The 60479-nt window shown below is 41.6% G+C and overlaps 5 protein-coding genes across 5 annotated transcripts; 2 read left to right on the forward strand and 3 right to left on the reverse strand.

Moving 5' to 3' along the window:
* Nucleotides 1-927: 927 nt before the first annotated feature.
* pus7l (pseudouridine synthase 7 like) lies at nucleotides 928-9013 on the reverse strand. The gene is made up of 10 exons (XM_084572997.1): nucleotides 7053-9013; nucleotides 5114-5934; nucleotides 4845-5004; nucleotides 4551-4761; nucleotides 3896-3994; nucleotides 3722-3803; nucleotides 3368-3533; nucleotides 2228-2354; nucleotides 1648-1701; nucleotides 928-1564 (listed from the first exon to the last, which is right to left on the reverse strand). Exons 2-10 carry the CDS (start codon nucleotides 5901-5903, stop codon nucleotides 1253-1255), a joined length of 2001 nt encoding a protein of 666 aa, XP_084429123.1. The 5' UTR covers nucleotides 5904-5934; nucleotides 7053-9013; the 3' UTR covers nucleotides 928-1252.
* Nucleotides 9014-12377: 3364 nt separating this feature from the next.
* LOC311508443 (tetraspanin-8-like) lies at nucleotides 12378-20872 on the forward strand. The gene is made up of 9 exons (XM_084573197.1): nucleotides 12378-12528; nucleotides 15213-15278; nucleotides 15473-15592; nucleotides 15687-15761; nucleotides 15889-15981; nucleotides 16095-16187; nucleotides 17873-17944; nucleotides 18304-18387; nucleotides 18978-20872. The coding sequence occupies exons 1-9, from the start codon at nucleotides 12469-12471 to the stop codon at nucleotides 19110-19112; spliced, it is 798 nt and encodes a 265-aa protein (XP_084429323.1). The 5' UTR covers nucleotides 12378-12468; the 3' UTR covers nucleotides 19113-20872.
* A 3051-nt stretch (nucleotides 20873-23923) lies between these two features.
* Nucleotides 23924-30027, reverse strand: LOC311508369 (tetraspanin-8-like; the record flags this gene model as incomplete). The annotated part of the gene is made up of 9 exons (XM_084573092.1): nucleotides 29316-30027; nucleotides 28667-28732; nucleotides 28076-28162; nucleotides 27893-27967; nucleotides 27658-27756; nucleotides 26318-26404; nucleotides 24720-24779; nucleotides 24185-24268; nucleotides 23924-24028 (listed from the first exon to the last, which is right to left on the reverse strand). Exons 1-9 carry the CDS (start codon nucleotides 29394-29396, stop codon nucleotides 23924-23926), a joined length of 744 nt encoding a protein of 247 aa, XP_084429218.1. The 5' UTR covers nucleotides 29397-30027.
* A 527-nt stretch (nucleotides 30028-30554) lies between these two features.
* On the forward strand, nucleotides 30555-35661 carry LOC311508379 (ras-related protein Rab-19-like). The gene is made up of 4 exons (XM_084573103.1): nucleotides 30555-31730; nucleotides 33403-33586; nucleotides 34152-34255; nucleotides 34342-35661. The coding sequence occupies exons 1-4, from the start codon at nucleotides 31536-31538 to the stop codon at nucleotides 34528-34530; spliced, it is 672 nt and encodes a 223-aa protein (XP_084429229.1). The 5' UTR covers nucleotides 30555-31535; the 3' UTR covers nucleotides 34531-35661.
* A 1131-nt stretch (nucleotides 35662-36792) lies between these two features.
* lrrc17 (leucine rich repeat containing 17) lies at nucleotides 36793-60014 on the reverse strand. The gene is made up of 5 exons (XM_084573390.1): nucleotides 59815-60014; nucleotides 51404-51783; nucleotides 49082-49565; nucleotides 41301-41456; nucleotides 36793-37936 (listed from the first exon to the last, which is right to left on the reverse strand). Exons 2-5 carry the CDS (start codon nucleotides 51674-51676, stop codon nucleotides 37494-37496), a joined length of 1356 nt encoding a protein of 451 aa, XP_084429516.1. The 5' UTR covers nucleotides 51677-51783; nucleotides 59815-60014; the 3' UTR covers nucleotides 36793-37493.
* Between the last annotated feature and the right edge of the window lie 465 nt (nucleotides 60015-60479).

Consider the following 60479-nt stretch of genomic DNA (forward strand, 5'->3'; position numbering starts at 1 on the left):
TACAGCTCTACTTTTACAGGAGAGTGGATCATATGAACTGGTGGGGTGGATTTAGACACAGATCTGGAACATAATACACTCTGTGTCGTTGTCATTCAGGGGGCAAGGGCTGTTTTCTCTCAGATAAGGAAGTCAGTATCGTCCAGACTTCACCAGACCTAAGCAACTTAAAGTTCATACTCGACAAAGTAGTTTGAACAACCTTTCTGTGCAACACCTTTACAATTACTGTCTGGTGTCAACCTCTAGTGGTGATTAGACTCCAGTGCAATAACCAGAATATACAGCGAGCCAAACACAGACGATTTAAATAATTTTTCTTGTTCCTAATGAAATTGTGCAGGAAACTAGCTTTATCTACACTAAAGCTGATTAATTTACAATTTTTTTTTTAGTACTGATGAATGGAAAAATGCGTCTGTATCATTTAAACTCCAAACCCAAACTTTTAGACGACAGAGAAAAAATCCAGGAGATTAATTATTCAGAGAAATTAGTGGTTGTAAAAATTTGTATTTATTTATTTATCTACCACTAACCAAGTTTCCAAGTTATTTATTTTTTTCCGTTTTTTTTTACACTGAGAAAAATTTTCTCTGTAGAGGCCATGCGATGCATGTGGTCCCCTATTTTAAAATTCCCATTTATTTTCATTTTTCCTTTTTTATAAAAAGAAAATGTTGGGAAATATATCTGGATTAAAGCACCATCAGCAGTTTTTATTAATTTTTTCTGTTTATGAAGAATAAATTATTGCTTGCACAAAAAAGAATAAATACAATAAATAATAATAAATTAAATTATTTTAAATTATTTTACAATTTTATTCTAATTTATCATTTTAAAATGTGCATTTAAAGTGAAACTTTTGACCAAATATTGCGGATTTTCTTCCGAAAAATAATACATAAATATCTGAAAAGTGCAGTGATTTCTCAAATACTAAAACTTTTATTCATGGCACAAAACACATTCTGTTTACATGCTTTTACATTTAACTTTGTTCACATTTGGCAGTGGCCCCCCTTTCAATATAAGTTTTATCAACTGCGCATTATGAATTCTCTTGATGTATAACTCTTCTGCTCAGTACTGGAACAACAAACCAAAAGGCTAATAATAATAATAATAATAATGATGTATCACAATCACTGTCAAAGAAAGTACAAAACATTGTTACAAAAAGCTGCATCTCCTTCCTTTCTCTTTGAAATCATACACAAATACAACAACAACAATGTCCCTGTGAGTTTTAGGGATCAGTCTTCATAATCTCTCTGAGGCAGATGGTGGCGTAGCAGGAGGAGTCCAGGTCGAAGTTCAAAGTGAGACTTTCGCCTGTCCTCACTCTTCCATCGCCTCCGCCAGCTCCCGTCTGCAGCTGGTAGCTGAGGTTGTGCGGCACCGCCAGCAGGGGGCGGTAGCAGCCGGGCAGATTCAGTTTGAGGCTGCTGACTCTGAAGCGACAGTCGCGCAGCCCGTCTCTGGCCAGTCTCTCCTGGTACCAGGTCCCCATGGCGTTTTCTGGATACTTCACGGTGTTTCCTGGCATCGGTAATAACACCTGACAGGATGATAAAGTATCAGCTGCAGAGTTTGACGTACAAATGATGGCATTTAGTTGAAGAATGCAAAAAAGGTCCGTACTTGTTCTAGTGTGTAGGCTCCCGCTTGCTCCTCTTGATGTGTCACTACGTGGATCTGGAAAAGTAAAGCAACAATCACGACGTGCAAGCTCAAAACCAGTGCTGCCAGACTGAGCAGATTCATATCCAGTCGGGAAGTTTTGAATTTTATTATGAGGGTAAAAACAGAATTGGGAGGTAAACTAAATTTGGGCTAATTTGTGATAACTTTTGCAGTTTTTTATGCTGATTTGAAACAAAACCAAAGTGCAATTACTCTTTCCAAGACAGTGTGTGTGTGTGCATGTGTTCCCGCCTGCGTGCTCCGCTCTGTAGAGAGAAGAAAAGCTCCATCTGCCTATGAGCGGACTACATGACATCGTCAAATGGTAACATAGTAAATAATCTCCTCTTCTCCGATCTTTTTATGCGTCTCATTACTACTGTATATATGCTACTAAATTGTGCAACCCTATTAATAATATTTTATTGTTGATCATTGTATTTTTTTTTATAATTGGGACATTATAAAATGGTGTCATTTTGGATTGATGGCTTCCAAAGACATTTACCGTTGTACATCCTTTTCTATCATTTCTTACCTGAGCAGCGCTGCCTTCTCCAGTGTCCTCCGTGTTATTTTGTCCGTCTCGCACCCTCACCAGGTCTCCTTGTCTCACGCTGTGACCCATTGTGGTGAGCCGGTGTGCCACTGCCTCGTTCCAGACTCTACGATCGAGATAACCGTCATTAATTAGTTCGTTTCAGTTCAAAAAACAAATTGAATCACTAATTTAAGACAATCTGCTTATGATTTAGTTCATGTTCAATCGGGCCAAATCCAATATTTTAATATTCAAATTTAACAACACTCACTGCAGTCCTGGACGTATTTCTATGATCTTTAAAGACATAACATTCAAAAAGGATAGTACTTTTCAAGATATCTGGATTCAGAACTCAGAAATCACCCAGCACACAGAATATTTACTTATCCAAATGGTTAGGGTGGTATTTTTGGATTCTGGAAATATCTTCTAAGCAAGTATTGTTAAAAAATATTCATATGTACAGATAAGGTACAAGTGGCACAAGCTGTGTTATAAATATATAACAATAAATAGGGATGTCCCGATCAGGTTTTTTCGCCCCCGAGTCCGAGTCCGAGTCATTTGATTTTGAGTATCTGCCGATACCGAGTCCCGATCCGATACTTCTACAGTACATTAAAAAAAATGAAGAACAGCGAAGTGGCAGCACGCAGCAAAGTGACGTCATGCCGCATACGTTGTTTCTGTGTGGAGTTGAGACGGTCTGACTCTGTACCACCACATAACAGCAAATACTAAGCTGTTATTTTTCCCATTTGTTTTGAAATATTATAGATCTGATAAAAAAAAATAATGAGAATAAATATAAATATATATATATATATATATATATATATTCGATCCCTGATCGGGATGTAACGTCCGATTCCGATCGAGTCTGAAACCACGTGATCGACCCCGATTTCCGATCACGTGATCGGATCGGGACATCCCTAACAATAAATATGGATAGAACATGAAATTGAATGGAAGGAACAGGCTGTGGAAAATGTCTAATTTTCCCTCTCTCTTAAAGTGCTAATGGAAAGGTTACGCATCTCCCACTTGCCGCAACACCTGCTCAAAATAGAAAAGTCGAGATCTTTGTTAAAAATAAATACAGCTGTGAGTTTTCTTTTTTTTGCTGCTAACCTGCTGCAGTAGGCGTGAGGGTAGAAAACTCTCATGCTGTGAGGAAGGCTGAGCCACGCTTGGGCACAACCGTCCGGACCTGTACCGTAGCGGTTCAGGGCCCGAAGCATCAGCCGCTCCCTGGCCTTGGACAGCGGCATCAAGGCCAAAGACTCCTTAGCATTATCTGGCATGAAGGAGACAAGAAAGACGAGGAAGAGTCAAAAACAAGGGGTGAAAGATAAAACACTTGGATTAAGGTCATTTACACAATTTTAGTGTGGAAATGTATGGTTATTCGTTCTGGGTATGCAACAAAATATGAACTTCTAGACAAGCTAAACTAAAACGGTCAGCTGCTATCCTGACTCTCACCTGTTTGCAGGAAGTGTCTCTTGGCGTGGCTCTGAGGATCATCGCCGTCCTCTGGAGTGAAGAAGAGACGCACAGCACTCACCTGACACACAGCACAGCACACATTGACACAGGACATGACTATTTTCAATATGCGCCGACAGGGAAATTGGTAGCGTTATCTTTAACACTCACCATATCCTCCTTCAGTAGAGCGAGTCCTACTCGATCCGACTGAACGCTCTGTCCGCTCCCAAACCTCTGCGGTCCGTAGTAGTTGACAAAACCTCTGGCCTGCATGGGGAAACAATCAGGGTGAATGTGGTTACTGTAGCTGGTTTGAGGTTGGACTGTTTGTTTGCTACACAGACCCATCGGCGAAGGCGTCTTTGGAGACCGTGCAAAAAGGGCAGGGTTTTTCAAAATGTGACAGTGATTGGATGAAGCGTCCGTCTATTATAGGCTGAACACAAAAAGTCCCGGGCTGAGGAGTCTTTCTGTTTACACAATGCAATTTGCATATAAAACTAAACTAAATAAAATCAAATGACAGTGACGTCCACATCAGCCAGTAGTTCCTCATGGGACACTGGTTGGTCTGTACCACAGAGATGGATGGAAAGATGGACTGTTGAGAGAGAGATGAGGTCCTAATGGAATCATCCCTCCTTCAAGGCAAGAGTTTGCTCCCATAACACATAACCAATATTTTTTGGCTCTGACAAAACATAGAAAGTCCATCATTTGTACTTAAGTATTTATAGATTGGGACAAAATGTATTTTTTCAGTACAAAAGTAGCAACATGCTACACTGTGTGTTGAGTAACCGCAACTGAAAGAGAACAGTACCTTGACGTTCTCCACTGCCTCCTTTACCAGAGCCGCCAGACGAGTGTGTTTGTCTACAGCAGAGTGTGCGTCAGTGTGTGGTCTCAGGTCGCGGACGACCAGGTCAAAGTGATTCCCCTGCAGTCGTCCAAGCCTGAGAGGCTCGCCGACGGAGCGAACCTGAGACAGATGCATCCCTCTCTTCTCGAACTCTGACGTCTTCTCCGCCAACCTAACGATACACAACATCAGATCAGTGAGTGGCTGTCATAGGGAGAACCTTAACATCATAAGACTATTGCAACACAGCTCTACCGTTGAGGTGAGACCTTCTTGACCACCATGGACTGGTAGGTGATGGCTCTCTTGTCCTTGATCCCGGCGTAGGTGAAATCGGACGGCAAAATCCCAAGAGCTGCTGCCATGTAGCTGATGGCCTCCAGAGTCTCCAGGTTTTCCTTACACAGAGTGAATGCTGAACGAAGCACACATACACACACAGCCGTGTTTTTATCGTATTGTTTATATTTCAATATCACCTGTCTGTTTCCACTGAGACAACAATAAGTTAAGTTGGACCTTACCAGTATAAACTTCTTCTTCCTTACGCTCCTCTGCGGTTCTCTTCTTTGGCCTCCCTCGCTCCCTCAACCTAACTGAGATTGATGTCCTCCCCTGGTCAATGAAGCTTTTAGTCTCCACCAGTTTCCCAAACCGTCTATTCAGGAAGTGATGGACTGCCGTCCTGTGCTCCTTATTATCATCAGGTCCGAATGTATAGGATGAGCCTCGCACCTTCGCATCTATAAACCTGAAGAAGTCCTCTGCCTCGTCCTCCTTAACCAGCTGGGAGAGCTCTCTGTAGTCGGGGTCTTCCCTCACCCTGATCTCGGGCTGAATGGTGACAGTCATGAGGAAGGGGAAGCGGTGTCTGACGGCCCGGTGGACGTTGGCTCTCTGGTGTTTGTCAGCGAAGGATCCCAGTGACAGCTCCAGCTCGGGTGGCTTCTCATCTCTGAGAGTCAACACAAAGTGCTCAAGCTCTTCACTAACCGACTGGCCTAAAATCACACCTAAATCAAAACTACCTAGACCCGGCAGGGGGACATCCACCCCCCACTCCAAGGAAACGTCAGCATCTTGGGACACCGAGGAACGACTGTTCTCCAGGAATTCTGCGCTGGTTTTGTTGTTTCCATCTGAAGAGGCACAGCCTGGCGTCTGCATGGCTGCTTCTGTTTTAACATGACGTCCATCAATGTCTATCTCAGTCACCACAAAGTCTTCAATAAAGTTTTTGATGGTTCCAAGAAAACCTTCATGGTTTGAAATGAAGCATGCAGGGACGTTCACAGCCTCGCTGCCCTGCTTCATGTTTCACTTTATCCAGAGATTTTACTTCTTCCTGTTGGTGAAAAATAACACGTTAACAAAATGGGCATAGATTGACACTTAAAACAAAAAACACATTTATGGGGAACTACTGTTTTTTTTTTTACAACCTGGACCTTATTTCTGGCATAAAATACGATCGTTTACTCACCCATATAACTTTTGTGAAATTTATAGTCCATCAGGAGATAATTAGATCAGTGTATATTCATGTAGTGGGAGTGACTGGGGCACCGAAACGCAGCCTCTAAATAATGCATTATCTGCCGGTCCGGCATCTATGGTTCGTCCACAACCTCAGAAACCATTCAGCTATGTTGTAAAAAACTAGCAGTAGCAAATTACAGGTAAACAAGCCGACCGTTGTGGGTGCGCGCGGCGCTCAGAGATGACATCATCCAGGTCAGAAGACATCATCCGGGGTCTGTAGGTCAAACTACAGATGATGATAACAAGTAACTCTGGACTCAACGGGGAATAGCACTAGCCTACGATAACAAAATATTGGTGAAATGAACAAGATTCGTGGCAGATAATGCTTTATTTAGAGGCTGCGTTTCGGTGCCCCAGTCACTCCCACTATATGGATATACTGATCTAATTATCTCCTGAAGGAATACAAATTACACAAAAGTTACATGGGTGAGTAAACAATCGCATTTTATGCCAAAAATAAGGTCCAGGTTGCAAAAAACAGTAGTTCTCCTTTAAGGCTATAAAACAGGATGTATACTAAAGTGTTTCAAAATGTATAGTAAGACTACCAGAAAGATCAACGCAATTTGACAAAGAGCATCAAATTTGTTTTTATAATGCAGAGGACGGAATATGTCGTCCACGTGGTTAGAAGACTGAAAACATGTCAAGTGTGTTTTTAAAACGACCTTGTGGGATTTTAGCAACACCGGAGTTTAAAGGCTGATGGTTATATTTTGTGAATGTATGCTAATACTTGACAGACACAAAACGGGGGGCAGTCTCCAGACTATTAGAGTAGAGTCACACCTTCAAACTAACGCCAGGGTTCTTAGAAACAGGATAGGCGCTTTGTGTCCGCGTAAGCACTCATTATGCATGCGAAACAGTTCGTCTAATTGCAGGAATATTTCAGCGTCCTGCACGTAAACCTACCTCGACATTGGAGACAAAGCAGAGCCGAGCCTGCTATAAAAAAAGAAAGAAAGCAGAGCACATGGCTGTCTGTAAATGTAAACAGAAATGAATTAGGCATTAATAATAATGACTTAACTGTTTATTTACGCAACCAACCAGCATGCGGTACGTAAACGAGACGCTTGTAAACACAACCACGCTCAGACGATTCAGTCCACTTCCGCGTCAGGTGACCATCATGTGACTTTTCTTAAAGGGACAGTAGAACGGAAATGAACTTGAAGCGGAGAGGGCCACTAGTAAGTAACTTAAACGCAAACTAATACAGTTTTTTCCAATTGCTTAAACACAATTTTGCAAACTTGGCTGGTTTTATCAAAATACTAACACAATTCACCAAACCACTCACCCAAATTGCAAAATACCTCATATATCCCGCAAAATGAAGCACTTCAACCAAAATCAAACTTTTGCACCAGATGGCACACACTTTTTTTTTGTCTTGACACATTTTTGTCTAACCAACTACACACTGTTGGGCATAATGAAAAGCACTCTCATCTTTAGTATGCTTTGCCATAATGCTAACATAGTTCAAACTGTAGAGAATTCTTCAGATTGTTCACATGCACAGAAATATTTGCAGATACACACACGTGCTATTGAAATATTTATTTTTTTATTTTTCACCAAAGTCAGTGCAACATATGCACAGCAGATATATTTACAGTACATTGGAGTGAACTAAAATATGCTCACAACACAGTAAGCTGAAAAATACAATTGCAGAAAAAATGTGCAGATAAAAATAAATAAATAAATAAATAAATAAAGAGGAAAGCAAAAATAATTAGACAGCATCCTGCCGGACAGCTGGGTCTGGCCACAACACCTCGTCCACATCACATTCTCACCCTCCCTCTTCCTCTTCCTCTCTCAGCAATGTCTTCCATTGTTGTTGTAAAAGAAAAAAAGATGCTCACCTGTGGTCTTTTATTGCTTACTTCCTGATTGAAGTGTTAACAATTATATAACACCTGTTTGGCCAGGTAGCACATATAGTGGCCAACGAGCTCATGTAGTGCGCCATTTTAAATGGCAGTGTTTTGAAATCGCAAACATGTGACTTTATGTCAGATTGTTGTGTCTTATGCAGAGAACCGCGTTCAGTACACTTAAAAAGTACCATTTCGAATTGCAAAATGTGTGTAAAGCAGAAAATGTGTTTAAAGTTTTGGAGATTTGAGATGAGGTTTTGCTCCCTGTGTGTCAGTTTAAATATTTGTGCTATCCATGTCATTTTAGTGTGTTAGCAACTGGAAAAAACTGTAAACATATAGTGATGCACATTGTTATGAAAGTATTCTAAGTGAATCATGATAAATAATATATCATGCTGCAAAAGCCTCAGATTATTTCAAGTGTATCTACAAGTTACAGTTTTTTACAATCACTTTGCTACTATTTTCAGAACCTTGATGTCATTTTTCACAACTCTAGACACAAAACTCAAAACGGTTATCACTTGTAACACAGGCTGTCTAATGTTCAAAACATTGCATTGTGCATTCACATCTTTAAATAAATCTTGCACTTGCACAATCGTTGGTTCAAAAAACAAATTTACTGTGAAATACCATTGAAACAGAAGTATAGATCACCCACACACAAGCAACCGATAGTTTCACTGTGTCATTGTTCGTACAATCATTAAATATTGTAGAACAAAATAGGTGATACACGTTTCATTATGGTACTACATGTACAGTACAGTAAATACATCTCTGTAAAAGCACTGCAGTAGTAGAGAGAATACTACAGACAGTGGAATCATTGAACAAAGTTTGTAATACAGTATATTGATGCAAAACACTAGATAGAGATAGATAGATAGATAGATAGATACTTTATTGATCCCCAAGGGGAAATTCAAGACAGTACAATCACAACATAGGTTTACAGTATTTGAATCAAAGCAAAAATACTATAATTAGCTATGAAATACAATACAAAATAAAAGACAGTACTGTAAAACATCAAATGCATTGTTCCTCAACTTCTTGCTTGTACTGTACATGTAAGAAACAAAACAGGAGTGATTACTGGACTTCTACATTGTCATCAACTCTGTTGTGGATTTGGATTTGTTTCCATACAACTATGCATTTAGAGTAATGCAACAGTTACTTATCATTTTGAGCAGTTGTATCAATTGATAGTTAGATCATTGTAAGGAAATGAATAGACACTCATTTGAAATGTAATGTGTGAATTGCCTTTTGAAATACTAGTATTTTGATGTTAAGTTGTATCATATTGAACAGGTGATTTTTTTTGAATGAACAAATGATCTAAGTTTTATGTGTATTGTATCCAAGCAATTGAGAAAAGGGTTAGAGTTTTGTAAAATGTGCATTTTGATCATTGGTTGTGAGTTTTGTGTCTAGAGTTGTGAAAAATGACATCAAGGTTCTGAAAATAGTAGCAAAGTGATTGTAAAAAACTGTAAGCATTACCGATAATGTTGCACAATAAATTGCAAAGAAAACACATAAACCACATTCCAAGTAAACATGCAGTAGTGTTTGCCACTTCCCCTATGAGCATGCTTTTTGCTGACATGCCGAGCAGTCGCTTATTTACACATCTGGTCACCAGATTATTAAAAGACCAACGTGCACTCTCTTTAAACTCTGTTTTTGGTCTCCACCTAAATATGAGAAACCATTTCCATTGATTGTCTGTTCTATATTGTAGCTACTGCTGAGAAAGTGGTCTTACCACTTGCACCAACTTGCACCCAACAAAAATTACAACACACCGGATTATGACTATGAGCTGCTGAACCGCGACTTAGTTAGAAATAACAACATTTCTGGAAATGAAACACATGTTATCAGCAAGAAAGAAAATTTCCTATGAACCTTGGGACTGACTCAGGCAATAGGCCACAATAGGCTATTTGCAGCATTCACAAGAATTAAATTCTCCATGTGAAAGTCCCTTTGCTGACAGTTTAATTTTGAGACTGTCCAGATGAGTATTATTACTTCCTGAAAAATCTTGGAAACGCTGTCTTCATATTGCACAATGATTATATTTATAGTGATATGTTTCTAATAACTGTGCAGCTGCTCGGGAGCGTATCCCCGGGAGTCGGGCGAGGATTCACATCTGGGGAGAATTTCAGTTTAAAGGGGAACTCCGGCGCAAAATGAACATGGGGTTAATAACACATGTGTACCGAGTTCGACCGTTCTCTGGTATTTGTTTTCATGCATTTGTTTTGTTTGTCAAATGTGACCAGTTTTCTTGCAAACCGCTATTTAGCGTATAACGCTAGCCTTCGGGGCACACCTACACATAAAAAGAAATCGCTATTTCTATACCACTAACAAGGCTCACAATATCACCACACTTACATGGTAGAATAACTAGGGTCTCTACATGTAAACCGAAGCATTGAGAACTTTGCAAGTATACAGGCAGTTTATTAAAAAAGGACCGTTCGCGTCGGGCTCGCATATCCAGGCGGGCGCCATCTTGGGGAAACTGAACTCTCTTTCCTATGCGCTCAGTGCTTTCTTCCGGCAACAGACAGTTCAGTGTCCCCAAGATGGCGCCCGCCTGGATATGCGAGCCCGACGCGAACGGTACTGTATTCCTTTTTTAATAAACTGCCTGTATACTTGCAAAGTTCTCCATGCTTCGGTTTACATGTAGAGACCCTAGTTATGCTACCATGTAAGTGTGGTGATATTGTGAGCCTTGTTAGTGGTATAGAAATAGCGATTTCTTTTTATGTGTAGGTGTGCCCCGAAGGCTAGCGTTATACGCTAAATAGCGGTTTGCAAGAAAACTGGTCACATTTGACAAACAAAACAAATGCATGAAAACAAATACCAGAGAACGGTCGAACTCGGTACACATGTGTTATTAACCCCAGGTTCATTTTGCGCCGGAGTTCCCCTTTAACGCACAAAATAGCCACACAAACTTGTCATGTTTTCCTCGGCATTTCCCAAACTGGGATTGCAAACCGCAACGCTTCACTGGTAGATGTTCATTTACAGTTCAACTGTTAAAGAAATCCACCAATGTTTCAGAGTAAGCAGAACTATCAGGAGTGCTAATGTGCCCCAGAAGAATTCCTGTGTCTTTCTCAGAGATATGAAATGCAAAGACAAGAACCAACAAGGAGGGTATAGTGTCCATTAATAAGTAGCTTTAAAGAGGATTAATAAGTAGGCCAGAAAGCAAACGAGGAGGCAAACAAAACTTGAATAAACTGGATAATATTCATCATTCGTTCAGTCTAATTCAGATTCAAACAAGTATGTATTTATGATTTTTTAGGGAAGGGCAGCAAAAAAAGAGAGGGCAGTATTCAGAGCTTTTTGACCCTTTGTATCATTACACCCACCAACATCTGTGTGCTACAGAATGCCTCTTTGTCTCTGTGCCTTTATGTCAAACAGATGTGTGAAAGCCGGCCAAAAGATCTTGTGGACGTGAACCGGGGGGAACCTGATTCAGGCATTTGAAAGCATGGGACAATAATAAAGCTTGATGTATGTCTCTGTGTGGATGCTTGCATTGGCCTGCGAGGCGTGTGTTTTTGTTAGGCACACCAGATGTTTCACTTTCTTCATCAAGAAATGTTCCACTCTGGATCTGCTTTAACAACCGAGCCGTTTTTTTGTTTTGTTTTTTTCTCCAAGGAACACCGGGTGGGAGCAGTGAGGTTCTAGCAACGTTCGTGATGTGTGTGTGGGTGAGAGTTAGTTGCACAGAAATGCATATGTGTTCGCATCTGATGAGAAGTCATGGGATGACTTGGAGACAACAGGAAACAGGAAACAGAAATGAAAAATTACTCAGAGGTGGCTTGAGCTGTCGTGAAGGCATACACACAAATAAGAATTAGTTTCACCCTCTACATTCAGAAAGAAACATTTTATAATCAAGAACCAAACAAAATGTTACAGTATCCATAACTAAGGGTACAAAAGAGGATTATTAAGTCAGTGCTCATGCTAGTAAGTGAAAAACTGATGACTGCTGAACAGCTGCATTTGTGACTGTTGCACACATTTCCTCTCTAGCTGATAATCTTTTACATGGTGGTCACAACCTCAGAAATGCCATGACATGCATGACTGACAGCCTTTAAATGCTGTCGAAGAGACACTCTTACATTTTCTATGAATTATTTCCAAAACATCTCCAACTCCACCTACACACATACCCACCCCACCCCCTCTTTTGCAGATGGGGAGGGCTTGTACCAACAAAAACAGAGGGCTTTCACTCTCTCCTACCAATTGAAAAAAAACACTGTCTGTTCCAAAACAGAGAGAAGTCTGTCTCCATAGAACTTGGATTTCTTTCAAAGGAATGCTTTAACACGTACAGTGAGCTCAAGGGAAACACAATGGGGAAAGCGAACGTCTGTTTAAAACGGAGTTACCTGATTGTGTTAGGTTTGATCGCGGTAAGTGTTTTAGTTTTTTCTTTTCTTTTAATGCTGACTTTTGCAAGTCATACCTAAAGCACTAAATGGACTAAACTGTTGCCATTGGCACCGAGAGGAAGTGTAAGTTTTTAAAGGGAAATTCAAAGGAATGTTAGGTTGAAAGTGAACCTCCAGTGCAGAAAGGAAACCTGAATTGATGTAATCTCTCCAGGAGCCCATACTTGTAATATTTTTAAATAATAATTAAATTATGGGTAAATATTGTAGCTGTCTAACTAACTTTAAAATTAGTTTGATATCTATAAACTGCCCCCCGAAAAATCATTCTTGTGAAGCCCAAATGTGATTGCATCTAATTACATTTGATGCCACTAATAATGAGTTTTGTTGGAATAAAATAAAGTGCTGCCAGTCTGTGGTACAACATCTGGGTCCAATCGGTCCTGTGAGCGTGGTAATTGTTCATTGGAATTCAGAGTAATTCCCAGTTTTGTCTGGTTTTGTTTTTGTTGTCTCTCTGCTCTTTTTTTTTTTTTTCCTCAGGATTCATGCGACACATGGGAAACGAGTTGGGCAACATGTGGTTGAGCTTGTTTAGGCATGGACAATTAAGATTTAACTGTCGCTGGTTTTTCACGAGTCTGATGGTTGACTGTTGTTTGCAGTTTCAGTTCACTATTTGCGTTTCTTGATGGGTTAACCATAATGATTTGGCACACTCATAATCAGCAACTTTTGACATCTCTCTGTTGGAATTGTAGTTCCGTTAAATCCCATCAAAAGGTATTTTAATTGGATTCAAATCAAGACTCCTAAACCAAACTTTGTCAGACTTGGATGCATGCTTAGGATCATTGCCTTTGTGGAAAGTCCAGGGAGCACAATGCTTCAATGCACCAAGCTTTTGAACACTTTGGCAATCCCATTCTTCTACAGAATGGCCTAGTCATGGTTACCAGTTTTTGCAACAGCAAAGCACTCCTCAACACAATGGACGGACCTCGAAACTGGGCCGGTGTGAAGGGGTTCTTCTTGTCCAACAGACCTTATCCATCTTATTCTAGACATATTGCTGTAGTGTTCGTAACACACCACCAGTAAGGCAAAAACAGACGATGAAAGTTTACATGAACACAAGTTGAACACTAAGTGTAGTGTGGCCAAATTAGTGCACATTGGCACACTCTGCATCATCATAAGGCTTCGGGATGCGCTGGAAAAAAAAAATGTGTTGGATGTTACCAAGGAAGAAGGTGAAGAAAGCCCCTTTCACAACATCCAGTGTAGGACACTCTCCAGGATATGAAGAGAAAATAAAAGCCAATAGAGAGGGTTCACATCGATGTGCAAAAGATTAATAATCCTTGAGAGTGGGAAGACCAGTTTAGGCCTTGCAATAAAATAAAATAAAATAAAATAGGCCACATTGGTTCTGTAACAACATTCTTTGTATACATGAAACATCAACCTGTACCAAAGATGAAGGAGGCCTGGAATAGCTAATTAGCTGAATGAGCCAAATTAATCTGCAAAACCCAGTAGAGGCAAAGTGATACATGGACATGCATGGCATCCAATGGCAACGGGTCACTAGTTGTTGTTGAAAGAAGGCAGGACAATGACCCCAAACCTACTGTGAAAGCAATGCAGGATTCTTTTTGAACGTTTGCTGAGTCAGTCCCCTGATCACAACCTGCTCAAGCTACAATTAACTAAACAAAATTAAAGGCAAAAAGACCCAGAGATGAACACCTGCACCTGTATACTGTAGGGTGACTAGAAAATTGACCTTTATCAGATATTTTTGCTGGTCACAACAGAGACATCACAGGTGGAAATAAAGCATCAGTAAGCCATGACAGTGTCCCAGTATGTACAGGAGCTCCTCAATGTCTTAATTTGCCCTTATTACTGGAGACTACGGTGCATAAAGAAACTTGGAGTTTCTATACATTGAGTTGTGTGCAAAGTCTTCCAGCAGGGTGGAGATCCATAAATAATAACTTAGCATGTGCACAAGTCATGACGCACACACATAAAACAGCACTGTTCTCGGTTCTGGATCAGCGGTAGAGATCCATTAGAGACAGCAGCTGTTAAAATATTCTACTGCACCCCAAGATGATGTCAGATGATCGGATCTGGAGACGCATGTTGATGCCTGGTCTGAAGACACAAACCTAAAGGTGGCCACTTGCGATCGGATTGCCCAGATCGGATGTTAATGCAAGGTCTGAACAGGCCCTCGGTGGAATCCTTTCCCCCCTAGGGATTTCCCTTCAATTAAAATGTATGCGAAGAATAAGGTCTGTGGGAAAAGAGGTGGGGTAACTGAAATTAGAAAGAAAGCCTGAGGACATCTGGTGGGTGGATGAGCAGTGGGAGGAGACAGAATGACAAATAGAACAGACGTGTTTGCTACTACACCTGCATAGGCCAGATTTACATGAGTTCAGTCACTGCTGAATATGTAAGACATTGCTGGTTCACAAAGAAAAACCGTCAACTATATATAATACGCACAATCTGTTTGCTTATATCACGCAATTCGCACAAATGAAATGATTAAACAAATCTAGATTAGCCAGAATATCTCAGCAGGGTGGAATTTAGTTGTGTATGATTATTAATTTACATCTTGAATGCATCATTTCTGGCATGGCAACCTGTGACGGCATTTCTTGGCCCTGTCTCTGTTTCAGATCATCAGCTTCTTGACGTTGGGTCTTGCTCTGTTTACCCACGGGTACTTACACAGAGAGCATGAGGTAACGTGTGCTTTAGCTTCGACACATTTAAAGCATTTATCATTGTGTGAACCATTCTTATCACCCCAAACAAGTAAGCATGCATTCAAATTATAAACTGTACAACGCTCATTTTCAAAAGGTCAGCGATAGTATTGGATTTAAACCATAGATGAATGTATGTCACACTCAAGCCCTTTTTCTTGTTTCCAAAGGAAGAGGAGCAAGCATTCAAAGGCCTACATGCCATGTATGGTATTGCTGCTGTCACTCTGGCCATAACCATCCTTGGTGTATTTGGTGTCCGCAAGGAGAAGAAGTGGGCGCTAATAGTGGTGAGCAAAGAAAACAACACATTGTATTGGTAGTAGGGCTACATAAAGTTATAGTCAAATCTGATCTCCATATATGTTTTTATGTGTGCTCAAGTTTACAGTCGTCATGATCCTGTCCTCTCTGTACATGCTTGTGAGTGAAATTACGGCACTGGCTCTGCAAAAACAGGTATTACCGAGATCATTTTATGTGTTTATAGTTTGCCTTTTTTTATGTGTGCGAATTTACCTTAAAATAAAAATCCTGTACCATTTTAAAATAGCACATTTTTACATGACTTTGCTTTGACTTGTAGTTTGCTGCAGCATTGAAACAGCAATACATGGAGCTGTTGCCGGTGATTAATGCTAGTGAAAGTGAATACGGCCTCCACCATTTACAGAGTGAAGTAGGTAACCTTGTGTGTGTGTGTGTTTATGTTCATGTCTTATTTGTCTGTTTGTTTCCCATTTACTAGTTTACTTTATGTTTTCTAATTTTCTGCTCTGGCTTCCTTCAAAGTTTCAGTGTTGTGGTCTGGAACATGGCTACCAGGACTGGGGCTACAACATCCCAGAATCTTGCCTGTGCAACAATGACTCCACTAATCCATGTGTGAGTGCTACTCCCTTTCTTGTGGCTCTACCAGATTGTGTGTATATATAATATTTGTAGGGTCATTTCATTTTAACATGGGCCGAGTTTATATGCACTCCACTGCCTGGGTTATGATCTTATTTCTGAAGCATGTTCTTCTTGTGGATATAAACATTGTACCGAGATTTGGGAGCAGTGAAGAAACATTTTTGCTTGAATACACTTGGATGGGAACAAGCATCAGAATGCTAATTTATTAGAGTCTGTAGTAATTCTCCTAATCTAGCACAGGCGCCTGCAATCAACAACCAGGATACTCGTATTCATCATGCATACATGGATAGGAGTAACCAGATTTCTCTGTCTTCCATGTAAACACCATGTCCTCAGTATGTCCAAATCAGGATAAGCCATAACTGAGATATCGTTGTGAAAAAGTCTTTGTAAAATGCACTTTTTATTTCAATGTTATACTGTGCCTTTAATGCAGAGTGACACTGTAGATGGCTCGGCTAAAACATGCAAGCACAAATGCAAAGAAAGGGCTGATATTGCGCAGAGTATTCATCGTTTGAGACACTTGGGGTCCACAGAGCATGACGCCCATTGACTATAACAATTGTCTGACTTTCATGTAGGATTTGTGCACTCATTCCTCTTCATGTCCAGCATGCTAACATTTGTATTGTTGTCATATTAGCATATGTTGGCATTTACGGCTGTCCTAGTACTTATTTGAGACTGCTTAGCCTTATAGGTGGTTTAGAGTTCTGCACAGAGATTACGCAGACCCTAGCGCCGTAGCTGACATAGGCAGTGACGCAGACCGCTTGGTAGTAGCATCTTTCCACTTTAGCATTTCCGGCTGCTTCTACAGCTCCCCAATTTTCTAACTGATTGTTTCTGAATTTTGTCAAAATTTCGAACGTTTCGGTCGACATTGTTGAAAATGAAGCAGGAAGTGGAAAGTGAGGCAGGAAGTAGAAACAAAAATTAACCCGACTGGCAAAAAAACCCCACAGGTGCTGACTAGCGTTTAGGTGACGTTTTTACAGAGGCACAAGTATGAATGGCTCATACCGGCGTCAACTACGTGCGTAAGTTACAGCGTCTATGTCCCGCAGTACTTTAAATGAGCCTTTAGACTAGTTATGTTCGATACTACTGATTTCCTTTCTAATTCGATACTGAGTAACAGTCAGGATGGCGATACCGATCCGATGCCGATACTTTGTGCAAATACACCTAATGTGTCTGGTAAATCTAAAAAAAAAAAGTAGTGTATTTCAAATCATAGCTTCATAAAGAATACAAGAGCTGAAATATCTCCACACACGACTCCATTTACATTGTGTCTACAGACTGAGTGATGCTGTGCTTACGCATTACGCGCTTGCCCAGGCAGAAGAAAAAGTAGTTCCCACTGACCGCGTATCTTTAGACAAGATCTCAATAGTTTAGTTACTTTCCACTGTGTTCCTGTTAATGATATAGATTACTTCAAATGACTGAAATATCAAAAGTATTGATATTTTGATTTGAGAATCGATTTTTGAGTATAAAGATCTGGTATCGGAGGTATCGATATTTCAGTATCGATCCGCACATCACTACTTTAGACTATTAGTCTTGTGCCAATATGAAGGAACACCTATTATGATGCATTTGTCATCCAACAAATGTCTCGTGTCTTTGTCTTCCAGATGGAACTTCCTAGAAACAGCAGCCTGTATCAAGACGGGGTGTATGGCCAGGACGTCATGATTTATGCCAAGGTAATAAAGTCACTAAAATCTAAATGCACCATAAGCAAAAAAAAAAAAATAAAATGAAGGGAAAAAGTATTTTTTTCTCTTTTCCTCCAGCTTTCCGACATAAGCCAAAACAACTCTAACAGCAACCAAATCTGTTTCCTGTCATAAGTGTCTTCTGAACCCATAAAAGTGACTTGAAAACTCCCTGTCTCTGCTTTTACAAGCGTACTGTAGCAGTACCAGTTCAACCACAGAGCAGTACTTGCTTTAGTTCCTGAAACACTGGAAGTAGTCCTCTCAAAAGCTTGTGAACTCTGTCTGAACTCTTGGAAAAATAAATGTTAAATAAATGATTTATTTTTTCCGCTCTCTTGTTTTAGGCATGTCTTCCACTGATCATAGCGAAGGACGTTCTTCTCCTCCAAATCGTACTGGGCATAATGCTTACGGTCACGTTATTGTGGGTACGTTGATTGTTGCCTCAAGTCTGCTTCTATGTGCTGTATCTCCTCGAACTTTCACTCATACACTTCCAACTCTGATGCTGCCATTTTTGATTTCCTCCCTCTTCATCAACTGTGGTAATTGCAACATCCTGGTACGCAGGCATAAAAGCATTGTGTTTTACAATCATCTAAAACATTCTTGTGAACAAAAGCGATATGATATTTGAGGAACTGGAGGAAATTTGGCCCAAATGTCCACTTTGGGTCAATTGATGTCTGCCCTTTGAGCACCAGATTAAAATCAAGTTCAGCGGAAAAGTAAAGCAAGTTTTTGGCTGCAACATAAAAATTCACACAAATGTCTAATAGGATAAAATAAATAAAGCAATGACATTTTATAATCAAAGGTCAACTTCACTGTGACGTCATAATGCTCGTCTGAACACTTTTGTGAGACTCCTTCTGAACCATGACCTTCTAACTGCAGTTGTCACAAACAAAACTGACCACAGCCCGTCCCACTTGATCTCCTTCAAACAATGCGCTGGAATAATAGAAGATAAACAAGAACTAAATAAAGGCCCATCTCTGTTTGACTGCCCCTTCAGGTGTTGTCGGTGGTGTTGTGTATCGTCATCTTGTGTCAGCTGAATCGGAAGAAAGAAACCCCTGCTGTGGTCTACAGTGCGGAGGCGAAAGCGGGGAACTATACCACCCTAGCAGATGCTGCAGATTACACCTGATGTCTTCATTTTTATGTATTTGCTAATGTCAGCATATTGAGCAATGTTAAGAAAACAAAACTTCGGAACATCCGGATTACCACAAAGAAATGAAATGTGTTCATGATGATTGTCAATATCCAACAAGCTGCATGAAAGATTTCAGTTGTATTTTCTGTTTTTCTTTCAATGTGGTTAGTTTTGCTTTTTTCCTTGGAGCCTGGTAGCACATATTCATTTTTTCTTTTTTTCTTTATCTATGAAAAACGATTTACTATATTAGCCATAAAATACAGGCCATGCCATAAACAGCACATACTGTGAAAGATTACCTTTTACTTGTGACGTTCACACGCAGTTGCATCCACTGAAAATAAAATGAACTCTATAGTGGTATTTTCACCCAGTTAGCACCTTTAAACAGTCAGTGGTTAAAACTAAGCCCTGATGAAGATCATGGGTGTATATTCTGTACTACATTTTATACAACTTATTTTTTTCCAATTTTGCAATAACATGGTTATATTTTCAAAAATGTTAACGAAAGGCAACTGGACTTTTAGTTTTTATTTGCTTTCCTTTTTTTTTCTATTTTTTTCTTTATTTCTTATAGACTGTCATTACTACATACTGATGTTAAGGGTCGGCTGCTTCTGTTCATGGGACTGTATCAGTACCAGATAATAATGCGCATTGCAAAATAAACATATCCAAATTCCTTTAAACCTGTCTTTTCTTCTTTAGCATTGCTGTGTCACAGTCTCTTTGTACTCCTTTATCCGTCGCACAAATAAAAAGGAGAATGAGGTTTACAAAGCTTGGTTTATTCTGCAACTGATCCATGCAGAGCCCAAGTGTGATTAAGTTAGCCTGGTTGATTTTGAATTCTTTAAAATCTCCCTCATATAAAAGTACTCGGAAAGTACAGCTTTGACACTACTTTATATTTCTATTCCAGTACATGAGTTGTTGTTGCTTGTACATTGTGTACTGTCTGTCAATAATATGCACACCAATCAGCCACATTAAAACCACTGACAGGGTAAGTCAATAACATTGGCCATCTTGTGCCAATTCAATGTTCTACTGGTATTTTGGACCTGGTATTCATGTGGATGTCACTCAGACATGTACGACCCACCCGGACCAGATGGCACATTATTGTTGATATGTACAGTACGAACATAGTTTCTGTGTGTACTGTAAAGATATCCAACAGCGTCACCTCTTTATTTATTTGCTCTAACTCTTACTTGTACATTTCCAACCCTGATGCTGGCCTTCATATAGACTGATTTTAGCCCTTAGAGGCATTCTTTTTTAACTTCCCCCTTTTTCCTTTACTAATTAAATAATCCACAAGCTGTAAATCCCAGCCATGTGAAGTTGTACTTTCTGTGTCTAGATCATTTCATCTTTTTTTTTTTTTTTCTGTGATTTTCGTGACACTTCGAATGGTAAAAAATCCACTTGAAAATAAACTTGACTAGCCGGAGGAGGCTAGCAGACAAGTTCTAGCACTTAGAGCATTTGTTTTAACTGATGCAAGAAAACATTTTGAGTCCTGAGTATCAGACATACTTGCAAAATCAAAACTGTCCCAATTTCACATTTGTCCTTGTCTCTAAGGCCAACATCTCTCACTCCTCCTTTTGTTTTGCCTGCCCCCCTCAGGCTCATTCTAAAATTACAGCTCTATTCAGAGGAGACAATGTTGAGTAGAAAATAAGTATCTGTCTCTGTTCAGCTGTTCTTATAGGTGCTGTCAGTAGTGCTGTGTATTATTATCTTGTGTCAGCTGATTTGACTGATTGTAGCTAAATCTAAAAGCTGGGAACTCCCGGTCAGCTGATTAGAGAATTAAACAGAGAGACAGAGTGAGAGTGATGGTGAATTGTGAATAAGAAACAGCAAATACTGTGAAACTTAGTTTCCTGTTGTTAAGGGAGAGCTTTATTCTTTGCCACCATTGCTTTCGTGTTTGCTCTGGGGTGCCTAACAGTGGGTTCTGTAGTGGCACTAGAGACAATTTGGATTGGTATTGGAGCTATCTAAACCAAACTGGATTGAACTGAATTGGAACTGAGACAATTTGCTGAATTACTGACAGAATGAGCAATGAATGCAAGCCCAAGTCAGGTCGTGTAAGGCCAAAAAAACTAAAGGACTGTATTTATTAACTTTTTTTTAGCCAGCCATTAAGCTGTTGACTATTTTTGGACATACTGCATCAGCAATGGCTTCACAACTCCATCCATCCATCACAGGGCTAACACCAGGAGACATGTACCGTAAAGCTATCCATGAGAGTTGAGAGACTTTTGAACAAGTTTCTACACTCTAAGCAACAACTTTAAAATAAACTGAAGACAAAAAACAAGAATCACATTTTTATTCCTGCTATTTACAAAATATTACATCCAATAAATAAATAAAAACAGTGTATGACAGAAATAAAAACACCACACTTTTGCAAGAACATACTGTAGAATAGGCATTTATGGTTAAAGTGCACAGGTAGACACTGGATCTGCTGTTTCAGATGAAGTTCATTTGACAATGTATTGGTCAAGGAGACGTTTCAACTGCAGGCAGCTCATGCAGCAAGTTATATGAGAAGTGACGTGGCATAAAAGGCTTCTTCGGTGAGAGTGGCATCAGTTGGAGCATTACAGTCTCTGCAAGAATATCGATGACTCAGTTTCCTACAAGAGCCTCTCACAATCTTATTGCACCTTCTGCCATAATTTCTCCAAACATTGAATTTAAAATGTGAGGATTACTGCATGTCTACTGCGTGTGCAACAAAACAGAATGCCCTCTCCTCTTTGTCGACATGATCAGAGTACCATTTACTCGCTGAATGTGCTTTAAGAAAAAATTGAACTGCGGTAATTATGTTTCAGATATACAAAGTGCATAACAAGGCATCAAGACATTCTGATGTCCCAGTGAGAGATGCGACTCATTCCTTTGTCTAACCTGATTACTTACCCAAGAAAATACATTGATAAATAAATGATTATACTTCAATCCTTGTAAACACTGTATAAGAAAGGTGCTACATAAAGGTTATTAATATTATTTTCTTAAAGATTATTGGTTGCGCTAATGCTGAAAATTCAATGTGTGCTTAAGACAAGTAGTAATATTTAAATATAAATCCAGATGAAGCGTTAAGTTAAAGTGGCAATATTGAAGATCTCCATTTAGTTCTCTTTGGCGACACCTATGGCAATAAGTGGTAACTGCAGGATAACCACGACTCCTAGAGATTCAAATGCCATGGCCTGACGTCCTCAGTCAGCTGACAGTTCATCCATGCCTCCATAACAGTATTCAACAGTAAATCATCAGACTCTAGCTTGTTTTCCACAATAATAACATATGGCCTTTTACCCACACATGAATTTAAGCATAGGAGTCTACTGTGTTAGCTCCGCCCCCACCTCTCTGGAAGGATAGCTGCTGCTTCTTCAATACCACATGACTTTGGATGGCTTATGATTTTAAATGGGAATGTTGCCAATGAACAGTAACCAGGTTGGAAAGAATTAAGCAAGTTGCCAGAAACTGCAGTACCTCAAATGGCCAAAAGAGGCTGGCTCCAAAAGAAGAAAAAAACACATTAGGTTCATTTTAGCTAATTTTTCCATTCATAACAGCTGTATAGGGGTGATTTTTTTTCCTAAATTATATCACAGCCTGTCTTTTGTATCCACATCAGGCATAATTAAGGGCGTGGCCGCTCTGAGAAAACTTAAGCCAACATGCAAATACAGTTCCTAAAATACTCACTTGAGATTGGCTCCAAAAGTGAGTCAATGTTAAAAGTCCCAACTTTAGAGATCAAATAAACATGTTTATAGCCTTGTACAAACAAAAATTAAAGCCAATTTGTCATGAAACTTGTACCGTGAATTTATTATTTTTTTTAAGTCCAATGTTAAAATGATATCAAGGCCTAAAATTATGCATAATTAATGGTGTGGGCACTCGTGAGATGACTGTCCACGTAGGTAGCTGTCTGCCCAGGCAGAATCTGCTTGCGCCGCCTCTTAGCCCATTTTTGTATAAGCTGGGAGTTAGGCGGAGTCATACACTGTCAAGATGGCGACGGCCGGAGCCACCACTCTGTGCTTCAAAACTGGTCTTCAGGAACGCTGTGAGTGATGTCACAGAGGGTTTGTACCTCTTCATACATGTAAATCAGAATTGTATTGTAATCAGAAATCTTTTGGCTAGAGATAGTGACTTATCAAGCATTTTTTTAAAAAATGAAAATCTTCACAATTGACACTTTAAACCCATTAAACTCTTGTGCCCCAAATGCAAAATAATTATTTTTTGTGTGTGTGTATTTGAAAGTTTTCGACGACGCAGATGTAATTAAATTAATATCTTTCTTTACAAATACTAACTGACCTCTCAGGGTGTGAGAGAAATGGATACGGACAATATCAGCATATATATTCAAAGCAAGAAAACTCTTGTTGCAAATAAAACATTGCCAGGATATGTTACTGAAAGAAAATGGATGATTTGGAACACAATATTTAGATGTGGCAAAGGAATGTGAAAATATTATTAAAGATCGGTTAATCTCATTAAATTGCTTTTTTTTTTTCTTTACAGCAGTAAGGCCGACAAGAGCAGTTTGAAATTGACTGTGCATGTAGATTATTGTTTAAACATCAGTTACATGCATTAACATGTAGAAAATCATAACATATATTGCTATAGCACAAAGTAGCCAGCTTATGGTTATACAGCTTTATGTGCAAATTCAAACCAGGTACGCTTGTGAGTAATCGGAAGTGTCAGTTAGGTGACTAGAAAGCACCAGGAACATATCTGTTGGACTGGAGGAGAGCCAAGAACTCCTGTTTCCTTCTTATCTGGCCTATTAGTTTGATGCTCATAACAAGTAGAACCATCTGGGAATGGAAGCAAGACAGTGGACAAATAGATCAACATGCGGTTGTAAATGCTGAATTTGTTTAGCAAAATAAAGCCACTCATGGTAGAGTTGATGTTTAAAGTTGTACCTAACATATAAATGGTATAAATGTGTAAGAAATGAAACCACATACCCAAAACACTCCACTTCCAAACTGTATTGCCATCGCCAGTGAGAATGCAAGCTTCAGTTCGGAAACATAAATCGGTAGGCAAGGCTGTAAAAAAAAATAAAAAAATACAGTAATACGTAATTGATTTGAGTACACTGTAAAACATTTTCTCTCAATAGGGGTTCAGCAAGCAGACACTGCTTTATTGTTTATTGGTCAGTGAGTTTTTTTTTATTCATTCATTCATCGTCTGTAACCGCTTGTTCCTGTTAAGGGTCGCGGGGTCTGCTGGAGCTTATCCCAGCTGTCATCGGGCGAGAGGCGGGGTACACCCTGGACAGGTCACCAGTCTATCTCAGGGCTAACAAAGAGAGACAGACAAGCATTCACACTCACACGCACACCTACGGCCAATTTAGAATCATGAATTAATCTAACAAGCATGTCTTTGGACGGTGGGAGGAAGCCGGGGTACCCGGAGAGAACCCACGCAGACACAGGGAGAACATGCAGACTCCACACAGAAAGTCCCAGTCGGCCCAGAGTTTTTTTTTACCTCTTGATAAACATATTGGTTCTTTGGAGCTCCAAGTGTGGCGCTGCCTCGTAGTCGAATCTGTTGAAAATGACAAAATCCCACAATGTGATATGACATTTTCATTTATTTGTGTTCATAGTTTTTGACCCTCGCAGATCAGTCATGAGAACATACGACTTTCCAGCTTTGTTGGTGTGATGTGCAGCCACACACTACCATAACACCATTTTTTTTTCTTACAGTAAAGCAGTTTGCAACTATTGCCATTTAACTGGGGTCGTTAGTTTCGTCTTCCATGAAATGGACAACTGCACTTTACGGTGTCAATCAATCGCAATGGCCGACAGTCCTCAGGACTAGGGAGCTCATCAAGGAACTGTATACTTTCAAAGCCCTTTTTTTCTGTTCGCATGGTTGGTCCATTTCTCAATTTCAAAGGCTAAACTGAAGAAATGTTGTTTGCAAGGCAACATTTCAACTAAACTTATTTAAACCAGTGGTTCCATATGCTGCATTTATGTGTTGACCAATTTATGTACACTTTCATCACTAAAGTTACGTCTCGTGCTGGGACAGTATGTACCCTGAAGAAAGAGCTAAAACAGACCCCAAAAACAGAGGACTAAAGACTCATTTAAAGTACTGAGGGACATAGACGCTGTAACCTACGAACGTAACTGACGCCATTGGCCATGAGAGCCATTTATACTTGTGCGCTCGTCAGTCTGGCTCGCTAGACGGTGCAGTGTGTTTTTTGCCAGTCTGGTTAATTTTTGTTTCTACTTCCTGCTTCACTTTCAACAATGGAATGAAATTTCCCCAAAGATGAGTCATACAAATGTCTGTATCTACGAACCTCCTCAGTTAACCTTTGCTCGATGCATTCCATCTTTATTGACCCAAAACAATCCATACGAAAATTGCAGAAATGGAGAAGCAGCCGGAAATACTAAAGCAGAAACACACTACTACCAAGCGGACCAATATGTACCGTATGCTCTGCACTGTTGCTGTAGCTAAAGCTTCAAATTGGCGCAGATGTCCAAACCATCTTATAAGAAGACTGAATTAGTATTGGTGTTAAGCATTTAGTAAAAGTCTTTATGTATGACTTTTAATATTATTTGCAAAAGAACATTTTTAGGTGTGCCTTTTTTTTAAGAAACATACATGGTGCTGGAAGATAAGCAACAACCAAAGACTCTGTCTGTAAAGGGAATCTAATTCCCAACAAACATTAGAGATTAAAAGTAAATGTGCATGTTTTTGTGTAGTCTTTATAGATTTAATGGAATGTTGTGCACTTAATGTAGCTGTCACCTTGTAACATTTAGGTGTCATTTGTCTTTGCCTCTGTGTTGTCCATATCGTATGCGGTAATTTGAACCTTTTATTGATATGATTGGCCATTCTGAATTTACTCGGCTCAGCTGCATAGTTTATCACTTTCACATTTGTGCTGGGGTAGAAGGTTAGGGGGAGCCAGTATAATACAAAATAAACTTGTATTGAATGTGTGCTCTTCAGTGCCCCAGCTACAGCTGACTGAAACATATTTGCCTGAGAAGACTAAAACCATGACGTTTTGAGCAACAACGAGAGCTGTAGATACTTACACATTTTCCTGGATATTGGCAGTTACAGGAGGCAGGGATGGAAGCGCCCCAGTCTTTGTAGCCCTCAATAAGACCGCAGCATTCAAACTGGAGTTGATACACGCACATACACACACACACACACACACACACACACCAAAAGAAATGTTAATCCAGTATGTAGCACTTATTTTCCCATCAGCCCTCGTGTTTCAATTAAAAATCTAAATCTTCCAATTTGTTGATTAATGTGAATGGTTACCCCACAGAGAGGGGAATATTTCTTTAAGATAAGACACGCCCACTCGTATGGCCACACCCCCAAGACTACATATTCTGCAGGTGTGGCAAGTTGTTCTTGTTCGATAGCCACATGGGCAGTTGTGTGGTTTGTGTGTCTGTTTTGCAGGGGATTATATCTTTTCTCTATTCTCTTCTTCTGGTATCACATCTAGATTTCTGTTTCCTTTGTTTCTTCTGTCTTTGCAGTATTTTGTCAGCCTTCTGTCTAAAATGTAGGAGCTGACACTTTTCTGCCTTGAGTCAAGTGGGCAATAAGAAAAGCAATGATTTGAGTTACCTTAATTCTGTCTTGAATGTTAGAGTTTAAAACTTTTTTTTGTTTGTTTGTTTTGTTTCTTTCTTTTTGGTTGTTTTTTAGCGAGCTGAAGCTAACGCACGATGCTAGCTGCAAACAAGAAGGAGGAAGTCGTCAGCTAGTCAGGACACTCTTGCATGGACTTCGCCTTTTTGACACCAGAAAGAAATGGTGTGTGTGTGGGAGTGAATTATGAGTTTGTTTAATGGTGGAAATTTGCCAACAAAGACAATGGCCAACTGTAGGCCACTGCTAAGTAAGTGACTGCATGGCAATGCTGCAGTTCACTTCCTGTTTTCATATCCAAAGCATTATGGGAAGAGTAGTTCCATAACTTGAGAAACTCCTCAGTAATGCATTGAAATAAAATTAAGAACAACAACAAAATGTATTTAATATAAACTCTTTTGTGATATAGCACAGTGTCACACTTTAACGTCGGCATGAATAACAGTTTTTGTGGTGGAAAATAAAGTGATCATGGATGTGTGGGCATCATAAAATAGACCGGACCTGTCTGTCTAAAATGAGATACCGTGTATATTATAGAACATATAATGGAGTGGAGTAATGGTGTCTTCACTCATATATAACAACAAGGTCCTTGTGGTGCTTGAATTTGGGGTTCTTATCTAAAATCCAACTTATCTGGAGCCACATCTAGTTATTTTACTTCCATGTGCACTACATTTCAAAGAAGATGTGGTTTGTGATGATAAAACTAAAATCCACTTGTTAATAAAAATAAATAATAGCTGCTTACTTCTTCTTGAATTCTATAGAGCAGCGTCCTGTTGGCTTTGCTTATTCCACTGAGTGGCATCATGGAGAGCAGCTTGGACTCCTCACGGGCCACTCGCTTCTGAGGAGAGACAGTGCATTGATAGCTGGTCTTTGTACACACTGTAGTAAAAAGTTTAGGCGATTTAGGTCAAATTGAATAGTATAGAAAGAAAAAAAAAACGTTTTTGTGTGTAAAAACCAAAGCATGCAAGTACCTCATAAACATCCTGGTAACTTAGTGCTGTTCTCACAATTATAGTTTGACTGGCTGCTGCCATCCCAGCTGCATACTGCACACACGGATAAGAAAAGGGCAAACATGGTGTGTGAATGTGAATGCCTTGAAAAACAAGTAACATAAAAATATTTCTTCCTATTGATTTTTTTTTTTTTTTTACCAGAATCAAACACCATCTCTTTCCTTTGCAGGCTCCAATCACACCGAGCACTGACAGCATTGCCACTACAGAAACACTGGACACCATCTGAAGAGGGAAAAAAAATCAGCGTCTAATCAGCCGCAAATTCCTGCTTCACGCCCTAAAACAGTCCAAAACCAAAATAACCAGAGGAAAAACTAGGATTCGCGTGACCTGAGATCGTCAATTACGCAGCATTAATAATTTTTTTTATTGTCAAGGATGCGTCGCCCAGATAGCGTGGCTGCAAAAGAGGTCAAAGGTCATGGCTACGGAAGGGAAGATAATTCACTGTCTTGCCCAAGGACACTTCAGCAGTCTTTCCCAACGTGCGAGGGCCTGAATGCAGCTCTCCCGGAGAAAAGACTATATAAGTATACGCTGATGTAAGGCGTTCAGGCAATATTGATAGTAGTGGACTCATGCATTAATAATTCCCCAGCTGACTTATTTGAAGCCTGACCAGAATAGGAGTTATTTCTGCGTCCAATAAATCTGATCTGCCTCTCTCAAACTATTTTCATCCAGAAAAAAAGAAGAAGGGGGATAAAAAAAAAAAAAAAAACTTACTTTGCCAGTTTGCACAGGGTCCCTGTGCCAAGCTATTGTCATTGTCAGCATGAAGAAGCACAGCGCCTTCGGAGAAAGAAACACAGGAGATGAGAACGGAGTGCTGAGGGCTGCAGACGAGGAATGGAATAAATATTGCAGGGTAATAATAGGAAATGTTATTTAAAGGTGTCTCACTTCTTAAAGGAGAAGTCATTGACTTAAGAGCAAATGGAATATCACAGCCAAAACAAAACAAGGCCTGTACTGCATGTGGCACACACTGACATCAGATTGTTAATATTAGCACATGAAGCATATTACAGGCTGTACTGTGTCCTGGATGATAAGATGTGTGATGGTGGAAAGGTTGATTATTCTGTGTAAATGCAAAAATAACCCCCACGATGGCGTATTATTGATGAAGCCATCAGGGGGGTTTCGTTTCTCATCACTTCTGCCCTAAAACATCTAAACGAGAGAAGAATAAAAAATCTGCTGCAGACATTGTTATTGTTGGAAAGGATGCCGCATAAGGATAAAATAAACCAGTCCGATTCTTGTTTGGATTGATTCAAGACAATCAACCGTTTCCCATCGCAGAAATAACCAGTGAATAGAAATCAAACAGGCCTCCTGCCTTTAAAGGCATTCATAGGAATTTACCTACCATATGCACAGCATTTGCAAAAATAAACGGCCTTTTGAGGCTCGTTTTGTCCGCCACCACGACCACTGCGCTCCGCTGCATGCTGCCGCTGCTGCTGCTCTCCCAGGCTCCAAAACGCCCTTTTTACATAGAGGAAATGTTAAGGCTGCTGTGTCTGGGACTGTAGCATTAAGAGGACATCTATCCAATGTATCCGCACAGGACGTCACTGTGATGTGCAGGATGAGGAGGCTGTGTCGCGTTCAGGTGCACTCGGAAATACTAGGAAGTGGAGCTTCGACCCGCAGGAGTCGCGTTTACCTTATAGTGGAGCATGGGTCAAAGCCAGATTTAAAGAAATATTCCGATATTGTGTCTCTGGAAGTCTTAAAATGTCAAATATTGGATCTGAAATACGTAAAACAACTAAATAATTGCACTGCATTAACACATATGTAGGGATATGAAGCCATTGTTAATGTGTTCCTCATTTCATACAACTTTACATATTGAAACATTTGCTTTTACACCACGCGAGTCAATATCCACTCCTGCCTTCGTGTGTATACAAGTGTTATTTTACTACGTTTTGTTAAGCAGCACATAAAGTGACAGAGCTTGGATCTTAAAGCCTAAGTTATCAGTTCTTAAATATAGTTTAAATTAAGTGTTAGAGTATAGTACAGTACTTGTTCAGTTACACCAATTTACTATTCCATTACCTTCAACAGTAACTCTGTGTGTATGAAAAGGTTTCCTAGAATAGAACTGTATGAACACTAATTGTTACTACTACCAGACTCCATTGGCAAAAACAGTAATTTTGCCTTGCAGCGCACACTGCTCTACTTTTGCTTCAATTGATTAGTTAGTTGGTTATTCTGTTTTCCATTGTGCAACTCTGGTGTGTTAAGACATGAGTTTGGATCCAAATTAACATGTTAAAACACAAAAGTCACATTGCAGTAAATCAGCAACTCCTCAGTTTTGCATGGTAAAATTACAGTTTTTGTCAATGGATTCTGGCAGCTTCTAGGAGAGCCTAAATTGACGTGTGCGGCTTCAGTTCTCTTTTTAAAAAGGCAATCTGACAGCAAGTTAAAGCGATTGTAATATTATAAATATGGCATACAATTAAACTGTTTTTTTTAGGTGAATTGTGGTTGACTGCATCTGCACTGCAGTTACTTGCTTGGCTTTCTCACTGCTATTCTTGGCCACTTCTTTGTACTAGAGACGTGCCAGCCACCATCGACTGTATGGATTACACTAACTATCCCTTTAAATGAGTTCCTGGCAAACTGACTTCATTTCCCAGGATCCAACAGGACTCGTGGGGCTGGGCTACCTGCCTAGAACAGGTAGGGCGGGTTTCTTTTGTTACCACAGGTGTTGTGAAGAGAGAGAGAGAGAGCGAGAGAGACGAGAGAAACTGCTGCATTAGTCAGTGGGGGCAGTAAAAGCTTATGAGAGAAAGAAAAGACGTGAGACGGGGAGTCAGGGGGAGGAAACCTACTGACACGTGTGTGTGTGTGTGTGTGTGTGTGTGTGAAAGAGCAGCAGGTGGAATAGACGGCAAGGTGGATTATGGACGAGCATCCTTTGAAAACGATTTAAAGGAAGTTCCCTTTTCCTTCGACAAGCAGAGGCTGCGCAGGAGTACGAAGAGGATGAGATGTGTATCCATGCTGTGTTTTGCTGTAGGCCGTAAAGTGGGTCAACACCTGAGAAGGAGCTGAAAGGGGAAACAGAACTGAAGGAGTTTTGTCCTGCTGTAAGAGCACAAGAGGTCAGGGACAGACTGAACCATCTGGGGATTCAAGACTGTGGAAATGATGTGTTGCTAAATATCTTCCTGCATTTCCTGAGACATAAAATATTCATTTTAGACCAATTACATTATATCTTGAAAAGTAAAACAGGTTGTCTAGAAGTGTCTAACCTCTGAACAGCTCTGTTTAATGTCTTGAAAAACGCTGAACTGGTTTTACAAGCTCCACAATTTAACTAAATCTACTCTGCTGCTGGAAATCCAAACCAACTGGCTTTTATTTTTTTTCTGGAAGAAGAAGCTGGATCAAACTTTTCATCCTAACATTATTTTGGCATCCATTTTCTTTCTTGTGACGCAACCTTCACTCAACCATAAAGATAACCCATCATCTCTTAAACCCGAAGGCCAAGCATTCCAACGAGGGATCGCTCGTTCACAGAAAAGGGACACACACACATCACTCCACCATGCAAAGCCCGGGACCTGAACACGATGACTCTTTTGATTTCCTGTTTAAGATCATCCTCATAGGAGACTCAAACGTGGGGAAGACCTGCGTGGTTCAAAATTTCAAGTCGGGGGTTTTCTCGGAGAAGCAGCAGAACACCATCGGGGTGGATTTCACCGTGAGAACCGTGGACATCGAGGGGAAGAAAGTGAAGGTTGGTTCATCAAGAATGGTTGAGGATGTGTCCGGTGGACTTTAAAACAGGGATGCTGGGGAAAGTACTGTATGTGTTGAGGTATCGGTGTCCAAATGCCACCAAAACAGCCAAGTGCAGATGTTTCTTGACAATAAATCGAAGCGGGAAGTAGATTCAGGCTTCATTTGATGGTGTTTTTTTGTGTTCGCCTTTTTTTGTTTTTGGCAAGCAAGACAGAAGTGTCCTTTTTACCTAACTCTGATTCCAATCTACTAGATGTAAATGGCCTGATAATGACTGACAAAGAGAGGCAGAAATCCTAAGTATGTCTGCTCACTGCTCTGATCTGAAGTCAGCTGATGATGACTTGAGCTTTTTAGCTGTTTTTTGGCTCATTTTCAGCCTCACTTCTGAAGGATGTTTCTCAGTTTGGGAGTGAATGACGTTACAGTGAGGCGTCCTTCGGTTACAGTGTGCCAAAACCAGTCAGACCGGCCGCTCGCATGAATGACCTGTTGTTCAGGTTTCTCTGCTCTGGCTGTTGTGCAGACAGATATAAAGTTGGAGTGACTTCTCTGTGCTGCCGTTGTGGCCGATAAGGAAGTTATTGTTTAGGTGGATTACGGTATGTCCTGCATGCGCCGGACTACAAAGTGCTAAGAGTCAGGATGCCCAGAGAAGTCAAATAAACTCACTTTACTCACTTATTTCTCAACGTCCTTCAGTTGCTATCACTCTGTATTTTTTTTTTGGATCAATCTGTTATAGCCACAGGGGAAAGCAACGACCGTGACTCAACACACAAACACACCTATAGCAATTGTATTGTTTCATGGACAAGACACATGACTGGACGATAAAAATCATATCATCAACTGAACTATTCCAAGTATCTGCATCACACATACTAGAGCAGGGGTTAACAGAACAATGATCTTTTATCTTCCCTTGCTGGGTTCTGTGTGTCCCAGGTGATTTTTACTGGCTGAATTTTAATTACATTTAAGCATCTGGAAACCATTTCTTTTATAATTCTGCAAATCTCTTTTTCAAACTGCAGGGGAGTTAAGTTACCTAGGACCTGTAAAGAATCGGGGGTTCAAACAAGTCATTGTTTTTAAATGCATCAAAAGTCGACATGGCTCAAACAATGAAAACAAATAGGTTGGGCTGGTGAGTCTGACTAATTGCTATGACAGTCGTTGCCGGGCTAACGTTGTCTGTTACGTCCTCGGGGAGTTTGTGCGAGGGGGGAGCAAGGGATCAGTCCTGAAACACTGTTTCAGCTGTGTGTGTGTGCGTGTGAGCAACACAACATGATCCCAGACATGTTGGGGTCATGTTGTCCTTGTGAGGCCATTTTTAAGATTTAAAACTGGTAAAGACTTGGTTTGAGGATAAAAGTTACAGTTAGGTTATGGTTAAGAGAATCTTTTAAGATAAGATAATTTTCCCCCACTATGGGATAAATTAAAGATAAATTAAGGATCAGTGTTGTCATTGTTGCCTATAACAGTCACGTTTCCAGTCATGTATATGTAAATGTTGATCTGACCATGTGTAAGAGTCCAACATCTATACCTGGTTATCATTACCCTGTTTTGAATCTAATACTTATAATTCAGCTAGTGTTCTTTCGCATTTGTTTACGTTAAATCTGATTTACCGTTGTCGCCTCTGTGGCGGACAGATCCAGGTGTGGGACACGGCAGGTCAGGAGAGGTTTCGTACCATCACCCAGAGCTACTACCGCAGCGCTCACGGCGCCTTGATCGCCTATGACATCACCCGGCGCTCGACCTTCGACTCGGTGAAGCACTGGATTCACGAGGTGGAGCAGTTCGGAGCAGCCAACGTAGTTCTGGTCCTCATAGGTGAGTGTGAATGAGAAGTGTGAGTGAATACAGGAAAAGTGTGTTCACGTTCATCAAGTTAATGTTTGGCAATGACTCATATTTCAGCGTTTTTTAGCTCAAATATTACAAGGTAGTGTTTCAACAGACTTCTGATTTCTGATCCTATAGCTGTTTTTTTTTTTGACAGCCGTTGTCTTTTAAAACACATGAAATCTGGCAAAGTACATATTAGTTAAATCCCATCATGTCATATGAATTGGTGTTTGTAGTGTTTCCCCATAAGTACAGTGTACAGCCCTTTTGTATATTTTGTGCAGAAAGGGAATAAAAGCTCAATTAAATGCAAAAACTGTTAATGTTTTGGATTTATTTTCCTTTTAAATTATCAGTTCAACAAAATGACTTCAAACACTTGACTGCTGCTGGTATTTTAAACTCATGCTTGCAGCACTGCTTACACTTCATTCAGTCGATGTGTTTGTCTTAGCATGTTCAGTGGATTAGGTGCACTGATCATAGCCTTAGCAGAACTTGCTGTGTTGCGTATGCGTCTCTCAGGTTCCTCCTGGTTGTCTCCACGCAGGCAACAAATGTGACCTGGAGCAGGAACGTCACGTACGCTTTGAAGAAGCCTGCAATCTAGCGAAAGAAAGAGGCATCCTAGCTGCTCTGGAGACATCTGCAAAGGTAATGAGTGTACCCAAGCACAGAAAACACAGGGGAGACAATCTGGTGGTTGGTTATAATTGTGATTTAAACCTTTTTCTGTCCAGGAGAGTCAGAACGTGGAAGAAGCCTTCATAATGATGGCCAGGGAGCTGCTGACGCGTAACGGCCTTATTGTCCAGCAGGGGGACGCGGAGAGCAACGACACTCCTCGAATCCTGCTCCGGTCCAACTCTCGGCCAGTCAATGTCAGCGCTACCGCCTACACGACACCAGAGAAGAAGTCATGTTGCTGACAAGAAAAATAGCGAAGGACACTTTCATTATCATGAATGTTAATGAATAATGAAGAATGGAAGAAGATACAAAAATGCTTGAATCTGGATTATCGCCAGCAAGGCCTCTGAAAAGATCTGAGAACCTGGGGACTGATGAAGTTTGGTCAGTTGTGGGAAAGTATTGGAAAATCAATTCAGTGTTTTCTGTGACTTATAAGACAATAAGTGAGGGGCCACGTTTTCCAGGAAGAGACGGTGATGATGAGTGTGATCAGTGTTTTGGGAAAGTTACAGTCAACCAGTTCGACGGCTTTGTGCTTAAGCTGGTATCATATTATCTTCAGATGCTTTTGGAGTGTTTTTAAGTTTGTATTACCAGCACTACTCCAATACTGCATTCATATGGCTGTTAGTTAAAACTGAAAAACATCCACTGGCCTCAAATATGTCATCCTGAACAAAACAAATGAGGTTTCATATCTGTTTTCTTTCTGGAACTATTGGTCTTTGTATTGTAATTTATCCAAATGCTTTCTCAGGCTTCTCTCTGCTGATAAAACATTTCCCAGACAGTTGCATGTTATTAAAAGACTCTTGAGTATTTCATCCGAGTGACCTCTGTGATGAGTTTTGCGCCTTTGCTGCTGCACTCCGGATGAAAAATGAGAATCTGCTGTGAGCCAAAACGCTGTGAATTACACATTGTTGTAACAATAAATGTCTGTGGATGTGTTCACCACACACCGATGAAGCTGGTCTGACTTACCGTGAGAAGCAAGGTTTCTCTAGAGGCTTTGATTAGTGATGAATTAATCTTAGCCTTTAAACTCAATGCACCATGGCTTGGTTTCAAGTATCTTGAATTACAATAAAAGGATTGTTCTGAAAGGTATTTCCACATCGGACTTGTTGACGTGGAAATAGTTGTGCGGACTGTTGTGACCTGTGTGATCTGATGACAATTGGGCCGCTGTATCAAACTTGAGGGATGTGTTGACTGTGAAGGCCATACTACATGATTTGCAGAAAAGTCCTATGAAGATAATTTTGTTGTTCCTCCAATCATTCATTTCAGTTCGTCCCCCATCTACTGTACAGTAGGACTGCGGCAAATACGCCTCATTCAGCTGCTTCCTTGCTGACACTAGATGGCACTGTGCCGTTGCACATACATAATCCAGAGCTGCGGTCTGGACCCTCGTTGCCTCAGACGATAAAAACCGAGGTGATTTAAAACATCTGTGAGTGTATGGAGAAACAATTAAGGAAGGTTTACATCCAAGCCAGGAGACAGGAAAAAGTCACATCAGCCATACTTTGCCAAGATCACTTCCTCCAAACTAAGCTGGCATGCTATCTTTAGGACATGTTCTCTCTTTAATGGCAAGTTGGCAGACCAAACTGAAGACCCCTGCCTTGAAGTAACGTAACCAAGTCCTCACTGATTGTTGCTCGAACAACAAGCCGTGTTTGTACAGTCTGGATGTAACTTTTAGGGGTTGATCCAGGTGTAAACTATTTTATTCCTCTGTATCTAGTACAGTATTGATTCCTTCACCAATGACAGGAAATTAATTACCTTATTGGCTGTGAAGCTGGTCTTGGGGCTCCATACATGACATCCCGGTGGTTAAAAATATATGATAAAATACAACATGTACTGTATGACCAACTTTCTAATATTGTGTAAGTCTCCCTTGTGCCTCTACAACACCTGTGACTCATCAGAGAATGGACATGGTCCTTCTGAGGGTGTCCTGTGGCGTCTGGCAACAGAATATTGTTGGTGGGGGCCTTTGGGTCCTATGGGTTGAGGGGAGAGGCCTCTGTGGATCATCCCACAGATACTTTATTAGTTTGGGATCTAGCGAATTTGGAGGCCAGGTCAACACCTTGTGCTGTTTTTCATGTTTTTTGAGTTGTTCCGAAACCATTTTTGTGTGTGTGTCTGTGTCAGGGTTGCATCCTGCTGGGGATGGCTGCTGCCATCAAGGAGTGTCATTGCTATGGGGTGGGGTGCCTGGTCTGGTCTAGGTGGGTGGTACATGTCTAAGTAACACCCACATGAATGCCAGGTCCAAAAGTTTCCCAGCAGAACACTGAATTGTCACAAGATGGTCAATGTCATTTACGTCTCCTGTCAGTGGTCATTATGTTGTGGCTGATCGGTGTATCGCTACTGTGATATTAAGAAAAATAACACAGCACTTATTGGACCAGTTCCCACAAAGTCCACTAAAGCGTTTGGTTTCCAAAAACATTAAATGTTGTTTTATTTATCCTGCAGATATATAACTCATTTGTAACAGACTCCATGTTTATATCATTAATAATGGGAAATCTTGCATGTTCTACTGATAATTATTAGTCATGGTGATTTTGGCCGACTGTCAAAGTGTCTGAAAATTCCACGTCCTTGCAAAACTGCTGAGTCTAGCCACATTTTTGCCAATACATCTGTGCAGCAGAGGTCAATTTTCAGAAAAAATAAACCAAATTTTATTTCCAGAGAACAGTTAGACAATATCATACATTAATAAAAACAAGCCAACAACTACTTTTTTTTTGAAAAAAAAAAAAAAAGAAGAAGTATATCCTGAAGTCAAAACTACTGTAAAAAGACAGTAAAAAGAAGAGCACCTGCAGTTCACTGTATGGGGAATTTAAGGAGATATTTTTCATGTGGGGGAGGTAAGATGCATTAAATCTGAGACTAACTGAATTGGGAATGTTCTGCAAAAAGATAAAAAGAAAAGCTCAATGCCTCCTGGTCCTTTGTTTAAAGGTAAACTTAGCAATATGACACGTTTAAGAAAATGTTCCTTGTTGGGTTTTATACAAGGTTGCTTGCTAAAATAACATCTTTAGCTTTTTATCCTAAAATTGTACATACCACATCTTTTTAAACTTCAAACAACTGAGTATACCTTTATTAAACCTTTGTTCAACTGAGCCTTCTATGTCAGTCCTCAAACTGACCTCTAGCTCAACCTGATGATCTCAAACGCGTTGAGCGGCTTCTCTTTTAGAGGCTTTGGCAAACGTTCACTCTGCCCCTCGCTCGTCTCCACCAACACCTCCTGCGCCTCATTTTCCGACCCTCCTTGCCCTGCCTGTCCCGTATCCATCCCTTCTGTTTGTTTATCCATGGGGCATTCTCCGTTGTAGGTCTTGACATAGTCCTCGACACGCCAGCCCTTAAACTCCGGAGGCGCTGAGCAGGTCAGGCCGGTGTAGAAGACGCCGGGGTGGTGCTTGAGCCAGTAGATCAAGTAGTGGATGTTGTAGTCGCAGGTCCACGGGTTGTTCTCCAGCGAGAGCTTCCGTAGAAAGTAGAGGTCCTCAAGTACGCTGTACTGGAAGTGACGGAGGCTGTTGTTGGATAGATCAAGCTCACGGAGGTACAGCAGACCTGCAAATGCAGCTGGGAGGGAAAAAGTAACTAATTAGTTGGCATCTCATCTACGTCTGAATACTAAAAGCTTTGTCCTGGGTTCTCCTCTGTCAATAGACTAGTGTTTTTGTTGGCTTGCGTGGCTTATTTCTGTAAAGGATTTAAAAAACAAACAAGTGTCGAATCTAATGTGAAAGGGTTGGTTGTAGTAAAAAGACCGCAGAGAGTTATCACTCAGCAGCCGTTTCCCTTAGTCCTGCAGAGATCTTTAACCTCTTTGTGCTCATTGTTTTGGTTGTTCTTTTTGGTTTATCCACCCCACTTTCCAACAGACGATGGCAGGTATATTTACAGAAAAATCTCTTATGAATATACTGTATGCTACCAGTCTAGCACCAAAGAAAACACAGGTAAAGTTAGGAGCAAATTGATAAAGACAGAGGAGCATTTAACTGCTAAAAAGCAAGAGAGCAGACGTTGTGTTGGATATTCAATTTTTTCTCCAGGTATCATTGCAAACATTTCAGCAAAAAAACTTATAAAGCTATGGAAATCTAATGCAAAAGCAAAAATTCCCCTTTTTAGTGTGAATTAACGAGACCAGGGTGAAACATGAAATGGCCAGCAAATGAGCTCAAGTCCCAAAGTGCTTGCTTGAAGTCAACAGACCAATAAACATCTAACTTATATTAGTTAAAAACACATGTATTTTCCCAATGCATCAAACTCAAATCAAAATAAAACGGGATTGAACTGAAAAAGTGGGACATGTTTTCAGAAAACAAGCTCTCAAGTAGCTAAATGAGTGTCTCCCTGCGGGTTTTGAGGTATCTCATGAATTCAGAAGAACACGTGTCTCATAGTTCTAAAACACAAGAATGACATTAAAATCATAGCAGTAGCAGTTGCAGTCAAGCACTGTCCCTAACCCTAACCCTAACCCTAACCCTTTACCTAACCCTAGCCCTAGCCCTAGCTATGTACAACAAAATCAACCATAAATAACTCTAACGCTTACAGATTACAGAGATCATCGCTGTCTACTTGATTTGAATTCTAACCATGAAAGCTTCCAGACAGTTTTAGCAGTCTGCTTTTCTAATATACTGTGTGCACCTGCATGTCTCTGTGTGTGTGTGTGTGTGTGTGTGTGTTTTGAGTGGGAGTAAGAGGACAGCAGAGACTGTTTCACGCTGACCACTAGCCTTTGGCCCAGCTTTGATGTTTGCAGAGCGGAAATAGAGGAAGGGGGGGAAATAGGAGGAGGAGGACAAGAAAGAGTGTGTGGAACATATAGAGGCAGACTTATATAGTGAGAACAAAAACGGAAAATGGACTTTAGGGATTGAAGTCCTTCCGGTGCCCTTTTTAATTATCATAACAGATAATATCACTCAACAAGAAGGCAAGAAAGCTAGAGGGAACTATGGTAAGTAGTGAGTGGGAGTGATTACCGCGAGGAAGGGATGCAGGACACTCTTTCACTGTTTTATCACTGTCTCTCCCAAACTGGCTACTGTTCATTTGTTTTTTGGGGCCACTATAACTACAAGAAAACCCACTGTGGTCTTCTGCCATGTTATTTTCCCAGGAACTGAAATAAGCAGATATTTTAGGAGAACTCTCTGCCAGAAAAGAAAAATGCGTATTTCCCAAAACCTATTTCTTTCTAGCTGGTGGGAAATGTCTGTCTACACACAACTTAACAATACAATCTGGACCGCATGCTTGCCATCGGCGTTCTATTGATACACTTCCTAAAACGTTGAGGTATTGGTCAGAAAAGCACAGACGATTAACTTTTATATATACTGTACTTTCCTGTGATTTTCCGTATTAATAGTTTTGTGTATTTTTGGCTTCGCCCCCAAAAACCACAATCTGGGACAAAAAAAAACAAAAACAAAAAGTATATTACACATAATCGTGCATCTCTGCAGAGCACCAGAGTCTTTGTGCCGCCTTTTCATTCATTTCCCTCTCTCTGGTCATCTTCCACATGAAAACGAGCGCGAATAAACAACCTCTTTTACTCTACTCTGAATGTGATTAGAAAGAGGGGCAAGGATTGAAACCATATGTCACTGGATATCGCAGGCTCGGAGATTTATTTTTCTGCTTCCAAATAGTTTTAGACACTTTGGGGGCGAGCAACAGTAGATTGTTTACATGTGTCGCTGGGTAATGAGTAAAACTACAAGGATTTCCCTCCTGGGCAGGAAGACAAAAGCCCAGACATCATTAGCGTGGTGAGAGTAATGAATCTGCACTTTTTTTTAATGCTGCTGCTGCTCTTGCACTGGTGGAAGTCTGAACTGATATTCTGCTTCGATAAAATGCTCTCTGATCAGTAATGGGAATCAGATATTTGTTCATTCATGTACTTAAACGCGGAACATTTCCGCAGGCTGGAATTAATGGCACTGATGAACACCTAATTTGACATAATATACCAGTGAGGTTAAGAGAAAAGGTGGTAAACTGCTTTTTTCATAAAAATGACAATTATCTGGAGTCAGTTTTTTCTATAGAGTCGCATTTTTCAGTTTCTCAGATGCATGTAACTTATATTTTACAGTGGCTGTCCGCTGTCAACAAAGGCTAATCTGATCTAATGTAGCCTCTTTTAGCTCACTGTTTTGGCTGGGTATGTATCCCTCCTTACTTCTTTTTAAATAGCGCTTATGACTAAACTGTGTACAAGCATCCCAGGACCAAATGAAACACAGCTAAACTTGGGGCTAGCTGATGAAGCCTGACGAGCATTAAGCAGCTAAAGAGCAAGACACTGAGTTGGTGGAGACCAAAATCGAAGCTAAAAGTTGAAACTGGATTAGAAATTCCAAATAAATAACTTGTCAACGTAGATAAAGCATTCATCTAAGAAAAAAAAACAAAAAACACTTGCCTTGTAAATAAAATTGGCATGCGACCCCTTGTTTAACTGTGGGTTAATGTTGCAGAAGCATAAGTTGACTTAAGACCCGAACACTGTCTGATGGAGCCAGTTTAAACAAACTCCTGCCAGACAGCCACGATCAGTTATGTCTGCAGCCGGGGTTTGTGTCACGGATTTGGTTTTCATTCTGTTTTGGATGTCTGTTTTTCTGTTTCTAACTCTCCTGCTGTTTCTAACCACCCCCACCTGCCCTGCTTTACTTCCGGTTATATCACCTGATCTGTTCCATGTGTGCACACAGTGTACCACAGGTGCACCATTCATTCCTCACTCCTTTATTTTGCCTCGTGTGCCTGACTTTTGCCAGCCTGGCTGCTTGCATTTGGGTTTATTTTCTCAGCCGTAACAGTGTCAGGTTCTCGTGTGAGTAGACGTATTGTTTGTGCTCAGGTGTTTGTGCGTGAGATGCTCTGGAAGGCAGGGCCGTTGCGTTACCTGAGTCTATATGGCGCAAGTTGTTGCTGCTGAGGTTGAGCTGCTTGAGGTCTTTGGACAGCAGAAACTGTTTGGGCCTGAGTTGTTTGATGTTGTTGTTGGACAGATCCATCTTCACTATGTCAGATGGCAGGTCAGACGGGACGTTCTTCAGACCTGCAGAGAGTAAAAAGGCAAAAACATCAGTCAACTGTATTATGCGTACAGTATGTGGTGATGGGTTTACAGGTCTGACTCAGGTGTGCACAACTAGAGGGCTGAGAGTGCAAAGAGCAGGGATTGGCGGAAGAAACGGACATCCAGTGTGTCCGCGTCTTTATATGTTTTCAAGATGTTTTATGGGTCGTGTGTAACATTTTACATTTTCAAGATTGAGTTGAGGGCTGCGGCGTGCACAACAATATTTTATTTATGTGCCATGGGGGAGGTTTTTTCCTCCCACTCTCTTACCACGATTCCAGCCTCACACACTCACAGACTTTAATGTACGAAACAGTGATCCCCACTTATTTCTATGTCGATAGCAGAGCCGCTCGGAGGCGGAAATGTTTTGTCATCAGGTAAAAATGACTCCGCTTGCACGAGTTCTGCTTTTGGAGACTTTAAAGTCAACAAAAGTTAATCGTTATGAACTGCTTTGGTGGCTCCTTGCTTCACCCGTCGACGTGTGCAACAACATGAAGGTCTTTCAGATTCGAGGCCACCCCTGCTCCTCCTGTCATGTTTGAAACAAAGAGTAGGTGGCCCGTGCAATCTCTATCATCGAAATGAACGTGTGTTTTAAAGTGGCTCGCAAAACGGTTGCAGATGAGAGGAAACGCGAGTGTGTTGCAGGCCCAGTGCACAATCAAGCAGTGTTTGTTTTGATATAAGATGACTGCTTTTTGTTTCTTTACGTAAGATTGTGTACGATATGCTCGTGGTAGAGCGTTCGAACGAGTTTCCTGCATGTATTTATTTACACGAACTGCGTAATTTGCCCAGAAGAACGCTTACGGACACATTTACGGTGCAGATGTTGCAGCCTTTACGGCCACACTTTACTGCCACAGATGTCGTAGCCAGTTATCGTGGCTGCCATCAATCATCGCTGACTGAAAGAAAACGTGATCGCACACATCACACACATATTCAGGATGTGCGCAGATGTCGCCAGTGCACTCAGGAAATGTAATGATTATGGTTCTGTGATGTGATGCAGTGAGGGCTGATGAGTGTGCAGCCGGCAAAGACATTTGCAAAGTCAAGAGCAGACATCCGAGACCCTCTGGTTCCAGGTCAGTCTTGAACAGCGGGAATTTCTCTTCTGAAAATGTCCAAAGGAAATCCCAGCCTGCCTTTAGGTGTACATGTGTCTGCAACTTTGTCCAAGCAGATTTTCAGATTTTAAAAAAAAAGGCTGGAAAAATGCAATCAGTCTCGATTTCCCAGGCTCTCTTGTGAGAAAGTTTAAGCCACAGACAAATCCCCTCTGGCCAAGAGAGGTACATCTGTGGTCTTCTGTGTCTTACAGTAATAATCCCCTGCACCGTGTCATCAGCATTCACAGTAGTAGTTCAAGCCATGTCTGTGAACAGACGGCTCTATTTTCCTCTGGGTAAGAAAGTTTTTAAGTAAAAATAAACAAAAGCGATTATGTTGCCTGATTATGTTTGCTTTTTCAGATATGTGTTCTGCAGCGTCGGGAGTTTTTGCTGCGATCATTGATTTAGAGGAAGCTCTACCTTACTTGAACGTCTGTTAACATAGAATGAGGAAACATACAGTGAGAGGGAGAGCTTGTAAGGACAGTCTTGCTGAATCTGCTGAAGTCATTATTCCGGTGAACATCTGTCCCTCTTGGACTGTCCTGTGAAAGGATTTTGCTTTGTGCTTTGTTACTACCGGAGAAAATCCCTCCCTTTCTGGGAATCCGAGTGTTTCGTCCTATACAAACTTCGGTTTGTTTGTTAAATTCCATTATTTATTATTTGCGGTCGAAGTTATATTTCCTGCTTCGTGCTAAAGTGCCAGGTTTGAATGACTTTTTGCAGCATTAGTCGTTGGTTTGGCAAAACACGGAGGTTGGACTATGCATAAGTTAAACATTTGAAGTATGTATTGCAATAAACGTACAGAAGTATTTACATAGTTTGAACAGATAGAACCGTTTCCCTGATTTAGGAGGAGCGCAGAACATTAGTCTGAACATTTATCCACACATTCCACTCTTGAGCGTGCGTGGTAGCATGGAGTTAAGGAACAGCCTGCGGTCCTTTCCCCTCTTTTTCTCCACTTATTATATTCTATAAAATATTGAATATATCGCAGAGTGTAAAATATACAGCTACTGAAGTGGTAAATATTTAGTCAGCACATTAATACTGGATCCACTTGGAGCAGGTTTGGCAATATGTTTCATTATGTTTAGACAGCAGAAGGGGAAGCCGTAACTTTTTTCTTTCCCAGCGGTGACATGACTGCTCCGGGGTCAACTGTGCGTACTGCAGTAAACTTCTGCAGTCTGGACCCACGCCTCCAAACCAAACCATCGGGGAGAAAGACTGATCCGTGTGTTTTTCCAACGATTTAAGGCAGCATTTGTTTCCGTCCGGTAGCAACAGGTAGCCGTAAATCAGTTCATACTTCATGTGAGGTCACTTCCACTTCAGTTGCTGTAGTTGTGAGCCAAGACGGGAGGTTAACGTGACTGTATGTAGCAAACGGGGTAACATTATGCTGCTTACTATTGAGCTATCCTAGGAGCAAAAAGATGAGTTGTACCTGATGCCTGGTTTGAGATGTAAAAGTTTCAGAGGCAAATTAACACTACTAGCCAGGTCCTTCCTTACAATGGTCGCCTTATAGACTGGACAAGTCATGCTGCACTGATCAGATTGTTTTTGTTCTTGTTTCATGAGTGCAAAAATCAAATATCTGTTCAGGTCCAAAAACCGCAGACCTTATGCATCGGATGGTTTGTCGTAAGCAAACATTTGGGAAATTGTCCTTGGAAACGGTTAGGAAAGGGCTGGCTAACATCAGTCGTTCAGATCAATTAACCACATGGGGAGAGCGTAGAAGAGGAAACAATCTGCCATCTGGGGAGACTTGAACGCTAGCAGGCAGTGAATGTAACTGGCTTTGGAGTCAGCAAGCCGGTAGATGTCTTTATATGGAAAATTTGTGCGTAAAAGCTGCTCTTAGGTCGTCTAACCCTAACCCTAACCCTAACACACCCAAAGCTGCCAGTAGTTAATCACAGGTCGCTGACTTTAGGTTACAAGCGCATATCTTGAAGCCTCTTAAAGTCTCGTGACCCTCTGATTTTACAAATCTCGCAGTAATCCAGCCACCATGCAAGGTAAGATCCATGTGGCCGAGACACTGAAACCACGGCAGACGAACTTCTTGAGAGTCCGCAGCCAAACCCCTGCTGTTAATACAGAGATGCGTCCATTATTCATTCATGCTCTCTTCCTCTGTCTCGGGCTCAGATTACATTATGGACAATTCTTTTTTTTTTTTCTGCTTACTGTCTGCCAGCAGTCTGTGATTCAGGAAGTCCAGGGAGAGCATGACATAATATCATGCGTGTGGGAGTACGTGCAGTCAGCTCAACATATGCATGACTCACTTTTCTGCTGCCTACTCATATGGCCTGGATTTTTATACAGGATTTACGTTACCACCGAAGCCTGTGATTTATTGACCTTAGGAGCACAGTTGTGAAGGCACGGTCTAGGAACTAGGGCAAAGCCACCCTGTAGATGGGTGTCTGAGCAACTTCAAGAGATTTTTGTGGAAAAAAATGCTAACGACTGGAAGCTGGTTTTGCTCTAATGTAACACATCTGGCACATGTTTAGTGTCCAACAATATTCAGAATGAAGGGGAGATTTTTCAGTATATTCTTATGTTACGGTTTTCATGCTACTGTGAGGGGGTCTCTGTGCTTTTAAATGCAACATGGACATTTCTAAGCCAAACCTTTTATGAGCGTTATCATTGCACCCATCTGGCTGGCATGTGATGTGCCTAAAACGTAGCGTGTAGTAAAAATGCCACATACAAATTTACCTTTAAATAGTTATTTTACAGGTTTCCAGCAAGTTGCTGCACTTGTACTGAGAATATATCATTGAGGCAAAGAGTCTTCTACCCGTCTTGGCTGAATGGTTTTCAGATGCTGTTTTCTTTATTTGAGAAGAACAGAATTTAGGGGGAGCTGGGTAATGTTTACACCAAACAACGGTAACTCAAATAGAAGTATTCTGAAGGCAAATATTGGTATCATCAGAATAAGTCCAAGTCCCATCCTTGGAAAAACAGCTTGAAAAGCTGCTTATTAACTCCAACCACTGTGTACTGCAGTGCTCTCCAGTGAGCACCATGTGGAGACTGAAATCTGCGGCGGTTCACCTCAGAGCAACAGCCTTCAAACCAGAAGAAGCGAGGCATGGACACCAGGGAGACAAAATAGAGTTTTAAGACCGAAGTCTCAGAGTATGTTTCCACTTTGCTCATTTTTTTAAATTTTTTTTTTATTTTTTATTTTTTATTTGTTTCTCTCCCTGCTTTCTCACATGAGAAAAAAACATCTTTCAACACTCATGTTCAGCCACCATCAAACCTGGCTTATTATACTTTCACATCTGTTTCAGTTCTCTTTAGTTTTTTGCCATTGTCATTCATACTGATATTTATCAGATCCCCTTATTTTCTTTTATGAGTCTCGCTCGAAATATAAACGTTAGAAAGCTTCTGTTATATATTTATATATATATTTAGTTTTAAAGCTGCCAGTTGTTCAACTACATTGTTAGGCTGTACTTGTGCAAGGCTGTATTCACGACCAAGCCACTAATAGCGCCAAGTTCTGTGCATACTCAATGGTTCTGGTAACTGGAATTGTTTTATAGAGGTAATCTTTGTATCTGTGTGTGGTCTTCTTGCAGTTTTTGTCTTTATTGTCTATGTTGGAGTATTACAATGTGAATCAGCCTGCCACAAAAAATGTATTGCATTACTAGTGGTCAAATCTCTACAGACTACAGTACTGTAAAGAAACCTTCTTTCAAGATCTAAAACATTTTTAGTTAATATCGTGGTCAGAAAATGCACATTTCAAACTCACTAGTCTTTTGGGACAATGTTTTCACAAATGTATCCCTGTTTGTTTGCATTGTGAATGTGCATGAAATCACGCATGCATATTCCGGGGACCTGCAGGCAAAACAAGAAAAACACACTGTTCTGCCTGATGGTATCGCATTATTCCAGCAGTTGAGACGGCAATGCACAACAAAAGCAAACGAGAAGAAATCACATGGGAGGTAATTAATATGGAGTTCAACAAAAATATACCGAAATTGGATTTGCAGGTCCTTTGCTGGGAAGGGAATGCATTCAGCGAGTTTTCTGGATGTCCAGGGTATACGCGCTGCATATTGGTAGGATGCAGTGGATGTAAACTTACCCTGTTTGCATATTGCATATGGTTGTTTTCTTTATTGTCCCAGCACACCAGCACTGGTTGCAAGATCAGAATAGAAGCCATATTGCCGGGATTCAAGCTATATGCTAATGGTTAGGGTTATCTAAATGCTAACCATTAGCATTTGGGTACAAGATTATGGGAATCCTTTCAAATCAAAAGCACAGAAACCATGTGCTGAATGTCATCCACAACAGCTGTAGAATATTAGACAACTTTCACACATCACATACAGTCTGTCGTTTATGGTGTGGCACAGCTTAGAAGGAGACAGGATGAGGAGAGCTATTACCAGGCTATGAAGAGATGGATGGAGTAATCAGTCTGTGAGAAAAAACAGAGAAACCTTACAGTGGTTCAGATAAAGAACTGATTCAAGCTCTTACTGACGGAAAAAAAAATTAGGAAAATATGTGAAAAGCTTCCTCGAGCATTTACACAACACAGATGCTGCCTTGTGTAGCTTTGGCTTGTCGATGCTTTGTGAAAGATTGCTTTCTCTGTAGGGCATGCGCTCTCCATTTATAGAAGAATTCAGCTGCTCATTTAAATTTGGGGACTCCTTTGGTCTGCATGACACAGACAATCCTTCAGTTCATTATGTCGAACGGGGCAATGGAGAAGGAGATGACCAGAGGGAGAAGATGAGAGAGCAACTAGTTGTAAAGACGCCAGTTAAAAGCAACCAAGAGTGCACATCTGCGCAAATTCAGAAATTGCTAAACTCTTTGAAATGCAACTTTGAAGTACTTACAGCCACTATGATAGCAGGCTCAGAGTGACTGTTTTACACAAAGAGACAACCAGATGTGAAAATTGGAGATTCAACCCATGCCGACTCTTTGTCAAGAAAACAGACAGAGATAAATTTCATTACGGGGTTCTTAATCTCTTGGGGAAGTCAAATCTGCAAAAAATTAATAGATGCATTGAAATTCGAATACAATGCAGCGCAGGAGAGGGAGATGTTGTAAAATTCCACCACATGTGATTGGAACACAAACACACAAAAATGCAGCTCATTAAACCGCCATACAATGACTTGCACAGCGTGATATAAAGGAATCACAACAAGACGCATCAAACGCATATTTGCCTTTCAATGTATGATATGTAAACGTTAACCCTAACCTTTCTGCGAGAAGTTGCTGTGTGCCAGAGCAAGCGTTCGAAAGAACAGACCACAACCCGCCTCAGGGCCTGCTCCTTATTCCCCTCCCAGGGAGTCTCAGACTCGGAAAACTAAATAAAACAAACACATCTCTGGTCGCTGACTTGTTGTAACGAAAACAACAGTGAAATTAACTCTTGTGCCCAATTTCACTGGACAAATAAGCTTGAGTCTGGACTGGAAAGTGCTGAGCAAACCTGACGAATGCACCTTCTTCTGCCAGAGCAGTCCATTTGTCTGGATGTTAAGATCAGGGATTTTTTTTTCTTTTGACAGCCATCAAGGAAGCCATTAACTCTTATTTCAGGATAGGTACTGCCCCGGCTAGGACAAGAGGAACCTTGAGGGATGTAAAGGATTTGTCCAGACATAAGAGTACATTAAGTGGTCAAACACATGGATACTGTCATCCCTTTAAAAATCTATGATACATACTGTACATGGACATTCCACAATTGCTGTCACCCTGTGCAGAGTTGTGCTCTTCTCAATAAAAAAGGTAGGCTTAAATAGCAGTCGGAACCTTTACAGAAAGAATAAAATGGGAAATTTGGGGGAGAGAGTTTCACAACGTCATGCCTGTCACACGGCACGCAGCAACAAGTGTCGGGTTTCAGTTAGTAGCTTTGTATCGCTGGCTTCCATTGACAGTGATTTGCAGTCAGCTGGCTTTTTACCCGTGGTCTGAATCCCATAGCGATTAAACTAGTCAGTCCACGTGTGATTGACAGCAAACGTGTTTTCCTGACAAGTTGTAAGTGTGTTTTCCAGTCCAACATGCTTGATACATGTCTAAAGGTTCATTGGGTCTGTACTTAGGCACAGCATTGCAACCTCTGCAAATGTCTGCACTACATTTCCTGGCAGTACATCTAATAGCTGGTGGCATACTGTATCTCCATCTGGACAGACCAACACCAACAGAGCAATACTGTTCATAGGCTAAAAGGTACTCAGTGCTGCCTTACTGTAACATGCAACAGACAAGCTGTGCATACTTGTGTTGCAGAGGCATCCACATTGTGTCATGTCTGCTTCTGATTTCAAGCTAATACCAATAAAGCTGGAAAAGTAGACCTTGTTTTAATGTGAAATCCTGTATGTTACAGATATAAGGAACTTCATATTCTCTCACCTTTGTTGCTGCAGTTCAACAGAGGTTTTGGAAACATGTAAGTGTGGCACAGGGACATGGCTGGTGGCTTCGCAGTAACCAGAGGCCTTGGTGGCAGCTCCTCTCTATAGTCTGGCCTCTTGTCTTCCTCACACAGCAAGTCCACGTTTAGCTTTTTCAGCTTCTGGCCCATCCTCGACAGAGGCTCTGCACACTTGGCGTAGTTGCCTAGGTTACGGCTGCTAGGCACCTGCAGTTTTCTGACCAGGCTGTCCAATGGGCAGTGGCAGCTCCAGGGGTTGTCGTAGAGACGGAGGTAGGTAAGGCGGGGCAGAGGGAGCAGGACCTCCTCGGAGGCAGTTTTCAGGTGGTTGTGTTGGAGGAGCAGGGTGGTGAGCTGGGAGAGGCCACTGAACGCAGCGTCCTCCACCTTGGAGATGAGGTTCTGCTGGAGGTCCAGGCTCTTCAGCTGGGTGAAGTGGGCGAACATGTTGTCCCGCAAAATCTGAAGGGGAAGATATGAAGTGTTGTCTGTCAAGGAATTGTTGTCAAAAGACATTTCTTGTGTATCTGGACATTTACAAGCACCTGAATATATAATTTCCATTAATACTTTCTCAATTCAGTTTTATGGACTCGTTAAGGACATGGGCACATCAAATTGACAGCAAATAACTTGTGGCAATGAAGACCCAGTGTGGCGTCACTCCGTACTTGTCTGGGACAAATAATGTAACTTGTACACAACACAGAGATAATAACCAGAGATCAATAGCACGTACGTTCTGCACTTGCATGAGAGGAAATAGCGTTCTAAGCCAGAAAATGACTGTAGTCTGTATTTATTTAGCAGAAGAGGAAACTGGGAGAAGAGCTATGACTGCATATATGCAACCTGCTGCACAGAGCTCTCCTAAATCATACTGATCAGTTGGACACTGATTTTTTTTTAGTTTATTTATTCAGATGGCCATGTCGTTGTGAAAGTACTTGAGTATTGCAATGTTCTTACGAGAGGAAGAAGAAAAACAAGTTGACTTCGCTGTTTGCTTGCCGTCTGTTTCACTTAGCTGAACAGCCAACTGGAGTAACTTCTGTCACCTATAGGCTCTGGTTCAACACACCCCATCAACTGAAAAGCTGAAACCTGGGTCTCTAATATCAAAACTGCGGGACATACAGGTAAACGAGGGCCACAGGTGCTCAGCGACGGCCCTTCAGTGGCCCGTCAATGGTTAAACAGCCGAATGTCAGCTGAGTGTGTCACAGGTTTAAGACATTAAACACAGAGAAGTGAGCCATGCTGCCAGATGTTTATTGTTTGGAAGAATGAATCAACCAAATGGCTGATGAATGGATGATTTGCTATAAAAGTTAAGTGAATGACTGTCGTTGGTGGTGCTCGGGTAGAATACAAAGAACTTTTAGAGCTTTCCAGGTGGAAACTGTGTCGGATTTTTGAGAGTCTGCTCAGCATCATGTTATTTAGTTTGTTCTTTTTTTGACACCTGATATTACTTAACAGCTAGCAAAATGAGTGTGTCCAACTCTTTTGTCTATGGACATGGAAATGTTTGCCTATAGGACCCCAATAGACTGTCGCTCTTTGTCTTCCTGCAAATTTGTTAATGGTCAGAGGAAATTATACAGAGACTGGTTTCAGACAAGGAGAGGATTCAGTCCGTGCTGGAGTTCCCGCCAGTAGATTGGGTTTTGCGTCCCTTGTTGGACCACTTCTCTTTTTATGGACTTATTATTCCCTTTCCTTCAATTGTCTTTTGCTGTTCGGTTAGCTTTGGGCACAAAAAACAAGTTGTTTGGTTTTGGTTAAAATGAATCCATATTAAATGCAACATAATGTCATGCAAAATCAAACAGGGCCACAGCTACAAACAAAATAAAAATCGGCTTCAGTCATTTCCTCGCTAATTATACTCATTTTTCATTGTTGCTAATCGTTTTTTACTATTCATTTATTGGCTTACTGGCAAATAATTTTGTTTTGGTTCCCAGCACCTGTGATACATGCAGTCTGCTCGCTCGCGCATACAAGAAAAACCACCACACACACACACAGCAGAAAAGTCTGTCTTTGATCTCGGCCCCAAATAAATGGTACACAGATGCTCGTGGCATCAACAAGCTAGCTGGTTTTATATTCAGTGAAAGACATTTGGGACACTTAAATCTATAAATGGTACAAAGTACTTCATTTACTACATAAAATTGTACTACACATCCTCAGAATCTATTAACTGCTATTAACCGTGTCGCTGATCTGAACTGGAGCTGGTATGTAGAGTAGCTCTCGCAACATGCAAGTGAAAAAGTGGGTGGAAATACCTTAATCTTGTTCCTAGCCAGCAGTAGGTGGTGAATATCTTTCGGCCAGTCCTGCATCACGCTGGTCAGCTGCCTGTCCTGGCAGTCCAGGTACTTCTCTCCCGCCTCCATGTATTCCTTACACTCGTGAGTTTGACGTCTCATGACCCCGGCCCTGCCTCTGCCCCGGACGCGGCCCCCCACGCCCTTCTCCGCAGTCTTTGACCGGGGGCCTCTCCGGGGCTCAGCCGACCGGAGGAGCAGCAAGAGGAGGAAGATAGTGAGGAGGCGCATGGTGGGAGATGAGAGGGGAGGAAGTTTGGCCTCTTGGTAATCAGGTCAACCTTTGGAAGACTGCTGTTGGAAGACTGCTGTGGCGGGACACAGGAGGCCGGTCACAGCTGTGTGTATGAAGAGAAAAACAGAGGGAGACACGAATTTTCAGTCTCCAGTGGCTAGTTCACATATACAGCATTTGCACTTTGGCCGTTAAAGAGACACTGACATCCTTTCAATCCATAGTGAGTCCACTTCTTTTATAGGACAGAAAAAATGTTATTGTCTTATAAATTCACAAAGCAAAAAATAAAAGCAAGTTCATAGGTAAAGAATCATGATATTCACATACACAGCAAACGTATACGAGGCTTGTTGAGAGAACCTGACAGCTGAAACTGCTGCACCGCGCATACTGAAGGAATTAGTGCAAACGTGGACTGAGGAAGAGAAGGCAGGAAAGGGGGGTTTGGAGGAAAAGAAAAACATTTGTTACCTGTTAACTTATCAAAGGTTAACTGTGATCAACCAAACAAACCCGGATGTTTTCCCTTCCCGTCGGACACCTTTTCAAACATACTCCTCTATGACGTTTGTGTACATTGCACGTTGGAATCTCTGAGTTTCAACATGTGTTTCAGATGCTTGGAAGAAAAAAAATTAAACTCAAACGAACAATTTTTGCTTGTGAAATGTCAGAGAGACAACAACTGTAAAATGAAATTATAGGCCGTGGTAATAACACTGAACTTGGCATGGACTTATTATCTGTCCCAGTGATATCCATGTCAGTCTGGGAAGAAGATATCTGCTAGCATTCTCAACGAAAGCCAAGGCTGAACATCCTGAGATGATCATAAAATCTTTGAAAATGTTCCTTGCAGGAAAAATATGCTTCAGGTGTTGCCTTATTGAAACTGAAGTTATTGAGTTTAAAGATTTTTATATGTGCATTCGAGGGAAATGTGTCCCGTCTGCCTTGCGGAAAAAGCCGGGTCCACCTGCATTAGAAGTATTGTCGTTGTGAAGTTTCTTAGCCAAGAAACAGTCCTCTATAAAACAACTATTGCAAAACTATTAAGAGATTATTGTTTGGCAGATCTTTTACGTCTCTATTGGGTCTAATCGCCACTAACATATTAAAATGATCTATTGTGCACGACTGAAACGTACCCACCAGAAATAGAATACGCATGTTTCCCCAAATGTGAAACTATCCGCCATCTCTTTGCTGCCTCTGTCTTTTTCTGGTAATCCCTTGCAGCTGAGCAGCCTTGCCGTTTGAACTGCCAAACTGTGAAACTATCATCGGCCACAAGTATAAAAAACTCCGACAGTGGGATTATTGTAATTTATAGCTTAGAAACGATGGTCATTGTCAGTTTTTTCTTTTTTTTTGCAACACAGACACTTGTTCTGAAATCACAGCGTGTGCGTGTGCGTGTGCTTGCGCGTGTGCGCGTTATATGGCAAAACATGTGAGTCATGGGTCTCTTGTGTGATCAGAGACAAAAATGGTCAGGCCCATACAGTGAGTCTTCCAAGAAACGCTGCACACACACACACACTCAGAGACACACATGTGTATGCTGACTCAGTCCAACTGTACCAAACCGCAGCCCCCTCACCGTCTCCCAGTCTCACACAGTGGAACAAGCCTGTCAATGCAGATGGTGCCATTCCATTGTGAATAACAGACTGCGCATGTTATGTCGCTACAGACAGAAACAGCTGACCGTGTATCAGGAGAGACACTTTCCAGTAAACCGAGCAGCGATCAATCACCTCAAACGGAGCAGACATGAAAGTTCATTCTCTTTCACAAAAGCTATTCCATGCAGCAATACCTTCCCAGCGAGCTGTGTTTAAACGGGAGCTTCATGAACTGGTCTTCCCAGCCACCAGCTATCAATCTCCACATGCTTGTGCCTTTCTCCGTGTTTACGTAGACGCAAGCCATTTTGAAGCCGTCCGTCAACTGTAAAGCGCATGTTCTTGTGTCTGCGTTGCATGATCGCGAAGCTGCTGAGAGACGTGTTTCAACACAAGGTGAAACCACTGCCAGTGCACACTCCAGACTAGACCGAGATTGAGGTGGAAAGCATAAGGAGAGGTCCTGAGTATATCCAGATGCATCCTCCCTCTATAACTATATAAGAGTTTAACTGTAACCGCTTTCACATTAAGTCTTTTGGTCTGGCACAGGTAGGTGGTGGATATACAGCACAGGATCCAGCTGTATAAGTTGGTCCATGCTGCTCAGTGATTAAGGTATGGCAAAGATTCAATCTTACTCAAAGTTAGATGGGAAGATGATACAACTCTGTAAACAAAATCAGTGTACCAGAACCTCCAAGCAGGTATCTCTAAATGATGAACAGCAGATGAACTGTTCCAGATTGAAGGACGGAACCAAAGTTCAACCAAACATAGACTATGGAGACTCACTAGTGTGCAGTCCTCCAACGGGCCAAAAGCGCAGCGTCCTTTGGTGAGGACGTTACGTGCAGGTTGAACGCCGATTGGTGAAAAGGTTGGGCTGATCCAAAAAGAGAGCAGCCACCGTAGAGTTCACACGAGGCGTGCTCAAAGGCAAAGGAGCAATAACAAGAGGGAGGCGAAGAAGTTCTTTGTCCAGTCTTTTCTGCAACAGGTGCCGGAACAGCAAAAGGACGGACAGCAACGGAAAGCACAGAAAAGGGTAGCGACATATGGTATTTGTGACTCCGCTTAGCGAAGCATCAACGCAGTACCTCGCATGAGCCTTTATCCGCACAAAAGCCGAAGTGTAAAATTATACGTTTTGGTTTTATGGTTGTTCCAGGACAAGTGATCCCTGGCTCCGCTGGTTGCCCAATAATGAAGAATCCAACATCTCAAATAGCGTGCTTTGAGATGTAGTTTTCTTTCTCATCCATTTCTTTTCATTAGAGCTTTGTATACACATCCCTTTATGTTGTTAATGCATATCTCACAGTTCATTCTAAGTACTGCGTGTCACTCAGACTATAACAGAAGTAAGTCAGTTTGAAAAAGGTGTTTAAAGCTTTCACTTTTATTGCATTTTTTTTCTCCGCTTCCCTCTATAATAAATAAACCATCACAGAATTAATAGGACCACTGCTGGTACAGCTGTTCAGCAAGAAAGGTCCAGCCCTCCTCAGAAAGCCCCGGTCAGCCTTTAAATATCCAACTCACATTCCAGCTGTGACCATAACAAACCCACTCAGGCCAAACCCGCCCCTGCGGTTCACCTCATGCCCGTACCAGCCCCGAATTAGACCTTTCAGTCTAGTATTATTTCCCACCCCGGCTCCCGCTGGTCATCCTGTGCCAGCCCAAAGCAGTCTCAAAGAAAAACTGCCTCCCTCGCTCAGTAACTATCCCTCGGGAAGCCCACGGGGCTTTTGGTTGGATATTTCCTTGCTCTAAATATTGTTTTTGCTGCCACTGTCGACTGTCCTGAGCCAGAGTAAAGTTTGGTCTGGAGATAAAATATGGCAGCAACGTGTCTCTCAGTTTTGATTTTGTAAAAAAATAAACTTGTGGGAAGAATCCACGGATTTTTTTGTAAGAGACGGAAAAAGTAGAAGTTACTTCTGCATGTCCGAGAGTGCATTTTATGTACAAAAGTCCCATATCTGGGTAATAGTTTTATCAGTTTCTTTACTTCATATTTTATATTGGGTGCTAACATTTCAGTTTTTGCTAAAACTCCAGGTTTGATTTTTACAGCCAGACCACAAACAGGCAGCAGTGCCAGTAAAACCCCTGAGAGGTTTGTACTTCTAACTATTATGTCATCAGTTGTGATAGAGCTCCGGCTGCCAGACTGCACTGAACCAACACTTACTGTATCATCCTGCTTCACGCTGCAGACCAAATGGAAAACTCCTCATTTGATAATCTCCATTAATCCTTTCTAATGGCTTCTCAAACCAAAACAATTCATCAAGTCGGGCCTTAGGCGAGTAAGGGACAGCAAACACTCAGCGCAAATGTGCTCTAGCTCAAAACAAACCATTGATTGAACGCTTCAGTCTGCTTCGTGTACAGATTAAATGATCTGAATATTCTGCCTAACCTGCTGTGCCAAATTTAACGTGTCTTTATCTAGAGATTTTCCATCCTTTGACCCTCCAGCGACTTCTTCAGCATTGTTATTAATAAGAGCGCCAACTAAAAGCTTAAACCCGCAGCTGTAAATTATGAATGTACATAATGCAGGGTTGTTAGTGTTGCGTAATGACGTGGAACGTTTACAGTAATCTAACCAGGTGGTTTGGCAGGAGTTTTGAGGTGATGTTAGGACAACAGAAACTCCAAGCAAGAGCTGTGTGTGAGGTAAAAGGCAAAAACAGACACAGTATAAACGTCGAAATAGCTGCGTATTCCTATTCATGCAGACAGACGTAAAGACGGCCATGTTCTCAAGTGCGTTTGAAGCAAGGACTGGCCATGTTTTTTGCTTTTTGCAGACAAAGAAACTGCATGACTGCAATGTAATTTGCAAAGATGGTACAAAAAGACTGGTGCCTCATGTCCAGACAAACCCTTTTCTTTTCCAGAATAGCTCATCAGTCACTTGAGTCCAAAGTTTGGGTGCATCAGCTTGTTCGGAAAAAGTGTTTCCATCTCCCTCACTTTTTGAACTTTTTCAAATGCTGCCACTTCCACAAACTCTGTCAAATGCAATACTTTAAAAAGCAAATCAATACGCTCCGTTGAATGGAGGGAAAATCTGACACAAACACAAGAGGGACACATGCGCCTCCGCATTCCCCGTCCCCGTGCGTCTGTGCATGTTTTCTGAATTGTCTGTGTGGGCTCCAACGGGTCATTTGTCCTCACCAGACCAGACGAAACGCAGACCCGTCTGCCTCCGGACACCGTCACGTACCACCTACATCAGGAAGAGGGGGCGAGTGGAGAGGAGAGGAGAGGAGAGGAGAGGAGGCAGTGGCTGCGATTAAGAGAAATACAGATGGAGGCCGCTCGCGTGTTTGAAAACCGCTCGCAAACAATGTTTCAGACTGAAATGGGGGGGAAAGTGCTGAGGACGCGATTAAAGCCAGGAGTGCACCAGAGAATGTCATGATGTCAGCTGGAGGGAAATTCTCCCTGGCAACGAGAGGAGGTTTGTGTAGTTTCAGGTGACGGCGCACTGCTTTTGTTAATCCTGGAGCAAACAAGAAATCCGTACGGGGGAAAGGCGACACCAGCACACGTCCTTGTGTAAAATACTTGCGGGTTAAGATACGGGATTCTTTTCAGTTTCATCCAGAGTCTAAATGTTCAAGACGCATTTGGTTTAGACACGCTGGCTCTTACTGGTCTTGGAACTTAATTCAGTGGTGAGACATCCTAAACCAGTGGTGACCTCCATAAAATGTTTTCCCCATCACTGCGGAGACATTACATAACCAGGCTAGAACATGGCTTACCGTGCACGGTCACCGTTTATGTGTCAAAGCAACGGAAAGGCGAGTAAAAGGCACTGCCAACACGACTATCTTTAAAAAACAAAAATCTTATCTATGCTCATCCGTTTAACAGCCTCTCACCGCCACAGCCTTGAGACTGCACGGCCGCCACCTCCCCAGAGTATCTCCGCGCTCCAGTAACACTGGACAGGCCACTGCGGATGGAAAGAGTTCAGACATCCAGAGGAAACAGCGCAGAAACACAAGGGTCACTGTGTTACAGAGAGAGAGAGAGAGAGTCGGAACAAGAAGGGGAGGCAGTAAAAACAAGAGTGAGGGTTTTCTTCTTTGCTCCTAATGAAAAAATCTGAAAAATCCAGCTCCCATCCAAGTTGCACCAACAGAGGAGCTGTCAGTCCGCCAGTCAGGCTGTTAACTGCAGAAAAAATTGACAGAAAATTGGAAAGCAGGAACAAGGAGCGAGCTTATAGGTGAGGATTTTTTTTTAAACTTTTTTTCATTTCACCCGCCAGCGAGCCTCCCATCAAGCTGACCTGACTTTGTTTCCTTTGGGCTACGTTTCCTGTGCATGTGCCCAAAGGTCTGCGGCTGGTGGCCATCAGGCTACAGCAAAGAGAAATGGAGAGAGGGGGGGTACAAGGAAGGATGAACAGCACGGACTACGACGGTGTCACGAGGAGGACTAAAGGTTTTATAGCGAACCCTAAAGTTAAAGCAGATATATGTATGGAGAGAGTATGAAAGAGAGAACCCTCACACATCCTTGAGAGCCTAATTGAAACCAGACGAGCTCATTTTTGCGGCGGAGGAAAAGCGAGGGGGGAGACAGAAAATTGACACTGTGAGAGAGGGTCAGAAACAAACATCAGGATGAGAAGTTTTCAGGTGGAAACAAGCCAAGCGGTCTGCCGTGGCGTCTGCTGCCTCACACTAATTAGCCCAAACGTGCAGGAAAAGATCCGCGGCTGCCACGCCGAGCGAAGGTCTCCTGGGCACGCTCTGCTTGCAGCTTCTGTGCGTTTCCACACAGATTTCAGTTTACGTTACGCAGGCAACAATATGGACACCCCTCTCCGCCGTTTCTTATCTAATCGTGTTCTGCGAAACACTCCGCTCCATCATCGCACGTTAAAAGTTGGATTACTCTCGAGCTGAAATGCGCCAGGTTAATAAATTCTGGAATTTGGCAAGGCAGTTTATTTACAAAATGTTTTGCTGATTTATTTTATCCTATAGTTCCAAAATCTTGAGCGTCCGCAAACGTCTTCATCACCAGAATCAGGGAGTTTAAAGGCTGTCATGGGATGTTTAACAGACCTCAAACAAACACACACATGCACACACAATGTCTTCCCCCCGCCGCCCTGCTATGTCGACTGGTTTGGATGAGTGCCAGACGCATCTGCGAGGTAAACACACACACACACACACACACACACACACACACACACAGAAAACACACCAGTGCTTTCACTCCTCTTACTACGACTAAAATTTTACAGCGGCAAGCTGAAACAGCAGATATTTAAGTGAAAGGGACTCGTGCACTTTGTAATCGGAGTAAACTTGCAAGCCAAGCAAGTTTCTCTTCCCCCCTTCTTTTCGGCGAGGCACTCCAGGGTGAAACCACACGATGCTCCCTCGGTGCTCTGCACTGCACAAGTTTGGAATTTCACTTAAACAGCGACTTAAACGCAAGTTAACGTGGGTCCCTCTGGGGTTGCGCATGCAGACCCTTACAGGATCCTGTAAGGATACTGTACATGCATGCAACAGCTGTGCAGCTTTGGCTTCCTTTGAGTATTTTGTAACCTTACCCTCAAATTTTTTGAAAATCTGCAGACAAGCCTCGCAACTAACAGCAAATCCTGACAATCCCATTTCATTTTTCAACACGATACAGTACTGGCTGTGTATTCAGTGAGTCATTTGGAGGGCACGGCTATCCAGAATTTCCTTGCTTACAGTACAAAGAGGGTCCAAGTGGAGAAATTAACCCCCTCGCTCTGGCAGAAGTGGTGCTTAGCTCCATCCATCATGGCAGCGCGAGGGGGACCACCAACCGGTTACATAACAAAAGCATTAAGGAAGCGGCTAAAATGAGCAACTTGGATGTTTTCTTTGCCGCAGAGTTTACAGCGTGTGTCTCTGTGGGCGAAGCAAGATTAATGTCAGGGTGCTATGACCCTCCATAAGCTTGGCACATCTTCAACAAATACAAATTTTGGTGAAAAAGTGTTTCCTTATGCGATTCCTCAAATGAAGAGTTGGAAAAAGATGTAACTTCCAAGAAAAAAAAAAATAATAATGAATTCATGGCATATCCTGTACTATAGACCAGCTCTCTGCATTCATATGCATTGGCACCTAATAATTTAATCAATGTTTGACACTGAAAAGGCTTCTTTGCCCATGCCTGTATTGTCCAGGGAACAAAGGATTCAAAAGTGTGACTCAAATGTCAAAAAGATTAAAACAAGAACAGGAAAAAAATCCTGTGGTGCCTTTTATGACATAATCCAGTGCAAACTTTCCCCCATCTCACTTCAGGATTAATTTTCTGTGGTCTCGTCTATGCTGTGCATGCTGCCAAAAATCTTTTCTTGCCTGTTGGATAATTTGGGATTTGTTCTTGCTTTTAGCTGCATGATGTTTTGCAGGCACATGGGCTTGATGCACTTCGAAGGCACAATGTGAAGGTTTCAGTCCTACCTGTGCAGGGTGAGAACCTGGCTCGGGCTCGTCCAGTAGAACCTGCAGATCTCCGGTTGGTCCCGCGTCCCAGTCTCCTAATCCTGTCATGAGCGCTGCATCCAAGCCAAGAAAATCTGCCTGGCTGCCTGTAAACTTAGAGCCTGGAGTGAGGGACGAATGAGTGGCTGCTTCTCCTCTCTCTCTCTCTCTCTCTCTCTCTCCCCCCCCTCTCTCACTCCCTCTCTCTGCCGCCTATGCAGAGTGATTGACTACCGCCTTATACAACCTACCTCTCTCTCTCTCTCTCGCTCTCTGCTTTTCACCCACTCAGCTGGATCGCACTGAGAGTGTGAAGAGAGAGATAGAGAAAGAGGGACTGTGAAAAAAAGTAAAACTGATTCTCATAGGAGCCACAAGGCTGTGTCTGGTTTAGCATTACACTCACACACACTCACACACGTGTGGGAGGGCTGCAACCCTGCACTGGTCCCCTCTGTTAAACCGGTGGACTCTCTCCAGGATCTACTGCTAACTGGCCTAATAGACTGAAAGAACGAGCTGGAGGGATTTGAGCATCTGGGTGGCACAGAAGCACTCACGCACACCCCGCCTGTCTGTCTAGTTTTCTGTCATGTTAGGGAGACAGGGAGACACTCGGAGATGCACAGCGAACCTTCACAGGC

Source organism: Chelon labrosus (assembly GCF_963514085.1).
Source record: "Chelon labrosus genome assembly, chromosome: 23".
Classification (NCBI taxonomy): domain Eukaryota; kingdom Metazoa; phylum Chordata; class Actinopteri; order Mugiliformes; family Mugilidae; genus Chelon; species Chelon labrosus.

What these genes read in the sequence shown, in the direction of transcription:
- pus7l (XM_084572997.1), bottom strand. Translation starts at nt 5,903, where the DNA reads ATGAAGCAGGGCAGCGAGGCTGTGAACGTCCCTGCATGCTTCATTTCA. An exon ending in GGAAGAAGAAGTTTATACTG is followed by an intron (nt 5,005 to 5,113) that starts GTAAGGTCCAAC and finishes TGCTTCGTTCAG; the next exon opens with CATTCACTCTGTGTAAGGAA. An exon ending in GAGAAGGCAGCGCTGCTCAG is followed by an intron (nt 1,702 to 2,227) that starts GTAAGAAATGAT and finishes TTACTTTTCCAG; the next exon opens with ATCCACGTAGTGACACATCA.
- lrrc17 (XM_084573390.1), bottom strand. Translation starts at nt 51,676, where the DNA reads ATGCGCCTCCTCACTATCTTCCTCCTCTTGCTGCTCCTCCGGTCGGCT. An exon ending in GTTGAACTGCAGCAACAAAG is followed by an intron (nt 41,457 to 49,081) that starts GTGAGAGAATAT and finishes TACTCTCTGCAG; the next exon opens with GTCTGAAGAACGTCCCGTCT. An exon ending in CTTGCGCCATATAGACTCAG is followed by an intron (nt 37,937 to 41,300) that starts GTAACGCAACGG and finishes TTTCCCTCCCAG; the next exon opens with CTGCATTTGCAGGTCTGCTG.
- LOC311508379 (XM_084573103.1), top strand. Translation starts at nt 31,536, where the DNA reads ATGCAAAGCCCGGGACCTGAACACGATGACTCTTTTGATTTCCTGTTT. An exon ending in TCGAGGGGAAGAAAGTGAAG is followed by an intron (nt 31,731 to 33,402) that starts GTTGGTTCATCA and finishes TGTGGCGGACAG; the next exon opens with ATCCAGGTGTGGGACACGGC. An exon ending in CGTAGTTCTGGTCCTCATAG is followed by an intron (nt 33,587 to 34,151) that starts GTGAGTGTGAAT and finishes GTCTCCACGCAG; the next exon opens with GCAACAAATGTGACCTGGAG.
- LOC311508443 (XM_084573197.1), top strand. Translation starts at nt 12,469, where the DNA reads ATGGGGAAAGCGAACGTCTGTTTAAAACGGAGTTACCTGATTGTGTTA. An exon ending in ACTTACACAGAGAGCATGAG is followed by an intron (nt 15,279 to 15,472) that starts GTAACGTGTGCT and finishes TTGTTTCCAAAG; the next exon opens with GAAGAGGAGCAAGCATTCAA. An exon ending in AGAAGTGGGCGCTAATAGTG is followed by an intron (nt 15,593 to 15,686) that starts GTGAGCAAAGAA and finishes TGTGTGCTCAAG; the next exon opens with TTTACAGTCGTCATGATCCT.